This window comes from Pteronotus mesoamericanus, unplaced genomic scaffold, assembly GCF_021234165.1.
Source record: "Pteronotus mesoamericanus isolate MK-2021 breed Mesoamerican mustached bat unplaced genomic scaffold, CSHL_Meso_final contig_100, whole genome shotgun sequence".
Lineage (NCBI taxonomy): Eukaryota > Metazoa > Chordata > Mammalia > Chiroptera > Mormoopidae > Pteronotus > Pteronotus mesoamericanus.
This window is the reverse complement of record NW_026554999.1, coordinates 4,394,065-4,466,153: the sequence shown is the minus strand read 5'-3', so window position 1 is coordinate 4,466,153 and position 72,089 is coordinate 4,394,065. Positions and strand designations below refer to the sequence as shown.

The window sequence follows — 72,089 nt, the reverse complement described above, 5'->3', positions numbered from 1 at the left end:
CTCCACAGTGAGCAAACTCTGGTATTAGGGCAGTTAAAAGATTTAAGAGGAGATTGGAAGATGGTGGAGAAGTGAATGGGAGTCACGCTGACCTTCTCCCCCCAAGACAAAACTGGAATTGCAACTAAATAGTGTAGTAATCACCTGGAAAACAATGCAACGAGAGTGGGAGAGGAACCTTGGAGCCGCGGACAGTGGATTCGAGTCTCGCACATCGCAACGGGTGAGAAGTGCGGTGGAGGCTCCGGAGGGTGGGCTGGGTGCCCACGGGCACTAAGACCAGAGGGACTTTGAAACGGCCAGTTAGCTCCCCCCGAGAAGAACGGGGTCTGAATCATAAACAGGGACCCCTAAACTACAGGAGCTAAAACCAAGAAAATACTGACAAAAGGCAACCCCGAAAAGCTTAGGGGTGCTCTCTGCCAGAGACAGGTGGCTGGCGATGCAAAGAGACATTTAAAGGGCCAATGCAGAAATTGCGGTGGCAGCCACCCTCCTTGATCTCTGGGTAGAGGCAGCAGCAGGGTGGGCTGGTGCCTGGGAAAAGACGGGTGAGGAAAACTTTCTGAAGAGAACTGACACGGCAGCTGTTGGAGCCTTGGTGATAATGCACCTCCCACTCTGCAGCTACCATCTCACTCAGGCATAAGGGAATCAATTAACCTGCCTTTTGTGCGCTCTGCACACAGCTTGTGCCCGAGTGAGCTGGGGCTATGTGCAGACTGGCTGGGAGAGCTTTGAGGAGAGACTGGAGACGGAGGCTTTGGGGAAAGAACAGGAGAAGGAACCGGGGAGCCCCGACTCCTTCTCCTTGCTGTAGTCTCCATTGTGCGGGAAGAGGCCACACTCGCAAAAAGCCAAAAGCCGAAAAGCACACATAGACACCCCTAAACCACCCAGTGCAGGCGCGCACACTTGCGCCGAGTGACCAGCGAGGGTTGGCGAGCGTGTGTGTGACCCACGCGGGCTGGCGAACGCTTGCACGGGCCAGCAGGGCCTCCCACAGATTGGCACCAATATGGCCTGTGAGGGAGTGCGCAGAGCGGCAAGGGCAGGCGTAAATTGACCCACGCGGCCGGCGATTGCGGAGCGGCTCACAGAATTAGTAGATCTCGGGCGGAAAGGGTCACAGAGCTGCCCAGAGTCCCTGGAGGAGAGACTAGAGACAGGATTAACGGGAGAGTCCTGGAGCTGACTTCCTCCCATTTCCGTAGTCTCCATTTGGCGAGGGCAAGCAACGCACCCAAAGAGCCAAAAGCAGGGAAAACACACAATAGAAGACCCTAAACGGGCCAGTGCCAGGGAGCTCGCCGGCAGGGGGGCCAGACGAGTACGCGAGGTCCTGAATAAGCCCCCTGATCTGGGGCAAGCACGCGCGAGCCCAGGCGGGCGGGGGATCCTGCCGCGCTGGAGAGTGCGCTCAAGGAGCTGGCATGAGAGTGCAGAGCGATCCCAAAAAATAGTCCAGCCCTGACCAAAGGGGTCACAGAGCTGCCCCAAGCAGGAGTCAGACACAGACGGAGGACTCCTGAAAGGCTCAAACAAACAACCCAAGGTCATATAGGGTCAACAACTGACATCATCAGAGGGAGGCCCAGAAAGAAAAGAGAATAATAAATAAATTAAATAAATAAATAAATAAATAAATAAATAAATAAATAAATAAAAGGACCCACCTACTACCATAGAAGTTTAATGCACAAAGTCAGGAAATCTAGACAGCCCAATTGAAGCAGAAGCAAAAATAAATAAATAAGTAAGTAAATTACTTAACAGACTCTCACAAAAATGGGAAGAAAAAGAAGTTCCCCCCCAAATGAGTGGAAAAGGGGACTCCCCACAGAGAGAGCTAAATGAAATAGAGGAAAGGGAACTATCAGATATTGAATTCAAAACAATGGTGCTAAGGAAGGCCCATGAGCTCAGCCAACTCAAAGAGAACTATGAGAAACTGCAGAGAAACTATCAGGATCTTACAACACACTATATCAACCTGGAAAAGGACATAGAAACTATCAAGAAGACACCATTTCTTGAATTGAAGAATACCATTTCTGAATTGAAGAACACAGTAGAAGGAATCCAAAGGAGGCTGGATGAAGCCGAGGATCGAATCAGTGAGATGGAGGATAAGGTAGAAAGAAACTCCCAGAAGGAACAAGAAATGGAAAAACGACTCAAAAAGAATGAAGAGGCATTTAGGGAAATGCAGGACAACCTGAAACGCAATAATATCCATATAATAGGGATGCCAGAAGGAGAAGGAGAGGAGCAAGGGATAGAGAACCTCCTCGAAAAAGCAATGATGGAAAATTTCCCTAATTTGAAGAGAGAAAGGCTCTCGTGGGTCCAGGAGGCACAGAGGACCCCACTCAAGAGGGACTCAAGGAGGTCCACTCCAAGACACATCATCATTAAAATGGCAAATGTCAAAGACAAAGAGAGAATCCTCAAGGCAGCAAGGGAGAAGGAGAAAGTAACATACAAGGGGGCCCCGATACGCCTAGAAGCTGACTTCTCAACAGAAACACTACAGGCCAGAAGGGAATGGCAACAAATATTCCAAGTCATGAAAAGCAAGGGCCTACAGCCAAGGCTGCTCTACCCAGAAAGGCTCTCCATTAAAATAGAAGGGGAAATACGGAGTTTCCCAGACAAGAGAAGGCGAAAAGAATACATCTCTACCACACCAGCACTCCAAGATATGCTAACGGGACTGGTTTAAGAAGATGAAGGAAAAGAATGAGAGAGAGACGAGGACAGGTACAAAGAGAAAAGAGGAGTAAGTTTCTATCAGTAATATCTCTCAACGTGAATGGACTAAATGTCCCAATCAAAAGACACAGGGTAGCTGAATGGATAAGAAAACATGACCCACACATATGCTGCCTACAAGAGACCCACTTCAGAGCAAGAGACCTACACAGATTGAAAGGAAAGGGATGGAAAAAAATATTCCAAGCAAATGGGCAAGAGAAAACGGCCAGGGTTGCCATACTTCTATCAGACAAAGTAGATTTCAAAACAAGGCCATAAAGAGAGACCCAGAGGGGCACTTTATAATACTTAAAGGAAGAATCTATCAAGAAGACATCAACATTGTAAACTTATATGCTCCCAATATAGGAGCCCCCAAGTTTATAAGGAAATTGCTGGACGACTTCAAAAAAGATATACACCGCAACACACTGATGGTAGGGGATTTCAACACCCCACTGTCAAAAATGGACAGATCTTCCAAACAAAACATTAATAAACATATTGTGGCGCTGAATGACACACTGAATCAAAGAGACTTAACTCACATATATAGAACCTTACATCCCAAAGAAGAAAAATACACATTCTTTTCAAATGCTCAGGGCAGTTTTTCAAAGATAGCCCACATGATAGGACACAAAGCAAACCTCAGCAAATTCAGGAAAATTGAAATAATACCAAACTTTTTCTTGGACCACAAGGGCTTGAAACTGGAAATCAACCTCAAAGAGAAACTTCAAAAACTTGCAAACTCATGGAAACTGAACAGTAGACTATTAAACAATGAATGGGTCAATAATGACATAAGAGAAGAAATCAAAAAATTTCTGGAAACAAATGAAAATGAACAGACAACAGTCCAAAACCTATGGGACACAGCAAAGGCGGTCCTGAGAGGGAAGTTCATAGCAATACAGGCTTACCTAAAAAAGATAGGAACATTTCAAATAAAAGACCTAACACTACAACTTCAAGAGCTGGAGAAACAACAACAAATAAATCCCAGAGCAGTAGAAGGAAGGAAATAGTCAAGATTAGAGCAGAACTGAATGACATAGAGACAAAAAGAACAATTCAGAGGATCAACCAATCCAGAAGCTGGTTCTTTGAAAAGATTAATAAAATTGACAAGCCTTTAAGCAGACTCATCAAGAATAAAAGGGAGAGGACCCAAATTAATAATATCAGAAACGAAAGGGGAGAAATAACAACTGATACCACAGAAATACAAAGGATCGTCAGAAACTACTATGAACAATTATATGCCAAGAAATTTGAAAATCTTGATGAAATGGACAAATTTTTAGAAAAGTATAATCTTCCAACACTGAAGGAGGAAGAAACAGAAAGCTTGAACAGACCGATAACAGCTGGGGAAACTGAAGCAGTAATCAATAACCTCCCGGCACACAAAAGCCCAGGGCCGGACGGTTTCACAGGAGAATTTTACAAAACATTTAAGGAAGAGCTAACCCCCGTCCTTCTCAGACTATTCCAAAAAATCCAAGAGGAGGGAAGACTCCCAGACTCGTTCTATGAGGCCAGCATCACCCTGATCCCAAAACCAGATAAAGACCCTACAAAGAAAGAAAACTACAGGCCAACTTCGCTGAGGAACATAGATGCTAAAATCCTCAACAAAATGTTGGCAAACCGCATCCAGCAATACATTCAAAAGGTTATCCACCACGATCAAGTGGGATTCATCCCAGGCATGCAGGGATGGTTCAATATACGCAAATCAGTAAACGTGATACATCACATAAATTAAAGAAGAGACAAAAACCACATAATCATCTCGATAGATGCAGAATAAGCATTCGATAAGGTACAGCACCCATTTACGATCAAAACACTCAGCAAAATGGGAATAAATGGGGCATTCCTCAATGTAATAAAGGCCATACATGAAAAAACGACAGCCAATATCATACTCAAAGGGCAAAAACTGAAGGCTTTCCCACTAAGATCGGGAACACGACAAGGATGTCCGCTTTCACCGCTTCTTTTCAACATCGTATTGGAAGTCCTAGCCACAGCGGTCAGACAAGAGAAAGAGATAAAAGGCATCCAAATAGGAAAGGAGGAAGTAAAGCTATCATTGTTTGCAGATGACAGGATAGTGTACATAGAGAACCCTGTCGACTCTACCAAAACACTCCTCAACCTAATAAGTGAATTTGGCAAAACAGCAGGATACAAAGTCAACATTCAGAGATCAAAGGCATTTTTGTACACCGGCAATGAAAGAGAAGAAGAAATCAGAAAAAAAATACCATTCGATATAGCAAGAAGATAAATCAAGTACCTAGGCATAAATTTAACCAAAGACGTAAAAGACCTGTACGCAGAAAACTATACAACATTGAAGAAAGAAATTAAGGAAGACACAAATAAATGGAAGCATATACCGTGCTCATGGATTAGAAGAATTCATATCATCAAAATGTCCATACTACCCAAAGCAATTTATAGATTCAACACAATCTCTATTAAGATACCAATGATATATTTCACAGAAATAGAACAGACATTTCAAAAATGTATATGGAACCATAAATGACCCCGAATAGCCGCGGCAATTTTGAGAAAGAAAAACAAAGTCGGAGGGATCACAATACCGGACATCAAACTCTACTACAAAGCCACTATACTCAAAACAATCTGGTACTGGCACAAGAACAGACCCATAGACCAGTGGAACAGAACAGAAAGCCCAGAAATAAGCCCAGGTCTCTATGGGCAACTAATATTTGACAAAGGGGGCAGAAGCATAAGATGGAGCAATAATAGCCTCTTCAACAAACGGTGTTGGGAGAGCTGGATGGCTACATGCAAAAAATTGAAATTGGATCATCAGCTGACACCATACACAAAAATAAACTCAAGATGGATCAAAGACTTAAATATAAGTCGCAACACCATCAAAGTCCTCGAGGAGAACATTGGCAGGAAACCCTCAGATATCCCACGCAGCCATTTTTTCACCGATATGTCTCCTAAAGCAAGGGACATAAAGGAAAGAATAAACAAGTGGGACCTCATCAAAATAAGAAGCTTCTGCACGGCTAAAGAAAACATCAGCACAATGAAAAGGGAGCCAACTGTATGGGAAAATATATTCGCTAATGACACATCAGATAGAGTTTTGATCTCCAAGATATATAAAGAACTCACTCAACTCCACTCCAAGAAGACAAACGATCCAATCAAAAAGTGGGCAAAGGACCTGGGCAGACGCTTTTCCAAGGAGGAGATACAGAGGGCCCAGAGACACTTGAAAGGCTGCTCGGCATCACTAGCCATCAGAGAAATGCAGATCAAAACCACCATGAGGTACCACCTCACACCGGTCAGAATGGCCATCATAAACAGATCCACAAACAACAGGTGCTGGCGAGGCTGTGGAGAAAAGGGAACCCTAGTACACTGTTGGTGGGAATGCAGACTGGTGCAGCCATTGTGGAAAGCAGTGTGGAATTTCCTCAAAAAGCTGAAAATGGAACTGCCTTTTGATCCAGTGATTCCCCTGCTGGGACTATGCCCTAAGAACACCAAAACGCCAATACAAAAGAACCTATGCACCCCAATGTTCATAGCAGCACAGTTTACAATAGCCAAGTGTTGGAAGCAACCTAAATGCCCATCAGTAGATGATTGGATCAAAAAGCTATGGTACATATACACAATGGAATACGACGCAGCAGAAAGTAAAAAAGAACTAGTACACTTTGCGACAGCATGGATGGAACTGGAGATCATTATGCTAAGCCAAATAAGCCAGGGGGCGAAAGACAAATACCATATGATCTCACCTATAGGCGGAACCTAACCAACAATACAAAGATGCAAGGAAAATATGACCAGGAACACTGAAAGGAAAAGAAATCAACAGAGACAAGAGGGAAGGAGGGGGGGGGGCGCAGGGAAAGGGAAGGGAAGGGGAAATTCAAGAAACATATAGCAAGGACTGATGGACAAAACCACAGGGGAAGAGCTGAGGGAGGGAAGGAGGGAGGAGGCAAGGGAAAGTGGTGGGGGGGAGGTATAGGCAAATGTATTTCGAAAATAAATAAATAAATAAATAAATAAAATTTAAAAAATAAAATAAGATAAAATGAAATAAAAAAATTAAAAAATACAAATAAATAAATAAATAAAAATATAAATCCATTATAAAGTCTCAGCAATTACAACATGACACCAGCACAGAAATAATTGAGTAAATCAATGAGATAAAATGAGCATTCTAGAAACAAATGTATATATCTAACAATGTAATATATGATTAAATTCATATTTCAAATCAATGAGGAAAATAAGGCTTATTCAACAAATAAGGTGCTCAGCAGAATCACAACAAGCCAGAAGGGAATGGCAAGAAATATTCCGTGTCATCAAAAGCAAAGGCCTGCAACCAACACTGCTCTACCCAGCAAGGTTCTCAATTCAAATGGAAGGCAAAAATAAGGAGTTTCCCAGACAAAAGAAGGCTAAAAGAATATACCTCCACCAAACCAGCATTGCAACATATGTTAAAGGGACTACATTAAGAAGATGAAGAAAAAGAGTCTATGAATACCCAGTTCCTTTCACAGTTAACAGTACTTGATATTACCAATATTTTTAATACTTAATCTGATTGTGACGATGATGTGTTATTTGAATTGCCACTTTATTATTTGTTGAAACTAAACCTGTTTTTGTATATCTTTTGCCTATTTCTATTATTTTTAAAAAGCTTTAAATGACTTTTTGGTATTCTTTATTCATTTTTTGATTAAAGATTTGTAGAATTTTTTCCCTAAAAGAAAATTCTTAACTCTTTTTTAGATGTGTTGCAAACACTTTCCTATTTTATTACTTGTCCTTTCACTTTTTTATATGTATATTACTGTGTAGTCTTAAATGTTTCATATTTTACTTTATAGCTGCTGGGTTTGGATATTTAACTTCAGGGTAAGGAAAATATTTTTTGTTTTCTCCTAAAACTCCTTAGATTTTACATATTGACTTTTAACTCACCTGAATATTTTTTGTATAATGTGTGAAATAGGGCTCTGTATTTCTTTTATTTCAAGTAATTTCCCACCCTTTAAATGTCCACTGTTCTTGCTTTGTCAATCTGATTCCTGATTAAACTACCTTTTTTATTTTTTTTAACCCTGCTTCCAAACTGCCTGGTTAGTATTGCTGCATAACACCGTGAAACTGTTAGTTGGTTCCATTACAAATTCACTCCAACCAATCTAAGACTGACACTCACTGTTACTTAGCAATTTATCTCTCCATTTTAATTGACTACCATCAAATTGCCCACTTGGACTATTACCAACCCTTTCTACTTGGCTCAGATCTCAACACTCACCTCATTTTCTGTAGCATATTTGCAAACTTACTGACCTTTCCTAAGCTTCCCACCTTTAAGGTGTTTTTCAAGATAAGTACCTTTAGTTCATTCTTTTTACTGCAGAGTTTTCCAAGGATTTCAAGTATAGTGCCATATTTTGATATCTTGCACATAAAATTAACAAGATTAAGGTTATATGTGTCCTATGACATAATTTGTCAGGTACCTAGGCATGACATACAGACTCTAAGGTGTCTCCCTTCCACCAAAGATTGCCCACTTCCTAGTGTTTGCACCTTTGTGTAATTATTTCCTCTTCACTGCAGTAAAGATCTGTGACTTTCTTCTAATAAACAGAACACAGCAAAAGCGATGAGATGTCACCCCTATGTTGACACTATATCACATAAGACTCAACCTTAGCAGACTGAAGCAAGATTCTCCTTGCTGTGTTGATAAAGCATGCAGCCATGTTGAGGAAGCCACTTGGCAAGGGACTATGGGAGGTCCCCGACCAACCATCAGTAAGATGCCCAGGCCCTCAGTATGACCTCCTCAAGGAAATGAATTCTGTCAACTTGAATGAGCTTGGAAGCAGATTCTTCCCTAGTTATGTCTCCAGAAAAGAATGCTGACCAGCATACACCTTGGGTGCAAATTGTGAAACCCTGAGCAGAAGGGACAGCTAACACATGCCCGGACTCCTGATCCATTGTAACTACTAGATAATAAATGTATACTGTTTTAACCTGAGTTTGTATAATTCATTATGCAGCAATAGAAAACTAAGACACTGGGTTAGAAATAAGAAAAAGAAGAAACAAAATGGAAGGAAGAAAAAGGAAAGAAAAGGTGAAGAATATGAAAATGTATCTTACTGGAGACACAAAGTCAGGAGAAATATAGGATCCTCTACAAATGAACAGCTGGCACAAATATCAAACATGAATAGTTGAAAATAATTCCCTTTGAGGTGCTACTGCTGGAAATGGAGAGTTTTAATGGTGTAACACAAAAAATACCATGGTTTGTTTCTACTTAATAATGAAAAGTAAATACATATTCAATTTAGAACTCAGCCAGTAAAAGCACTAATAAAGATGAAACCTTTACTATGTGCCAGTGCTGTTTTAATTATTCTGCATTTATTGTCTCATTTAACCCTGAAAACAACTTATTAGGTAGGTACCATTATGACTACATTTCAGAGATGAGAAAATTAAAAAATATACTTGTCAAGTAATCTGTCCAAGACCAAACACCAAACAATAGATGGTGCTAAAATTCAACTCCAGCCTGTCTCATTACAAAGTCTGAGGTATTACCCATCACTGCAGTGAGGAGAATGCACATAAGACAGCACTGCACGAGAAAGGGGAGCACAGGCCACAAGGACAGAAATGAATGGGATAATGCAGAGGCAGGCACGGAGCAACATCCAGTCATTTCTGGGGTAAGAAGAAAGCATGCACCAACATTTTGCAGAACAAAATTAAATAAATACTTTCCACAGTATCACTGGGGAAAATAAATCTAAAACTGAACTTTAAGCAAGTAAGTTATATCCCTGGGCAGAATATGGCAGGCAAAAATAGTGTGTAATACAGAAGAGGAGGGTCAGCTAAACTTGGCCAACATAAAAAAACTCAAACAGGACTAGAAAAAAACTATTTCCCTGGCTAAGGATTTTTCACCAAGAAACTGTAAATTTACATCAAAAGCCACTGTCTAGTTTTATACTTTGTGGTATTGAAATACCTTCCTTAGCTACCTCACCAGTACGGCTGAATTCACATCGCTCAAGAGCTCCAAGCCATATCAGTGCATCTAGTTGACATCCATGTTTTTTCTTTCACAAAAGACAAACACTGCTGAAGCATTTAAGTACTTCCAATGGCATTTGATCCATCATCAAAAGGATGCTTTCCAGAGTGTCAAGCACTTATTGATTTCTGTGTATGATAAAGGACTCTTCTTCTCATGGACACTTTGAGTTACTGTGATGGAACAGTTCTCAGCTGTTTAATACCAGGTGAGCAGTTGCATGTCACTAGTCAGAATTTCTGATTTGTCCCCTGGATGTGCAGTTGTTGGTCAGTAGAAAACATGTATCAGAAATATGGTGTCAGAAGTTACACAATGCCTTTAAGGTATCCTAACTAGAGCCCTGTTAGCAAAAAAACATATCATATCCCAGTAGAATCTTTATAAACTTCATTTTTGTTCTCTCCCTGATCCTGTGTGGGATCACTTGCTGTTCATTTTGGCCCCCCGGATGGTTTTTGTCCCCAACCAGAACTTTTGATCTGTTCTCACCTATTTCATTTTGTATTCCTAACTCAGCTGTCCCTTTTATAACTAGACATGATTCTGTCCCAAACTCTGCTCTACTGCAACTCCTCAAGTCAAAGGTCACTATGTCTTTATGTCAAATACAATAAAAAGTTTCCTGTAGTTTTTAGTATACCTCTTTGCAGTTTGACACTAATGACATTTCCTCCTTTTTAAAGTTCTCTGTTTCCTTTGCATTGCTCCTCTCTGGTTTTTCTTCTACACTTTATTTCTTCTGCTTACCTCTCCCCTGTATGTATTCTTTTAACTGTCAAGTAAATGTCTTCCCAAGATCTCTAACCTCGGCCCTACCCCATCACCCTGGTATTTTAGCATCCATGCCTATGACATCAGTTCCCAGGTTTATCTTTCTTGCTCAGAACATTCAGCTGAGTTGCCTGCTCGACATTTCTTCTTGGATAACCAAAGAGATGCTCAACTTCCATGTGGAAAAATCTAAAATCTCTATTTTCCAAAGTCAGATCTCACTTCTGTATCCTCAGTGAATGTCCCATTAGAGTCAAATATTTGAACCTGATATTTGAGAGTTTATTCCTGTCTCTCATTTACTCCATCAAATTAGGCTCCAAGTCCCAAACTATCTCAAGTAGTGTTTTAATGATTCCTGAATCTATTCCTTCCTCTTAGTTTCTCAGCTATCTTAGTTTAGGCTCTCATCCATTTCTTCCCAGAATTCAGTAGTAACCTCTAACAGATTTCCCTATCTCCAGTCTTGCCTTTCTTAAATCCATTTTCCATTCCTATACCAGAATAATCTTCATAAAATACAAATCTATCAAGTTAATTCCTTAAATAAAATCCTACAGTGGCTCTCAAAAGCTTTCAGAAAGTGATTGAAAATTCTTATTTAAACCTAAGACTCATTAATTAATTATCTCCTACCTACTTTTCTAACTCCACCTTCTAGAACTCCCTAAACAGGCCCCTGTTTTCAACAATACAGACTATTTCTAAATCTTTCAATGTATCATTAAGCTTCTGACTAGAATGGACTTCCCCATCCCCAAATTCTATTTTTGTCTAGGTACTTCCTACTTAACCCTCAACCTCTGCTAAGATGTCTCCACTTCCAGGAAACCATTTCCTATTTACCACTTCACAGCCAGGTCTGACTTAGTTCCTTTTTCTATGTTCCTCTATCAGAGCATTTATGATTCCATCCCACTAGAAAAATGAGATCCCTAAAAACAGAAACTGATTCATCAATCTATTCCTAGCACTCCACATAATGTCTTGCATGAAACAGGCATTTAACATATTCGTTAAAACAAATGGAAGGAGGAGAAAAGGGGAGTTGAGTATATTTGCAAAACCTATCTTAGAAACTGAGTTTTAGAGTGATTAATGGAAGACAAATGTAACTGGAGAGTTAATGGCCTAACAACTGTGCTCCACCTAAATTAAGTAAATTCTAGAGCTGCTGGACATCAATTAACAAATTGAAATGTGACTTTTAGAAGATCAATCTGCCTCCTTCAAGCATCTGTTGATAAAAATGGCCCCAAGATAACACAAATCCTGTTCTTGCCACATCCTATAGGAGATTCTTAAAGATAAATTAAGCAACTAAAGTGGCCTAAAGAAGGGTCTTGTGGTTTAAATAAAACAGTAAATTGAAACTTCCTGGGGTTATTTCATCCAAATCAAGTCAGAATTGATTTGGATAAAATCATTCATTATTAATACCAGAGATAGCCACTCTAAATTACTATGAGTTACCTGTGTAAGAATATTTGTATGGGTGTATATGCTTCTGTGTCTGTGTGTCTGGTTATTGTTAGAATGTATCTTTTTAATTATAGAGTCATTCAGGATGACTGTATGGTAATAGATGTGTTGAAAATTAAATAATGTTTCCTTTTGTACTTTGTTCTAAACCTTCCTCACCAAGGCTTTGCACATATAGAAATAATAACAACCTTTTTATTTCACTCCCAATTTCCAATTTAATAGATTGCCCAAAATTGCTTGCCATTAGTTCAATACTGCCAAAATGAACTCATTTTTTTTCTCTTCTTTTAATAGCCTTCACCAAATGATCCCTCTAGATTTATTGTGTTAAATTTCTTATAATCCCCCAGCTTTCAAACTATAAAATTATCTTTATGCTCTCCTTCGCCAGCACTCATGTGACATCGACGTAACCTGGGAGCCAAGGAAAGTGGACTGGAATATGCATGAGTAAGCAATGCCAACTTCACTATACTAGTCAGTGTGGGGCAGTAGACAATGTTGATGAGCATGTGTACTATGTGGCTGCCTTAGTCAAAATGACTGAGCAAGTAGGGCAATGAATCTGCATCACATTTTGTGTTAAACTTGAACATTCCTCTGCAGAAACTGTTTTGATGATTCAGAAGGCCACAGCTATGGACAACAGGTGATTGGCAGCTTCGTCATGTAATGCACCAGCTCATGCATCATGTCTCATGCAAAGGTTTTTGGGGTTTTTTTGGCAAAACATCAAATCACCCAGGTATCTCAGCCCCTTACAGCTCAGGTTTGATGCCCTGAGACATCTAGCTTATCCCAAAACTAAAATCACCTTTGAAAGGGAAGATATTTCAGACTGTTGATGAGATTCAGGAAAATATGATGGCACAGCTGATGGCGATTGAAAGAACTGTGCAAGCTCCCAAGATGCTTACTTTGAAGGGGACTGAGGTATCACTGTTCTATGTACAAAGTTTCTTGTATCTTGTATCTTCTCCAATAAATGTCTCTATTTTTCATATTACATGGCTGGATACCTCCTGGACAGACCTCATATATAAACATTCAGTCAATTGCCCAACTCTAAATTAGACATTTAGATACCAAATACCTAAAATTCATCTTAAATTTGCCTCTAATTCTTTATTTATATTAATGCCATCATAGTTCAAGTCCTTGTTTCCAACCTATACAATTTTTTTCTAATCTACACTATACTTTTTTTCTAATCTATACTATTGTCTAACAATATGACCTATACCATTTTCTCATCTATACTATTGCAACAGCCTTTTCCACTTAATTCAGTGCTACATTGCTGCCAAAATAATCTTCTTAAATCTGTGCTTAGAAAGCACAGTTCTGATTGTGTCACTCCATGACACTTGTAAGAATAACAAATGAAGATAACATGTCACATTTCAAAACATTTTTGAAATTCACAATTGCTTACTTAATAAAACCTGAGTGCCTTGTCATGGCATTCAGTGAATTTTTAGGATCATAAAACTGTTAAAAAGAGAATTAAATATGGTCTTATACAATGCCCTCCAAGCTCTCCCCCAAGTAGCCTTTCCTATCTAATCTTTTTCTCTACCTTTAATAAGTCCTATACTCCAGTCAGATTAATCTGATTATTGTTTGACATTTATGCCTCCATGACCATTCTCAAACTGTTTCTCCTGCCTGAAATTCCTTCCCCTGAAAAATGTCTGTCAAAATGTATTCATCTTTCTAAGTTCCAGATCTAATGTTCCCTCCTTCATTAACATGTTCCTGACCCTTGCAAATTAAAAATATCTCTCTCCTAAATTTTTACAAATCTGCTTGCATATTTTCTTAAGCACTATAACATTCCATCCTATATTATAAATACTATAAATATTTCCCATCACTGTCACTTGGCTTGAACTTCCAAAGGATAAGGACTGCAACTTATTTATTTGTATCACCTCTGAATATTTTCTCTTACCCTTTAGGGGGAAAAATTGCTATGTGTAAATTGTTATTTTCTGTATCTTAAACAAAGAAAGCGTTTATAGAAGTAAAAAGTATAATACTTCAAACTAGGTTTTACATTTTAATTACCAATCACTAAAATATTGGGGGGAGAAAGAATAGTTTTGGACCCTAGATCTATATCAAGTAGCAAAAATGTCAGGTTACTGAACAATTTTATTCAATAAGTATTTATAAAGCATCTACTATGTGCAAGAGGCACTATGTCAGGTGCTTAGAAAATGCAAATATACAATTTTATTCACTAAGAGCATACGGAAGCCCTGACTGGTGTGGCTCAGTGGGTTGAGTGCCAGCCTGAGGACAGAAAGGTTGCCAGTTTTATTGCCAGTCAGGGCATGTGCCTGGGTTGCAGGCCAGGTCCCCAGCTGGGGGTGTACAAGAGGCAACTGATTGGTTTATCTCTCATACATTGATGTTTCTCTCCCTCTCTTTCTCCCTCCCTACCCCTCTCTCTAAAAATAAATAAATAAAATTTTTAAAAAAGAAAAGAATATAGGCCTATGAGATGAAACAAAATTTGACACAACTGTCACAACAGCATAAGTGCCATAGGAGGGAAAAGAACTGCCATGGAGATTTAAATAAGTGCAAGACTAGGAGGGAAATCTCTGTAGAAGAGCAGGAAGCACATGGACTTGGAAGTTATTTAAGCTGGTTTGGATCCTGGCTGACTTCTTATAAGTGGTAGAGTCATGGGCAAAACATTTAATTACTCTATGTGTCAGATTTCTCATTTGTAAAATGGGAATAATACCTACTTTTGGCTAATATTCCTAAAACATAGTAAGTGCTCAGAAAATAATACCACCCCTCCTCATTTCCTACTGGTCTAAAAAGAGGCCACCAATATCAACCACAGCTCTGAGTTAATTTTAGTTCAAAGTGTCAAATTTGAAATGATGTGAATCCTCTCACCATACCTCAAAATGACTTCCCTAGGAGAAGGTAAAATAAATTAGCAGTAATTAAAAGCCACAGTTCTGGAGCTATCACATAGCCAGGGCTGAACCACTGAAAAGACTGTAAATCTCTTTGTAGATGATCATTTCAGTTTGGGTAGTAAAGTCAAGTGCTATTAATCTAGTATATCAGAGTTAGTTCTATTTGGTTTCTCATGATTTATAAATAAGGCCATATTCACAATTATAAATATGTTTCAGCCTTGAAATGTTCCCAATAAATTTATCATCTTTCTCAAATGGATGCTTTACTGACAGAATATAGTTTTTTATCCTATTGGCAATAAGCAATAAGGGTTTTAAAAGTCCAGTAAAAGCACCAACATGGATGTTTTATAAGACTTGTGCAACATACCTTGATTATGTCAACAAAATCCATTTTTAATAAAAATTATGAGTCTTCCTGTCCCCAGCTCTCCTGAAACCCTTTAGGCAGCACAAACTTCCCCAAGTGTCAGAGAACCAGGAATTCTCCAGACTGCTAGCATTACAAATCCAAGGTCACCTCAAGCTCAATTACAAACTTAACTACCTTTTCCAAGTCTGTTGTTGCTCTCAATCCCATGACCTTAAGATCTATGTCAATCCTAATCCAGAAGAGATTCTGAGTGAGGGTCAAAGAGCCCTCAGAATTCACTGTTCCTTTGAAAGGAGACAGGAAATCTGGATTCTAGATCTTAATCTGCTCTCAACTGCCTGAGTACCCACTGTCAAAGGTACCAACTCAAATTGATGCAACTCTCATATATCAAACTCCTGTGTGTGCCAGGAACTCTACTAAGTGTTAAGCATAAAAACACAAATAATGCAAGGTATGGTTCTTAGTGCTTATAAAACTTGAATGCTTCAAAATGGAAGTAGGCCAGTTATGTTACAGGCATGTTTATTTTTAGATAAAACAAAATAAGATTTCATACCAAGGTGAAGAGTAGCTTCAGAGGAGTTGTCAAGGAAAAAACTATGAGAAAGATGCACATGCTCTCCAGCTCATGGTGTCTGGACTGAGAAGCCAGGGCACACACTTGAGCTTATCACCATCCTTTATTATCTGGGCAGCTCTCTCTTGTGCCCTGTTCTGAACATAATATAACAATGTGGTCCCTGCTCTCAAGGCTAACAATTCAGGCTCAAGAGACAGCTTGCTCTGACACACTCCTAAATAAGCTTCAAATATACAAGAGAGGAGGCATATCGAATCTAAGGAAACAGAAACAGAAACACAGTAAATCTATGATGACTAACTGACCTAACTTATGACCTACAAAAATCATTTTTCTTCCAAAGACAACTAATGCACTCATAGTCACCACTGTGCCAAAACAAGCAGCTTGAAAAATCAATTTATCCCAAACTGATATATGATCCAAACATAATATGCTTTTAAATAACTTCAAAAATATTTCTAGTCTAAAATAATTTGCATATATTTAGATGAGACTTGCTCAGCACCTTAAAAGTATTTCATTAATTCAGCAAATCACTATTGAATTCCTGGTACATGCACAACCCTGTGCAAGGTTTTAACAGGCATAAATAAGAAAGCTCTGCCCCTGAGGCATTTGCTGTCAAAAATAAAATTTACAAAGTTAGAACCTGATATTTATTACTGGCTCCTGACTGCATACACTTATCCTAATTACATAATTACATGCAATCATCCTTAAAACAAAAAGGAGATTGAATTTTATTCTAAGAAATCTCTCATCACACAAAATGAAGAAAAACAAAAATCATTATGTGATCCAAATGATAGAAGCCAAAAATTCAACGTAAACTATCAATACCAGAAAAGACTACAAAAGGGAATCATAAAAGGCAACTTAGAGAACAGTCTGGCAGCTGTCAGGGACAGCAGAGTGGGGGGAAGGTGCTGGGTGGCATGGGGTGCAGTGGAAGGATTGAGCAAAAAAGAAAATAAAAAGAGAAAAAACTTACGGACAGGGACAGCAGTGCAATGATTGTCAGGTGGAGGCGCACAGGGGAAGTGGGGAGGATAAATGGCAATGAAAGGAGAGTTGACTTAGGGTGGTGAACATAAAGTACAGTGTACCGATGATGTGTTGTAGAATTGTGCAGCCAAAACCTGTACAATTTTGTTAACCAGTGTCACCCCAATAAATTCAATAAAAAGGAAAAAACAAGTGGTAACCATATAATATAGTAAAAAGTCTTAATGGATGAAATATTCTAAAACTTAAGCTATGGAAGAAACCTGAAGGATTATCTAATACAACTCCATAACTTTATGGATTTAAATAATGACTTTTTAAAATAATGATTTTTGAGCCCACCAGATACCTTGCTAATTAGTGTCAAAGGAGACTCTGGTCCTTTGTCACACACCAAAGTACTTGCTTTCTCCACCATATATGACAAAAATACTAGCTTATATTTTAAAAGCCTCCAAGTATTACATCCTCTCTTTATACTGTAAGTACAGAGAGCACATGAGAAGACAAAGATACTTTGACTGTGCTCGCCAGTGAGATGCCATATCATTGGCCATTGCCAAAGGGTAATAGGTATTTCTCGAAACTACATCCACAAGAATGGGGGATGGGAATAGTGGTCACGGTGCAAAGCCTAGTCCCTTATTCAGTGAAACACACACCCATCAAATTCCCATTTCCTTAAGAGGTGGAAATGGTGTGATTCTTGATTTCATGGAGCCTTGGATTAAACACAAATTCAAAGGCCTCACAAACTGTGGTCATCTTCTCACGCACTTGAACTGAGGCTTCTACCAACAATCTACAGCAAATGTGGGAGGCCAGTTTGCATACTGCAGCTGGATGACAATTGCTTCTGTGCCATTTCCAAAGCCCTCCAGCCCTACACCTGCATAACTGTTTCTGTTTAGTAAACTCTTTTACAAGGCACACATCCTGTCTATTTCTTTGCTTTTAACCACACAGCAAAAGTCCTTCTCTGATTATCCTGAGTTGCTAGACCACAGGGCATCATACTGTTGCCTTCAGGCACTGGAATGTTTCTTTAATTGCAGATAGCATTCTAAAGAGGAAGAATTGTCTTCCTTTGACTTTCCTCTTCTTTCATACTATTCTTCCAGCTCCACTCCCAACTTTCCTCTTCTTTCATACTATTCTTCCAGCTCCACTCCCAACAGTACATTCCAACAGCGCAGATTACTGTTTTGAAAATACATACGGTATCACAGGAGAGTTTTACAAAACATTTAAGGAAGAGCTAACCCCTGTCCTTCTCAGACTATTCCAAAAAATCCAAGAGGAGGGAATCCCAGACTCTTTCTATGAGGCCTATATCACCCTAATTCCAAAACCAGATAAAGACCGTACAAAGAAAGAAAACTAACCTGAGAAGGACAGAGCTAACCCCTGTCCTTCTCAGACTATTCCAAAAAATCCAAGAGTCTGGAAATCCCAGACTCTTTCTATGAGGCCTACATCACCCTAATTCCAAAACCAGATAAAGACCGTACAAAGAAAGAAAACTACAGTCCAATTTCGCTGATGAACATAGATGCTAAAATCCTCAACAAAATGTTGGCAAACCACATCCAGCAATACATTAAAAAGATTATCAACCATGATCAAGTGGGATTTATCCCAGGGATGCAGGGATGGTTCAATATACACAAATCAATAAATGTAATACATCACATAAACAAAAGGAAAGACAAAAACCACATGATCATCTTGAAAAAGCATTCAATAAAGTACAGCACCCTTTTATGATCAAAACACTAAAAAAATGGGAATAAATGGGGCATTCCTCAACATAATAAAGACCATATATGAAAAACCTACAGCCAACATCATACTCAATGGGCAAAACCTAAAAACTTTCCCACTAAGATCGGGAACACAACAAGGATGTCTGCTTTCACCACTTCTTTTCAACATAGTATTGGAAGTCCTAGCCACAGCGGTCAGACAAGAAAAAAAGATAAAAGGCATCCAAATAGGAAAGGAGGAAGTAAAGCTATCATTGTTTGCAGATGACAGGATAGTGTACATAGAAAACCCTGTAGACTCCACCAAAAAACTCCTCAACCTAATAAGTGAATTTGGCAAAACAGCAGGATACAAAGTCAACATTCAGAAATCAAAGGCATTTTTGTACACTGGCAATGAAAGAGAAGAAGAAATCAAAAAAAAATACCATTCGATATAGCAACAAGAAATATAAAGTACCTATGAATAAATTTAACCAAGGAAGTAAAAGACCTGTACGCAGAAAACTATACAACATTGAAGAAAGAAATTAAGGAAGACACAAATAAATGGAAGCATATACCGTGCTCATGGATTGGAAGAATTCATATCATCAAAATGTCCATACTACCCAAAGCAATTTACAGATTCAATGCAATCCCTATTAAAATACCAATGATATATTTCACAGAAATAGAACAGACATTTCAAAAATTTATATGGACCCATAAACGACCCCGAATAACCTCAGCAATTTTGAGAAAGAAAAACAAAGTAGGAGAGATCACAATACCGGACATCAAACTATATTACAAATCTCACACACAGATAATACCTGACAATTTCTTGTCTAAATTCTAAGAAAAGAGCTGAAAGCAAATTAGCTAAAACTGTGAAAGAATTGAAAGGCAAAGATAGCAGCCAAAGGTAAACCATCTGTAGTTCTTTGAGCATTAGGAACCCAGAGAAAGGGGAAGGCGGATGCCACAAAACCAGTGCAGAACCTACTCACTCTCTCTAGAGGACCTGGTAGCTGCGATCCATATTCTAAAGTTATGACTATGTCATAAACCTACCTTTTACATGAATAAAACTTGTAAGCCAGTGATGCCAAGATGCAAGAAGTAGAGAATACACTTTCTACCTTATAGTTTCTACCTTGGAGCACCTCCTACATCTACTCATTCAGGTTGTTTCTCTCCCCAACCAAAATATCAACAGAGAGCAGGTTAACTCTGAAATCCCATAATATCCTCCATCATTTGGGTGTGTGGGCCTAAAGATAAAAGGTGAGTAGAACAGTAAAACTGGTTAATTAACTTTACTAGCCTTGTTGATAAAAGAGTAGGATAGTCAGGGAGCTACTATTAAGAGAAGGAGGCTTTGACATTCAAGTCTAACACAAATTTTAAAACAATTTTTAAAGATGTCAGGTAAAGAAGTATTTTACCAGTGCTTACTTCAGCAGTACATACTAAGATTGGAATGATACAGAGAAGATAAACATGGCCCCTGCACAAGGATGACAAGCAAATTCATGAAGTGTTCCATGTTTTTAATCTTTGCTCAATTGCTATTGATATTGCTAATGTGGTATGGGGGGATGGGTATTTTTGCTGGTATAGATTTGGTTTTCTGGGTAATATTGCTTTGTTAACCAGCACTTGTACACCAGCATACAAGATGTGGTGGGGGTTGTGACTCCCAGTCAGCCAGCCAGAGGGGAGAACTCATCAACAAATGAGTCACCAATAACCAAAGCCAAAATACAAGAAGACAACCCACATAAATTGAATAAAATGCAATCCTAGAGCATCCAGATCAGGAAATCAAAGAGACTATACCAATGAGTCTCACAGAACTCTGATCATAGAAGTCCACCTTACAAAGATAGGCAAGCAAAGCAGAGCTAACTTAGATGCAGAAACAAACAAAAAGAGTAATCTAAAATGGGGAGACAAAGAAAGAACCCCAATCAAAAGGAATGGCGAAATCTCCAGAAAAAGAACTAAATGAAATTGAGGCAAGCAATCTATCAGACATAGAATTGAAAATAATGGTTACGTGGATGCTGAAGTAACTCAGTGAGAACTACAAGAAACTTAATGGGAATTACAGCAGCATGATAAAGGACATAGAAAACTATGGATAAGAACCAGAAAGGAATGGAGAATACAATATCTGAAATGAAAAATAAACTAGAAGGAATCAAAATCAGGCTAGATGAAGCAGAGGACCGAATTAGGGATCGGGAACACAAGGTAGAAAGAAATACCCAGTCAGAGCAACAAAGTGGAAAAAGATCAAAAAGAATAAGGTTAGTTCAAGGGAGCTTCAGCACAACATGCAATGTAACAACATTCACATCATAGGAATATCAGAATGAGAAGGAAAGGAGCAAGGGATACAAAACCGGTTTGAAAAAACAATGACAGAAAACTTCCCTAACTTGGTTAGGGAAAAAGTCACACAAGTTCAGGAAACACAGAGGGTCCCAATCAAAGAGGCCTACTCAAAGACACATCATAATTAAAATGGCAAATTTTAAAGACAAAGAGAGAATCGTAAAGGTAACAAGGGAGAAAAAGCTAGTAACATACAAGGGCACTCCAATAAGGTTATTGGAGCAGCAACAGTGTGAGGACACAATAGCCCTGCCCCCAGGAGGTACTCAGCCCTGGCCCAGTAGTGCTAAAGCCTGTATGGTAAGTACAGAGTAGCACCCACAAATAGTAGATCCCTGGCTAAAGGGGATGCAGAGTGGCCTAGAGACACTTGAGGAGAGACTGGAGACAGAGACTTTGGGGAAAGAACAGAGAGAGTAGCCAGCAGGATCCCAGTGCTGACACCTCCTCCACATGGCAGCAGCCATCTGACTTAGGCAGACCACTCACCTGAGTGGTAACAATGTGAGAGGAACCAATAACTCTGTCCCCAAGAGGGACTCTGCCCTGCCGTGTAGTGTCTAAGCCAGCATGCTGAGTGCAGAGTGACTAGATTCATAACTAAAGGAGACAGCCACAGACCATAGATTTCTGGAAGTTTCAAACAGACTGCCTAAGGTTAGACAGGGTCAACATCTGATATCATCAGAGGCAGATCCAGAAAGAAATGCCAGCAGTCTCCTACCATAGACATTCACACCACAAAGTCAGGAAATCAAGATACATCAATTTAAGAAGCAGAAGCAATAAAGAAGAGTCTCACAAATAATGGGAAGACAAAGAAACACCCACTAGGCAAAAGGAAAGGAGGAATCTCCAGAAAGAGAACTAATTGAAATAGAGGCAAGTAAACTATCAGATATTAAGTTTCAAACAATGATTCTAAGGAAGCTCAGTGAGTTCAGTGAGCTTTGAGAGAATTACCAAAAACTACAGGGAAACTACAAGGAACTTACTGCAACCTATATCAGCATGAAAAAGGACATAGAAACTATCAATAAGAGACAAGAGGAAATGGATAATACAATTTCTGAATTGAAGAACACAGTAGAAGGAATCAAAAGCAGGCTAGATGAAGCAGAGGAACAAATCAGTGAGCTGGAGAATAAGGTAGAAAAAAGCTCCCAGAAAGAGCAAGAAAATGAAAAAAAAAAAGACAAAAAGAACGAAGAGGCTTTTCGGGAAATGCAGGACATCATGAAACATAATAATATCCATATAATAGGGATACCAGAAGGAGAAGGAGAAGAGGAGCAAGGAATAGAGAACCTGTTTGAAGAGTAATTATGGAAAACGTCCCTAGTTGGAGGAAAGAAAAAGTCCAGGAAGCACAAAGAGTCCCATTCAAGAGGAAACCAATGAGGCCCACTCCAAGACACATCATCCTTAAAATGGCAAATAGCAAAGACAAACACAGAATCCTAAAGGCACCAAGGGACAAACAGGTAGTGACGTACAAGGGAGCCCCCATACGGCTAGCAGCTGGCTTCTCAACAGAAACACTACAAGCCAGAAGGGAATGGCAAGAAACGTTCCAAGTCATGAAAAGCAAAGGCCTCCAGCCAAGACTGCTCTACCCAGCAAGGGTCTCAATTCAAATGGAAGGCAATATCCCGGACAAAAGGCAAAAAGAATACACCTCCACCAAGCCAGCATTGCAAAATATGCTAAAAGGACTACTTTAAGATGAAGAAAAATAATCTATGAATACCCCATTTCTTTCACAGTCACCAATACTTGATTTTACCAATATTTTTAATACATATTAACCTGATTGCAACAATGATGTTATTTTAATTGTTCCTTTATTTTTTGTTTAAACTAAACATGTTTTTGTATATTTCTTGCCTATTTCTATTATTTTTTAAAGCTTTAAATGACTTTTTGTATTCATTATCCATTTTTTGATTAAATACCTGTAAAATTTTTTCCCTAAAAAAAAGACACTATTAACCCTTTTTTTGTTGTGTTGCAAATACTTTCCCATTCTATTACTTGTCCTTTTAATTTTTATATTTATATTAATGTATAGTCTTAAATTTTTCATAAACTCATATTCTCAATATTTTACAGCTCTGGGTTCCAATATTTGACTTCAGGGTAAGAAAAATATTAGTTTGTATTTCCTCCTAAAACTCCTTAGTTTTTACATATTGATATTTAATTCACTCGAATATATTTTGTATAGTGTGTGAAGTAGGGCTCTATATTTGTTTTAGTTCTAGTAACAGTGGTCCATGTACCTCATTTTTTGAATAAGCTTTGTTTTCCCCATTGATTTGAAATATTAATTTAATCACATATTACATTTTCAGATATATAGGTTTGTCTCTAGAACGCTCATTTTATTTCATTTTTCTACTTGATTATTTCTGGGTTAGTATCATGTTGTTTTAATTGCTGAGACTTTAAAATGAATCTTGACATTTAATAAAATAAAATCAATCTGCATTCTAAAAAAAGAAAGAAGGAACTCATACTTTTTGTGACAACATGGATGGAACTGGAAAATATTATGCTAAGTGAAATAAGCCAGTCAGTGAAAGACAAATACCATATGATCTCACCTAAAGTAGAATCTATTCAACAAAATAAACTAATGAACAAAATAAACCACAGGCAAGGAAACATGGAGCAGACTGAAAGTGACCAGAGGGGATGGGGAAGGAAGACAATGGTAGAAAGAAGGAAAAAGGACTAAACAAAAACCATGTATTAATGACTCATGTACATGGACAACAGAGTGGGAATTGACTGTGGCGGGGGATGGGTGGAGGAGGGCAAATGGGGAAAGATTGAGACAAGTGTAATAAACTGATTGAAAAATTAAAGAAAAGTAAAAATATAATATCAAAAATTTTTTTCTAAGTGAAATAAAAAGCAATTCTAAGTATCTTTGTAAAGGGCTTCCTATTGAATTATAGAATTTTATCAATGGAAAGCATCTTAAGAATATTTTATCCAAGTTTCTTACTTTACAGATTTTTTAAATACAGGCTCAACATGTCTAAGATTATAATGGTAAAGCTTCTGCTTTCTGCATAAAAGATAATATGATTAGATTTCATTTTTAAAAAGCAGCAAGCCTCATAAATTTTAATTGTACTATTATTACATCTCACTGTATTTCTCTCTCATTAAAACCAAGGTTGCATCATTTTTTTCTCCTTAAATAATGGAATCGTACTGAAACTGAAAACTAATCCAAATTCTTACAAAAACATATGTGTGTGTGTCACATATTTCAGTTGTGTACCATGAAGTTTAAAGTTTGTGATGGAAAGAAGGGGGTTGACTTTAGGAAAATACTTATGGTAAAATCAGTAAGATCTGGTAACTGATTAGGTGGTAAAGATGAGAAATTGAGGTTTGAATATCCTAGACATTATTTTGAAGAGGGAACACTGTAATTATAAACTAGAGTTGAATTGATGGAGTGAATGTGGGATGGGGAAAATACCAGTGTTTTGAGAGTTGATGTGGAAGATGTTTTTCCCAGATATTTTCTACATAAAATTGGTTGGATATACCGACATGGTAAAAATTCTCTTAAGTCATCATAACAGACAAGAGTTGATGATATGTTCTTGATTACTTACATGAAGAGAACAAATGATATGACTGGTAAGTGATCTTACTTAAAATAAGATCAGGTCAAGCTTATCTTCACAGTGAATAGCACCTCCTTTTGATAGGAATCCACTTTGAACCAGATGAAATTAAAAATTATTTTCCAACCTAAAAAGGTGAATAATGAACCTAAGCATATAAATTATAAGTATCTTCTTTATAAACTATATATGCAAGATTTACAGCCATAACCTTAATAAATATAAAATTAAAAAGAGAAGTTTAACATATGTGAACTTGTTTATTAGGGTTCTCAAAACAAACCTCCCCAAAAATGGGGCTAAGGGTAATGGAAAAGCAACAGTGACATCTGCTGTCTGTTTTTATAGTTTCCTTAAAATTATCTTTTACACTTCATATCTTTTCCTCCAATTTTCTTCTATATTCATCATTCATCTCTATAAAACATGCTTTGATCACTAGGCATATTGTACCTACTCCATTAATTTGTTCCCAGAGAATAACCTGAAGCAAACTGTGTTTGAATATATGTTCTGGGTCACAGATCTTTAAATACACATTTTAAACCTCTGATCAGAGATTTCAGCAAAATTTAGAATGTATAATAACGGTCTCCATGAATAGTTGAGAATTTAATAGCCTTATTGCTGCTGTTCTTTAAGTTCTACCAGTAATGTTTTTCTAAAAATAAAAGAAAGTGACTTTACCTTTAATTTACCTGATATTGTATAAGCACAATGCAGTTACCATGATAAAACAGCATTTAGATTCTTCCACAGGAGGACAGTTTCAGAACTGGAAATCCTTAGATTGCTTTCACCATCAATACCAACCTTACAAACAGGAAGGGAAGGTAGCAGCTTACACTCCTTCCTTGATGTACAACATTCCAGCATCCTATCTCATGATGGCTGAAATACCAAAATAATAAAGTCACTTTCTTGGTTAATGAATTTGTCATGAAGTTCTTACATGTTCAACAACATTCATTTCATCCTAGAATAAGACATTGGATCACTAATGGTCAATAGCTCTCTGGAGGGAGGAACCTAATCAGATCTGTTTAGCAGCCAACTATTGAGCATTTTAGCTGGAGGAGAAAGGAGAATTATTTTGTTGTTGTAACACTGGTTCAAGAGGGCAGACATGTTATGGGGAGAACTGAGTAATCAGGGTGTGAGAACACCAAGTATTTGATCAAGAGTCAGAGGGAAGGGATATATCACAAAAAAAGAGAAGTAGGATAACACCACAGACAGACCTAAACTACTTTATAATTTTGCTCATAAAACAATCTTTATATGGATATTGAGTGAATAGTGGCAAAGAGCTGTGAAACAGTAAAAAGTAAAGAACCAAGAAGATTCTTTAATTCTTAAACCAGTGATGTAAGACAAAAAGATCAAAGGAAAGAATAAGTGGCTGGAGCACATTTGTCTTACTTGAACACCGGGGAGCTTGTTTTCTTATTTGGTATGAGGAAGGGGGTGAGACTCCGTCTAAGACATGACAAATGATATCCTTCCCCTGGGAGCACTCACCACAAAACCACATCTGTGGAAGCTGATCTCAAAGTTCCACATAAGCTAAAACAATGCATATATAAAGGTTATTGATTTGATAAAAGAAAATCTGTTTTTTAGATGACAATATAAAAATCCTTTACTGGCAAGAAATAGCTTTCTCTCTAGGGAAACGTGAAATTCAAAAGCTCGTTTGAGAGAAAGAGATCATTTGCTCTGTTTATTCTTGCCTGATCAGACACATTCTAAATTGATCATCAGTGAAGAACAGGATAAGCATTCAGGATCAATTGTGCCTACACTCTTAGTTCTAACATTTAAAGAAAATTTATACAGGTCTTTTATATTAAAAAAAAATCTTCTCAGGTATCCTATAAAAGCAGTATATTTCAAGAATCTAAGGTCATGATAAATGTCCCAAGCCAATGAAGTAGTATTTTTCAATGAAATCATTAATTCATTATTTAACCTCTAAAAACAGCATCATCAAGCAGATGGTCACTACAGAGGACACTGGACATACAAAAATTAACAAATGGACTGTGTAACAGAGTTTTTAGTAGATAAATAGGATATAAACATATAAAAAGAAAAAATATTCTTGCCTGTAATTTTCTGGTCCTGCATGACTGGTTTAAGAGTTATGAAATTTTCTTAGCTCTTTGCTTTTTTTATTGTTTCATTCTTTGTCACTGTTTACTCAATATCCATGTAAAAATTGTTTTATGGGCATTTGGGGTACAGGGTAGGAACAAAGTCAGTTTTCTAAAGGGAGATCAGGAAAGGCTCCATTCAGAAGGGGCATGGGATGCATCTTTGAAAATGAAAAGGCACTCAAAATATGGACATGGAGGGAAATGACATAAAAAAAGATAAGAGGAAAAACATATTAGGGAAATCCAAGTCAGCATGGCTGAGCATGGGACATTTGGAAGGGTGGGATGAGAGTTGAGGCAGTAAAGGAGGCAGGAATCAAATCCTGGAAGGGAATTGATATGGTTCAGTTAAGCTCAACATCAACTTTATACTTATTTTTTTCTTTTGTTTTAGAGATATAAGACTGAAGAAAATTTCTCAGTCACATTTACTTGTAAGGGTTGTGGATTTCCCCTCAATGATTTGGGAAAAGAAGACAATAATAGGTAACAAAAATAAATCATTCCAAAATATTTAACAGTAAAATAAATAAAAACATGAAAGTGAGGATAGTGCCTTAATAAGTAGTAAAGGTTTTATCATTTTACATGCCACCTTTGCATACTGTGTGCCTCAAAAGTGTTTATCAGTTAAGTTATAGCTGTAAGAGCATTTGGGAAAATAAACAATTCAGAAACACCAGTTGTCCTCATTAAACATTCTTTCTGGACACACAGCTGGAAACTTTCCATTCAGTCAGGAGGTGTTCATGGGTGAGACAGTCTTAGTCCTTTCCCTAGAGTGTGCATGCCAAGACTTAATGGGCCTGGACACACATCTGGTTAGGACGATGAAAGCCACCTAGATTGCAGGAAGCTTTTGGCTCCCTCAGGAAAACCTTATATATTCTTTTCTCACAACTGTACCTGTGACAGGCAGGTGCCCCTGAAATGAGAACTTAAGTAATTTTTGCAGGGAAAGCCTACACTGGGAGTCATAACAAAGAAAAGCAAAGAAGACAAGATACACATTGATCCAAGTCAGGGATGGCCGTGATTGGATTATCTCTTAGGTAATGTATGTCTTGCAAATTCTGTAATATAATACTACTTGGAATTTTAAAACTTGGAAGAATAAAGTAAGAGCACAGTAAATATTAATGAGATAGCAGTGAGCAAACATGGGTGCATAGCTAGATCCTTTAGTATTTGTTAGTATCTTTCATTTATATAGGTATACATATATGAGTCTTTATATTTATAATTTAATTAAAAGGAGAGAATCAAAGAAAAATATATTAGAAAAAACTTAATTGTACATCTAGTCTACATTACACTCTTGCTTAGACATAAAATATTTCTATTTGGTCACAAAACCCTCTCCTATACAAAAACATGAAAAACTTCATCCAGAAAGCCTCTCAACTTCTTTCATTTGCTATTCCTATTTTATTCTTTCATAAACAAAGCTATTTCTAACAAGCTCCCAGGTGATGCCAGTTCTGCTGCTCCATTGGAGTATCATGGTTTTCAAGCATAATGAGCATAACTCACCTGTCTTAGGAAGAGTTTCCTAATTTCTACACAGAAGAGACCTACCCAGGAGAAACATTAGTTTCTAGCCTATGACTCCCCTATGGAGCACTCATGTTGTTTCTCTGGTTTTGTGTCAAATATGCACCATGCATCTTAACTTTCTCATAAAATTCTATGCAATTCTGGGCAAAGTTAAATCTACATTCAATTCCAAGAGGCAGTGTTACTCAATGGCATAGATGAGGGATCTATAGTGAGATGGCTATAGGTCCAAACTACTCTCCAGCCTACCTTGTTGAGTGACCTCGAGAAAGTATTCTTAGATTACATAATATAACCCCTCTAGCATTATCTAGTGAGCACTCAACAAATGCCAGCTGTTAATATGATCACAATGTCATTGCTTCTACAATGCATCTGTGTGCTCACATCTCGATGGCAATATTTGACACTTGACACTTACAAGTGGACTTAGTCTAGTTGCATGTTTTGCTCTCACAACCACTACCTGTGCTGATCCTCTAAGTACATGAATCAATTTTTTTTCTTACAAATATCCAATGAAGACCAACACCTCAATCCTTACAGGTATATTTTAGCATAGGAGGTATTTATCGCTCTTTTGGGCTACCTATGATTATTAAACTCTTTAATAATCAGGACTTTTAGTTACAAACAACAGAGCTGAATTAAGCTACTGTTAGCAGAAAGTTATTTATATAAAAATATTTTCTAGGTGGAAGAATTCCTGATAGGGCCAAAAAACAAGACTTAGAGGCTCACACTCAGTGAATGAAAAACAACACAGTAAGAAAAAAAGGCATAGTTACACTGTGGGTCTATCCTAAGAAACTCCATTGACAACCCCATTGAAGTTAACAGACTTGGTTCTGAATACCAAAAGTCTCCCACAGCCACTTGGAAAAAGTTTGTCACCTATTCAACCATACTTGCAGAAGGCCCAGTCTCCCTGCGTGCAGTTACCATCTCACATGACTTGAATTTATATCCCAGTCTTGCACTGGTGTTCAAGTCTGACATTGATGCCTGAGAGTATAATGTCACTTTGCAAACAAAGGCTATTTAGAAAGGACTGGGATGGGTTGAGTAAGCCAAACTATAACATTTGCTACAACCTACTCCCTGCATTTTGGGGATTCCCTACCTAAAGAATATTAATAGGTGGGGAGAGTATAGGCAGCATGATAGCATTCCTTGGCTGGCAAACACAGCAGTGCTGGTTGTCCTAGTCCAAGGCCATTATTACTGCTGTCAGTGATACAAAGTACAGCATCCAGTCTCAGCAGCAGCAGCAGGAGCAGCAGCAGTGGTATCCTTATAGGATAGGAGCATTGCTCCTAGCTCTGTAGCCCTGGAGATTCTGTGCAATTAAACGTCCTAACAATTAATTCATTTTCTGTTTAAATCACATAGAGTTGCTTTAACTAAGAACAGTAATACATAAATTGATACCAGTTACAGCTGTCAGGAATGGTCCCTCAAAAAATAGAAGTGGATACCTTGGCTTGGATGAAAATAAAATAAATGAAAATCCAGCCAGTATTAACAAGTGGGAATCTGGAAGTTGAGGAATAAATAACCAAATTACCACCTTAAAATTCTCAAGGAAGGCAAGGCTAACAAGGACCACATAACCCACTGCCACAGAAGTATCTGGCAAGCATAAGGAATTTAAGAACCATGGGACATGGAAGTTGCTTCTAACAGTGCTAGGCTGCTTAAAGGAAAAGAATAACAAGCTGAAATCAGAAATTCCTGGCAAAAGGCATGAAGTGAAATCCCAAGTTTTTCCGATGGCTAAAAAAAATCTCATCACTTTTGAATGCAGAGCTAACTGAAAATCAAACTCAAACTTAATCTTACAGGTTTTTACATTATAATGTCAGTTGAATTCACAGCCCACTGACCTCACTTATGTGGAACTAAAATCATTCATCAGCCTAGAACAAAATTGAGATATGAAATGAGAGAAAATAGATGACTCTGGATGTCATAAGTACTCCCAACCTCACCAAATCCCATGACAGACACTTGCTGGCCAATGTAGTCTCACTCTTCTTGTTAGTTGAGGCAGAGGAATAAGTGACCTGTGGTAATGGAGGTAGCTATCACAAAAATCAAGTTCTTTTGGTAGCAGGGATAGGAAAGCTAATGGCAGCTTCCAGAGTCCATTGCTAGGGATGTCAACAGTGCAAGCTGTAATTCTTAGCAGCAGTGACAGAAACATCCCCACTGAGCTAGTTCTGCAGCATAATTTGGACTGCTGTTACCATCTGCAAAGTCCCAAGACTGGTTCTCTAGCCCAATGTCCTTTGGATAAGTTAATTTTCTTCTCAAGTCAACAAAATTTGGTTTCCATTGCTTACAACTAAAAACTATATGCTTAAAATGATGGCTTTTTATTTTACCCTTGACCCTGCCCTCCCCCTTCCAAAAAAAAAATGCAGTCAAGATGTAAAACATTTCAACTCTGTTTGACAGCTTTGAACAATAAGATCATAAGTGGTCTAAATTTTCCTTACAATAAGAAGTCATGCTTAGAGTGACAGGCTCCCTGCCTAGAAAATGTAATAAGAAATTCATGACTGTTTGCTAGTTACACAGAAAATTTATTCCCTTTCCCCTTTATCCATCCTTGTCTCTTTTATATGCAATATTATTATTCACAGCTTTCCAGTGAATAGTCAAAAAAAAAAAGGCAAAAGCAAACTGCTCCCTATGTAGCAGCAGTCATCTAATTTATCAAATCATAACCTAAAAATTCCAGCATGAGCAACTGCCTGGTTAATCTAATACCATGACAAACTAAATGCCTGATAAACAGTGACAATCAATTAGAATATATGGCAAAGAATCTCAAAATCTCCAATAATGGGTATTATTGGTGTAATGGTGAAAACCATAGATCAAGCCCAACCCATACACTGTTGAAAAGACTATTCGAGTCCTTGAAAATTGAACTATTAATAGATATGCTTGGAGTTTGTTTGTTTGTTTTTGAGTTATAAGGAAAGAGAAGTTGTTTTGCTACATGAGATGCATAGTAGGTCACTATCCTCGTGGTTCTCAATTGGAACCTTGATTCACCTTTCCAGATTTGTTCCACCCCACCATCGCCTGGGTCTTGGAGAACTCAGCCACTCCACCTGCCCACTATCTCCTCATCTCCTAGCACCACTGCCTGTATAACCCAGAAACTTCAGCATGGCCTTCAGAGATACCACAGCAGTAGCCAAACTACAGTGGTTCCTCCCACTACTTCTGGTTTCAGATAAAACTAGGCTGGCTTCTGCTTGTCATTTAAGTGTCAAATTATTCATTCTTTCTCTCTCACTACCATCCTCACTCTTTTATTTTCATCATAACACTTATCAATACTTGATATTCTTGTTCATATGAGTTCCATGACACCAGTAATTTTACCTGTCTTGGACAAGTCTGTATTTCAGTATCTAGAACAGTGCTCAGAACACAACAGGAGTGTTACTAATGTTTAATAATAAATAAAGGTGATGAGCAACCTCAGCAATTTCAATAGAGTTCTAACAAAGAAGTCTAATTAGAGAAGTTAGGGACTGAGCAAATGGGCACAGAGAACATAGTTCTTTAGAGAAGTGTAATTGTGGATTGGGAGTTGCTGTAAAGGTGAGGTGAATATACAGAGGCTTTTTAAAGATGAGCATATGAAAATATTTAAATGCTGAAGGGAGGGGGCAAACTCAGAATGCAGACACTTCTCTGCGGTTAGTCTCATCTCATCCATTCATTCACTCATTCTCCTGGGTTTAGAAATGCGAGTGAAACTCATAAAATGACTAGTATACACTCTTCAGGAAAAGTGCATGCTGTACAAAATAGTTTCAATAATGGACATATTTGTGTGACAGAGCCATTTATGAATGCAGTCAAGTGAATAAACTAGCTGAACTTTATGTCATTAGACCTCAATAGAATAGCAGTTTTCCAGACAAATTCAATCTTTTTGGACTCTCAAAGAATAATTTTATGTTGAAAGGGCCCTATGTTCAAGGGAAACACTTTTAATATTAAAACTTTGGACTGAGACTACAATGGCTAATGTGATGAATAAAACACATAGAAATAATTATTGGTTCCTCTTGTGAAATACCTACTTTAGAGGTAAAGGCAGCTAAATATAAAAGCCTTTCAATGTTGATCATTTTCAAATCTTTTATCAACTCCATACAATGTGGTAATTTTTTAAATGGTCGGTTTTTGCCCTTTCATTCGTCCAAGGGAAACTTCACTTACACAGATAAAATTTCTTTTTTTGAAAGTATATTTTATTGATTATGTAGGTGTTCCAATTTTCTTCCTTTGTCCCACTTTGCTTGGTGCCCCCCAATCTCCTCAATCCCCCCCCCTTAGTGCATTTCCATGGGTTATGCATGTAAATTCTTTGGCTTTTCCCTTTCCTATACTACTCTTAACACCCTCGTCTATTTTGTTCCTACCAATTGTTTTTTAAGTATATTTTATTGATTATGCTATTACAGTTGTCCCATTTTTTTCTCCCCTTTAATCCCCTCTGCCCTGCACCTCCCCTCTAACCAGCATTTTCCCCCGCCCCTTAGTGCACGTCCATGGGTCTTACATATAAGTTCTTTGGCTTCTCCATTTCCTATACTATTCTTAACCTCCCCCTGTCCATTGTGTGCCTACCATTCATGCTTCTTATTCCCTGTACCTTTTCCCCCATTCTCTCCCCTTCCCCTCCCCTCTGATCTCCATTTTTGTGATTATGTCCCTGTTCTAATTGTTTGCTTAATTTTGGGGGGGCGGGTGGTTAGGTTCAGTTGATAGCTGTGAGTTTGTTGTCATTTCACTTTTCATAGTTTTTGATCTAGATCTATTTCTTAGATAAGTCCCTTTAACATTTCATACAGTAAGGGTTTCGTGATGATGAACTCCTTTAACCTTATCTGAGAAGCACTTTATTTGCCCTTCCATTTTAAATGATAGTTTTGCTGGATAGAGTAATCTTGGATGTAGATCCTAGGCTTTCATGATTTTGAATACTTCTTTCCAGCCCATTCTTGTCTGTTGGTTTCTTTTGAAAAATCTATTACATTTCATGTTGTCCTGCAGTTTCCTTAACTCTTCTTCTTTATTTTTGAGTCCTTTTTCATTTTCCTTCTCTTTCTGGGAGCTTTTTTCTACCTTATTCTCCAGCTCACTGATTTGTTCCTTTGCTTCATCTAGCCTGCTTTTGATTCCTTCTACTGTGTTCTTCAATTCAGAAATTGTATTCTTCATTTCTTCTTGCCTCTTATTGATAGTTTCTATGTTCTTTTTCATGCTGATAGAGCTTGCAGTAAGTTCCTCATAATTTCCCTGTAGTTTTTAGTACTTCTCACTGAGCTCATTGAGCTTCCTTATAACCATTTTGAACTCAGTATGTGATAGTTGACTTGCCTTTATTTCATTTAGCACTCTTTCTGAGGATTCCTCCTTTCCTTTTGATTGGGGGTTGATTCTTTGTCTCCCTATTATTTGTGAGACTCTTCTTTTTAGTTCTGCTTTTTAAATTGATCTGTTTTGACTTCCTGATTTTGCAGTGTGAACTTCTGTGGTAGGAGACCTGTGATATTCAGTGGTGCAGTCTCCTTGATTTCCTGAACTTGATGCTCTTGGGATGCTTTTTATGCCATTTATGTTGACTCTTTGGAAGTAATTGGGTTTTGATTGTTGTTTGGTTGTTCTTTGGTGGGTCCTTCTCTCCAGACGGTTGACTGAGTGTCACTCTGCCCACCATGTCTTGTGTGTTGTTGTGCAGGTGCTGCCAGAACAAAACCAGAAAACCCAGGAAACAAACCTACATCTGCAAAAATAACTCTCCCCCACAATCCTACTATCAACAGCAAATGAACCAGTACTAATAAAGCTGTAAAGAGATTAAGACTATTATAAGAAAGGAAAGAAATAAACTATAGAATAAAATCTAGTGACTTAATATGCACAAACTTGATGAACAAGAAATGAATGTTAAAAAGCTGTGTAGTAAAGAAAATATCACAAATCATGAGGACCACAGTGGATTTTGTCTCAGTAGCCTCTAGTACTTACCTCCGTTTTTTCTTTCTGGATCTGCCTCTGGTGATGTCAGATGATCTTAGGCAGTCTGTTCAAAACTTCCAGGCATCTACTGTCTATGGTCATCTTCTTCAGCTGTTAATCTAGTCACTCTGCGCTCAGCAGTCAGGCTTAAGCACCACTGGGCCAGTGCAGAGACCCTCCTCGGGGGCGGGGGGCTATTGTTTCCTCTAAGACTGCTGCCACTCAAGTCTGCCTGAGCATGATGGCTGCTGCCATATGAGGGATGAGTCAGCACGGGGATCCCTGTGGCTACTTCCTCAGTTCTCTCCCCAAAACCTCCTTCCCCAGTCTCTCCTCAGGCATCTCTAGCCCACTCTGCACTCACTTTTGCTGCAGACCAGGGCAAGTGGCTGCAAATTAAAATTTATGTGTTGGCCCTTTAAATGGCTCTTTGTGTCTCCAGCCCTCTGTCTCTGCCAGAGAGCAACCCTGCTGCTTTTCACAGCTGGCTGTTATCTGTGTACTTTTTGGTCTCTGGTGTTGTAGGCTGGAGATCCCCACTTATGGTTTGAACCCCACTCTTCTCAGGGGAATCCAAGTGGCCACTTAAATATCCCTTGGTGGTGCTGCCTGTGGGTGCCCTGCCAGCCTTCTTGAGCCTCCACCACACTCCTTACCAGTCAGGTTGTGCTAAAGCTGATTCTTCTTTCTGTCTGAGGTTATAAGGCTCATCTCTCACTGCTGTTCAGTTGTTTGTTCTGGATGATTTCTCCACAATTTAACTGTAATTCCAGATTGACCCTGGGAGGAGGTCAGTGTGACTTCCATTCACTCCTCTGCCATCTCACCAAAGTTTCTAATTAAGATAAAATTTTCATACTGTAACATAGTTGCCTTAGGTGAGCTCTATAGGTGGTCATCCCAAAGGAGACAGTAGAAACAGGTGATAGAACAGTAAAAGTACTTTAGTTCTATACTTTAAATTTGATTTGATTCTTTTTATAAAAGTAATACAAATAAGAAAGCAGATCAAAAATACGCCCCTCAGTCCTGTCTGCCTAGAATTATTTTTTTAATACTTTATTTTTTAAAGAACAAATACCCTTGGTGTATCAGAAATAAGAGTGGAATCCCATAAGACAGAAGACAGATGAAGTTATCCAAACACAGAAAAGACAGAATCTGAAATAAGTCACAAAGGATGAGATTTCCTTCTTTTTTTACAACAGTAGTACTCTATCATGGAAATGTATCACAGCTTTTTTTTTTAATCCATTCATCTACTCATGGACACTTGGGCTGCATCCAGATCTTGGCTATTGTAAATAATGCTGCAATAAAAATAGTGATGTATATATTCTTTCAAATTAGTGTTTCAGGTTGCTTCAACTATATTCCCAGAAGTGGAATTGCTAGGTAATGCAGTTCTATTTTTAAGTTTTTGAGGTAACACCATACTGTGTTCCACAATAGTTGCACCATTCTGCATTCTCAACAATACATTAGGGTTCCCTTTTCTCCATATCCTCGCCAACACTTGTTTGTTGATTTATTAATGACAGACATTCTGACAGGTGTGCAGGTGTGATGTGATAGCTCATTGTAGTTTTAATTTGTCTGTCTCTTATGATTAGTGATGTTGAGCATTTTTTCATGTCTATTGGCAATTTGTATGTCCTCTTTGGAGAAGTGTCTACTCAGCTCCTTTGCCCATTTTTTAATTGGCTTCTTTTTTTTTTTTTTTTTGGTGTTGAGTTGTATAAGTTCTTTATAAATTTTGGATATTAACCACAATCATATGTATCATTGGAAAATAATGTTCTCCCATTCAATAGGTTGTCTTTTCATTTTGTTGATGGTTTCCTTTGCTGTGGATAAACTTCTTAGTTTGATGTACTTCCATTTGTTTATTTTTTCTTTTGTTTCCCTCGCCTGAGGGGATATAGCAGAAAAAATACTGCTAAGAGATATGTCTGAGATTGTACCACCTATGTTTTCTTTTAGGATTTTTATGGTTTCAAGTCTTACACTTAAGTCTTTAATCCACTTTAAGTTTATTCTTGTCTATTGTGTAAGAAAGTGGTCTAATTGAGAGAAAAAAATTACATACACAGACAACAGTATGGTGATTACCAGAGGAGAAGAGGGATGGGGATAAAAGGGAGATAAATGGTGATGGAAGGAGATTTGACTTTGGGTGGTTAACACCAAGCACCACATACAGATGGTGTATTATAAAATTGTACACCAGAAACCTATACAATTTTATTAACCTATCTCACCCCAATAAATTCAATAAAAAATGTTATAAAGTGAGGCATCATTCAATCAAGAACATCAGTATGCATTGGAATATTTATTTGGCTAAATTATTACTTTACTTTTATAAAATTAATATATCTTCTCACATAGTAGTTTTATCATGTAATAGGTGAAATGTAGAAAATTGAAAACTACCTTACAATATATTGGAATGATTCACTGTAACACTTGTGGTCAAACCCATGCCATGTTACAAGTGAGAAACATTTCCCCTTACGAAATGAATTCTTTTGCTGTACCGCTAAAAAAAAAAAAAAAAGAGAGGTTGTGTAAACTTTTCAAAAAGTAAAGGATACCTTTAGATCAAAATATCATGTGCATACCTTAAATATATGCAACTTTAGTCAATTATACCTCAATAAAGCCAAGGGTGGGAAGGATGGGGACTCAATATGTGAATGTCAAATAAATAAATAAATGTTAAGAAATGGCCAGGAAGAAACAATAAACAGCAATGAAGCAAATCATTAGCTAAATAAAATTTAATGTCAAATAATAATGATCTGGAACTATTATCTTGGATGATCTCAACATGGGAGGGAGAGCTGGGAAGAGCAAGTAGGATGAAATAAAAAGTACTGAGGTTTCTGCCTGGTTATGCAAGGATATATATACTGATTTATTTTAGATACTGATAGGATATGTTCAAATGTATGCCTTAAAAAGTAAAGGTTAAGGTTTAGAATCTAGAGAAATAGGATGTATAATTTCCTAATCACAGGAAAGTAAAAACAGAATACAAATATTTTTATTAAAATAAGAGCATAAAATTGGAATATAGAATGAATAAATAATTTGAAAGTATAAAAAATAAACATTACAAATTAATATGGCTAGAGTAATTCCAAACATATCAATGATGACAACGAATAGCAAATGAGGTAAATTTCTTCATTAAAAACAGAAACTGATATTGCATTGTGAAACCCAGCTATCCAGGACACATCTAAAAAATGAATCAGAATACAAATATGGAGATATTAAATGTTTTTTAAAAAGTAAGCACTATAGCAAACCACAAAAATTATAGTTAAAGGTCAAAATATGTAATTATGATGTTTCACATGATAAAGCATACAGTGCATACCTCTCTTGAAATTCTAAGCATAGACTTAAAATATATAACATAAAAATGCAAAAATAAATCTACAACCACAGTAGGAGACTATAATATTCTTTTCTCAGTTCACTACAAATCAAATACATAAATATAGGTATATCCATAGAAATTTTGAATATAACAACTAAATTTTGATCTAATTGACATGCACCAAAGGAATATAGTACGATCTGCTTACTAAGTCATGCTGATAAGAATTTTAACAATGATTTTAGAATTCAAATAATTCTTCTCCAGATTAATAACTCACATTAAGAGCTGTTTCAAATCAATCACTCAAATCACTATTAGCTAAGTATTATAAAACAACTCCAGAGTCAGGTCTTGGTGATAACACCTCCTGAAAGTTAATGAACACACCAGGAAAGAGGAAAGACTTGAGTTTGAAGGAATGCTATAAAGCAATGGCAGATGGAAAAGCTATTCTTTGACATGGAAAATTGGGAAACCAATGCATTTATAGTAGGAAGTATAGCACATATCCTGTATTTATTACGAAGTTTAAAAGGTATAACTATAAAATGGTGTGACCTTTTAAAGTCCTGGGCTCACTGAAAACTTTGACATTTGTAAGCACAGCATCTGTTACAAGCCATTTATTCTTCTTTCCTTTACTATCGAGCACATAAATAACCACATAATCTTGCTCAGTAAATTAGATTTAACCCAAAGTCGAGTGAGTTTAAAGTGATAGTGATTTATTTTGCAAAATAATTGCTAAAGGAAATAGTCTCATTTGACCAATAGAATCATTTTAAGAGAGAAAAATAATAAAAATAGTACTAGACATGTTGAAATTTCTAGTCTTTCTTGTTTGGCCACAATAATTTATCTTCCAAAATTGTCCTTTACACAGTTATGAGGGTGTTTGAGTCCTACCATAACATCTCTTAAGGGAAAAGAAGATATAATGGTGATTCTAAAAGATTTCACAGAATGTTATTGATTGATTCTACCAAATATTGTCCCAAAAGTACCTTGCATTTCTACATACCAACACTATGAATGTTAAAACACTTGAGTGAGGTAAGAGTAGAAAAGGCTTATATTAAATGAAGACTCCCCAGCACTGACAGGTGCTGACATAAACCTGTTTTTACAATAATGAATATACTGCATCTTTAATAATCATTTGTGAAAGTTTTAGAAAAAATATGCAATATAACATAAAGGTCACTATAACAAAAGAAATTACACTTTCAGTCAAGATGGAGGCATAGGTAAGCACAGTTCACCTGCTCAGATAACCACAGTGAAAATTAAAACTAGGAAGATGGCAGAAAAGTGAATGGGAGTCACGCTGACCTCCTCCCAAGACTAAACTGGAATTGCGACTAAATAGTGGAGAAATCACCTGGAAAACAATGTAACGATAGTGGGAGAGGAGCCTTGGAGCCACGGACAGTGGATTCGACTCACACATCCCAACGGGTGAAAAGTATGGTACAGACTCGAGAGGGTGGGCTGGGTGGCCACGGGCACTAGCACCAGAGGGACATTGAAATGGCCAGTTAGCTCCCCACCCCGAGAAGAATGGGGTCTGAATCATAAACAGGGACCCCTAAACTACAGGAGCTAAAACCAAGGAAATACAGACAAAACGCAACCCCAAAAAACTTAGGGGTGCTCTCTGCCAGAGACAGGTGGCTGGGGATGCAAAGAGACATTTAAAGGGCCAATGCAGAATTGCAGTGGCAGCCACCCTCCTTGATCTCTGGGTAGAGGCAGCAGCAGGGTGGGCTGGTGCCTGGGAAAAGACGGGTGAGGAAAACTTTCTAAAGAGAACTGACACAGCAACTGGTGGAGCCTCGGTGATAATGCACCTCCCACTCTGCAGCAACCATCTCGCTCAGGCATAAGGGAATAAATCAACCTGCCTTTTGTGCACTCTTCACACAGCTTGTGCACGAGTGAGCTGGGGGGCTAAGTGCAGACTGGCTGGGAGAGCTTTGAGGAGAGACTGGAGACGGAGGCTTTGGGGAAAGAACAGGAGAAGGAACCGGGGAGTCCCGACTCCTTCTCCTTGCTGTAGTCTCCACTGTGCGGGAAGAGGCCTCACCCGCAAAAAGCCAAAAGCCGAAAAGCACACATAGACACCCCTAAACACCCAGTGCAGGTGCGCACACTTGCGCCGAGTGACCAGCGAAGGTTGGCGAGCATGTGTGTGACCCACGCGGGCTGACGATCACTTGCACAGGCCGGCAAGGCCTCCCACAGATTGGCACAAATATGGCCTGTGAGGGAGTGCACAGAGCACAAGGGCAGGCATAAATTGACCCGCCCAGCCCACGATAGCGGAGCGGCTCGCAAAATTAGTAGATCCCGGCTGAAGGGGTCACAGAGCTGCCCAGGTCCCTGGAGGAGAGACCGCAGAAAGGATTAACCGCAGAGTACTGGAGCTGACTTCTTCCCATTTCCGAGGTCCCCATTTGGCGGGGACAAGCAACACAACCACAAAGCCAAAAGCGGGGAAAACACACAATAGAAGACCCTAAACTGACCAGTGCCGGGGAGATCGCCGGCCAGGGGGACAAGACAAGTACACAAGATCGCGAATAAGCCCCATGGCCTGGGGCAAGCACGTGAGAGCCCAGGGAGGCGGGGGATCATGCGGGGCGTGGAGCACAATCAAGGAGCTGGCATGAGAGTGCAGAGCGATCCCAAAACATAGTCCAGCACTGACAAAAGGGGTCACAGAGCTGCCCCAAGCAGGAGTCAGACACAGACATTAGACTCCTGAAAGGCTAAAACAAACAACCCAAGGTCATATAGGGTTAACAACTGACATCATCAGAGGGAGGCTCAGAAAGAAAAGTAAAGGGAAAAATAAATACATAAACAAATAATCCACAAAGTCAGGAAATCTAGACAGCCCAATTGAAGCAGAAGCAAAAATAAATAAATAAATAAGTAAATTACTTAACAGACTCTCACAAAAATGGGAAGAAAAAGAAGTTCCCCCCAAATGAGTGGAAAAGGGGACTCCCCACAGAGAGAGCTAAATGAAATAGAGGAAAGGGAACTATCGGATATTGAATTCAAAACAATGGTGCTAAGGAAGGCCCATGAGCTCAGCCAACTCAAAGAGAACTATGAGAAACTGCAGAGAAACTATCAGGATCTTACAACACACTATATCAACCTGGAAAAGGACATAGAAACTATCAAGAAGACACCATTTCTTGAATTGAAGAATACCATTTCTGAATTGAAGAACACAGTAGAAGGAATCCAAAGCAGGCTGGATGAAGCTGAGGATCGAATCAGTGACATGGAGGATAAGGTAGAAAAAAGCTCCCAGAAAGAAAAAGAAATGGAAAAACGACTCAAAAAGAATGAGAGGCATTTAGGGAAATGCAGGACAACCTGAAGTGAAATAATATCCGTATAATAGGGATACCAGAAGGAGAAGGAGAGGAGCAAGGGATAGAGAACCTCCTCGAAAAAGCAATGATGGAAAATTTCCCTAATTTGAAGAGAGAAAGGCTCTCGTGGATCCAGGAGGCACAGAGGACCCCACTCAAGAGGGACCCAAGGAGGTCCACTCCAAGACACATCATCATTAAAATGGCAAATGTCAAAGACAAAGAGAGAATCCTCAAGGCAGCAAGGGAGAAGGAGAAAGTAACATACAAGGGGGGCCCCGATACGCCTAGAAGCTGACTTCTCAACAGAAACACTACAGGCCAGAAGGGAATGGCAACAAATATTCCAAGTCATGAAAAGCAAGGGCCTACAGCCAAGGCTGCTCTACCCAGAAAGGCTCTCCATTAAAATAGAAGGGGAAATACGGAGTTTCCCAGACAAGAGAAGGCGAAAAGAATACATCTCTACCACACCAGCACTCCAAGATATGCTAAGGGGACTGGTTTAAGAAGATGAAGGAAAAGAATGAGAGAGAGACGAGCACAGGTACAAAGAGAAAAGAGGAGTAAGTTTCTATCAGTAATATCTCTCAACGTGAATGGACTAAATGTCCCAATCAAAAGACACAGGGTAGCTGAATGGATAAGAAAACATGACCCACACATATGCTGCCTACAAGAGACCCACTTCAGAGCAAGAGACCTACACAGATTGAAAGGAAAGGGATGGAAAAAAATATTCCAAGCAAATGGGCAAGAGAAAACGGCCAGGGTTGCCATACTTCTATCAGACAAAGTAGATTTCAAAACAAGGCCATAAGAGAGACCCAGAGGGGCACTTTATAATACTTAAAGGAAGAATCTATCAAGAAGACATCAACATTGTAAACTTATATGCTCCCAATATAGGAGCCCCCAAGTTTATAAGGAAATTGCTGGACGACTTCAAAAAAGATATACACCGCAACACACTGATGGTAGGGGATTTCAACACCCCACTGTCAAAAATGGACAGATCTTCCAAACAAAACATTAATAAACATATTGTGGCGCTGAATGACACACTGAATCAAAGAGACTTAACTCACATATATAGAACCTTACATCCCAAAGAAGAAAAATACACATTCTTTTCAAATGCTCAGGGCAGTTTTTCAAAGATAGCCCACATGATAGGACACAAAGCAAACCTCAGCAAATTCAGGAAAATTGAAATAATACCAAACTTTTTCTTGGACCACAAGGGCTTGAAACTGGAAATCAACCTCAAAGAGAAACTTCAAAAACTTGCAAACTCATGGAAACTGAACAGTAGACTATTAAACAATGAATGGGTCAATAATGACATAAGAGAAGAAATCAAAAAATTTCTGGAAACAAATGAAAATGAACAGACAACAGTCCAAAACCTATGGGACACAGCAAAGGCGGTCCTGAGAGGGAAGTTCATAGCAATACAGGCTTACCTAAAAAAGATAGGAACATTTCAAATAAAAGACCTAACACTACAACTTCAAGAGCTGGAGAAACAACAACAAATAAATCCCAGAGCAGTAGAAGGAAGGAAATAGTCAAGATTAGAGCAGAACTGAATGACATAGAGACAAAAAGAACAATTCAGAGGATCAACCAATCCAGAAGCTGGTTCTTTGAAAAGATTAATAAAATTGACAAGCCTTTAAGCAGACTCATCAAGAAAAAAAGGGAGAGGACCCAAATTAATAATATCAGAAACGAAAGGGGAGAAATAACAACTGATACCACAGAAATACAAAGGATCGTCAGAAACTACTATGAACAATTATATGCCAAGAAATTTGAAAATCTTGATGAAATGGACAAATTTTTAGAAAAGTATAATCTTCCAACACTGAAGGAGGAAGAAACAGAAAGCTTGAACAGACCGATAACAGCTGGGGAAACTGAAGCAGTAATCAATAACCTCCCGGCACACAAAAGCCCAGGGCCGGACGGTTTCACAGGAGAATTTTACAAAACATTTAAGGAAGAGCTAACCCCCGTCCTTCTCAGACTATTCCAAAAAATCCAAGAGGAGGGAAGACTCCCAGACTCGTTCTATGAGGCCAGCATCACCCTGATCCCAAAACCAGATAAAGACCCTACAAAGAAAGAAAACTACAGGCCAACTTCGCTGAGGAACATAGATGCTAAAATCCTCAACAAAATGTTGGCAAACCGCATCCAGCAATACATTCAAAAGGTTATCCACCACGATCAAGTGGGTTTCATCCCAGGCATGCAGGGATGGTTCAATATATGCAAATCAGTAAACGTGATACATCACATAAATTAAAGAAGAGACAAAAACCACATGATCATCTCGATAGATGCAGAATAAGCATTCGATAAGGTACAGCACCCATTTATGATCAAAACACTCAGCAAAATGGGAATAAATGGGGCATTCCTCAACGTAATAAAGGCCATACATGAGAAAACGACAGCCAATATCATACTCAAAGGGCAAAAACTGAAAGCTTTCCCACTAAGATCGGGAACACGACAAGGATGTCCGCTTTCACTGCTTCTTTTCAACATCGTATTGGAAGTCCTAGCCACAGTGGTCAGACAAGAGAAAGAGATAAAAGGCATCCAAATAGGAAAGGAGGAAGTAAAACTATCGTTTGCAGATGACAGGATAGTGTACATAGAGAACCCTGTCGACTCTACCAAAAAACTCCTCAACCTAATAAGTGAATTTGGCAAAACAGCAGGATACAAAGTCAACATTTAGAAATCAAAGGCATTTTTGTACACCAGCAATGAAAGAGAAGAAGAAATCAGAAAAAAAAATACCATTCGATATAGCAAGAACATAAATCAAGTACCTAGGCATAAATTTAACCAAAGACGTAAAAGACCTGTACGCAGAAAACTATACAACATTGAAGAAAGAAATTAAGGAAGACACAAATAAATGGAAGCATATACCGTGCTCATGGATTGGAAGAAGTCATATCATCAAAATGTCCATACTACCCAAAGCAATTTATAGATTCAACACAATCTCTATTAAGATACCAATGATATATTTCACAGAAATAGAACAGACATTTCAAAAATGTATATGGAACCATAAATGACCCCGAATAGCCGCGGCAATTTTGAGAAAGAAAAACAAAGTCGGAGGGATCACAATACCGGACATCAAACTCTACTACAAAGCCACTATACTCAAAACAATCTGGTACTGGCACAAGAACAGACCCATAGACCAGTGGAACAGAACAGAAAGCCCAGAAATAAGCCCAGGTCTCTATGGGCAACTAATATTTGACAAAGGGGGCAGAAGCATAAGATGGAGCAATAATAGCTTCTTCAACAAACGGTGTTGGGAGAGCTGGACGGACATGCAAAAAATTGAAATTGGATCATCAGGTGACACCATACACAAAAATAAACTCAAGATGGATAAAAGACTTAAATATAAGTAGCAACGCCATAAAAGTTCTAGAGGAGAACATTAGCAGGAAACTCTCAGATATCCCCACGCAGCCATTTTTTCACTGATATGTCTCCTAAAGCAAGGGACATAAAGGAAAGAATAAACAAGTGGGACCTCATCAAAATAAGAAGCTTCCGCACAGCTAAAGAAAACATCAGCACAATGAAAACCCTATGTTTCATTGGGAACCCTATTGGAAAATATATTCGCTAATGATACATCAGATAGAGGTTTGATCTCCAAGATATATAAAGAACTCACTCAACTCCACTCCAAGAAGACAAACGATCCAATCAAAAAGTGGGCAAAGGACCTGGACAGAAGCTATTCCAAGGAGGAGATACAGAGGGCCCATAGGCATTTGAAAGGATGCTCAGCATGACTAGCCATCAGAGAAATGCAGATCAAAACCACCATGAGGTACCACCTCACACCGGTCAGTATGGCCATCATAAACAGATCCACAAACAACAGGTGCTTGCGAGGCTGTGGAGAATAGGGAACCCTAGTACACTGTTGGTGGGAATGCAGACTGGTGCAGCCATTGTGGAAAGCAGTGTGGAATTTCCTCAAAAAGCTGAAAATGGAACTGCCTTTTGATCCAGTGTTTCCCCTGCTGGGACCATACCCTAAGAATACGCAAACACCAACACAGAAGAACCTATGCACCCCAATGTTCATAGCAGCACAATTTACAATAGCCAAGTGTTGGAAGCCACCTAAATGCCCATCAGTAGATGACTGGGTCAAAAAATTATGGTACATATACACAATGGAATACTACACAGCAGAAAGAAAAAAAGAACTAAACTTCATGACAGCATGGATGGAACTGGAGAGCATTATGCTAAACGAAATAACCCAGGGGGCCAAAGACAAATACCATATGATCTCACCTATAAGTCGAACCTAACCAACAATACAAAGATTCAAGGAAAATAAGACCAGCAACACTGAAAGGAAGAGAAATCAACAGAGACAAGAGGGAAGGGGGGTGGGGGGGCAGGGAAAAGGAAGGGAAGGGGAAAGTCAAGGAACATGTAGCAGAGCGGAAGAGCTGAGGGAGGGAATGAGGGAGGGGGCAATGGAAAGTGGTGGGGGGTAGTCAGAGACAAATGTATTTGAAAACATAAATTTAAAAAAAAAGTAAAATTTTGAAAAAAGAAAAATAATTAAACACTTCAAATATTGTTAAATATCGAATATAAGCCTTCTATCTCAAAAGCTTAAAAGTATAAAAAGCATTTTTTTAATTCATTAAAGATTATTTAAAATGGGGAAATCAAGATGTCGGAGGAGTGAGTGGAAGTCACACTGACCTCCTCCCAGGACAAACCTGGAATTACACCTGAATTGTGTAGAAATCACCCAGAACAAACAACTTAACAATAGGAAGAGAGGAGCCTTATAGCCTCAGACTGACAAAAGAATCAGCTTTAGCACAACCTAATCAGTAAGGAGTGCGGTGGGGGCTCAAGAAGGCTGGCTGGGTGCCCACGGGCAGCACCACCAGAGGGGATATTGAAGTGGCCAGTTGGATTCCCCTGAGAAGAGCGGGGTCTAAACCATAACCAGGGATCTTCTGCCTACAGCCCTAGAGCCCACAAAATACACAGATAACAGCCAGCTGCGAAAAACTGCAGGGTTGCTCTCTGCCAGAGACAGGCTGCTGAGGACGCAAAGAGTCTTTTAAAGGGCCAACGCATAAATTGTTATTTGCAGCCACTTACCCTGGTCTCTGGCAAAAGCGGGGGCAGAATGGGCTAGGAATGCCTGAGGAGAGACTGGGGAAAGAGGCTTTAGGGAGAGAACTGAGGGAGTAGCCAGGGGGACCCAGTGCTGACCCATCCCCAGTTGGGAACCATCCTGCCTGGTTTCAGGGACTGCAGCCCTGCCAACAGGGAAGAGGGCCACAAGGCTAGAGCTAATTAAGAAGGCCCAGGCCACTGAGGAGACAAAACATGTCCTCCTGGCAAGGGCGAAGCCCCTGCCTCCCTCACATCATGCTAATTGGCCCTATGATGGTCGGTTAGTAAAACACAGGTAAGATCTCTCATGAGGAGGGACGACCTACAAAAGACAGACACAGCCAGTATGGGCAGCAGACAAGGACTTGGGGAACACGGAGAAAGGGCAAAAAGGCACGCACCCCTCAGATCAGCTTGGATATGACCAGAGTCCTCATTCTATCTGAAAAAAATCTCCTTATCTCTTGGAGGCTCTGCCCTGCCCACCTGGCTAAGGCTTGAAACAAAACTAAAGGCAGGTACAACCCTAAACTGGATCAGGTGGTTCCCAGGGGGAAATCAGGCCTAGAAGTTCCTTGAAGCATGCTTTGTTCTTTCCTAAAAAGCTATGATACCCAGCTCATACTGGGAAGAAGATTTACATTATTCATAGATCCTGACCTGAGGCAGATCTCTTGTATTGCTATAATTGTTATCTATAATCTGTTTTCTGTAAACACAGCCTTTTAACATTGATTGATGAACTTTGCATCCATACCCCTGTGCATATGGTTCTAAATAAAAGCCTTTGGACATAGGGGATCGGGGTCCTCTCTCCTGGCAAACAGAGAAGTATTTGCAATGACTCGTGTTTATTCCCCCTATCCATGACAACCCCAGGAAGGGCTCTGTGGGATTCACAGCCCCGCTCCCTCCTCAGCTGGCTCCAGACAGTAACCCTCAGATCAAGGAGGGTCCCACATGGCACTCCCCGCAACAATCCCCCATACAGCACCAGCCATCTTGCTCAGGTAGACCACTCTGCTGAGTGGCAATAGTGCGAGAGGACACGATAGCTCCACCCCCAAGAGGGACTCTGCCCTGGCCTGATGTTGCTAAAGCCTGATTGCTGAGTACAGAGTGGCAGCTAAAGATAGTAGATCCTGGCTAAAGGGGGCCCATAGTCTATAGGCACTTGAGAAGAGACTGGAGACTGAGGCTTTGGGGAAAGAACTGAGAGAATAGCTGGCAGAATCCTAGTACTGACTCCTTCCCCACATGGTCGCAGCCATCTTCTTCAGGCAGACCGCACCCCTGAGTGGCAGAAGTGTGAGAGGACCCATTAACCCCGCCCACAGGAGGGACTCTGCCCTGCCCTTTGGGGTCTCAGCCTGACTGCTGAGTACAGAGTGTCTAGATAAAAACTGAAGGAGAGGAATCAAGATGGCAGAGGAGTGAGTAGAAATCACACTGACCTCCTCCCAGGACCAACCTGAAATTACAACTAAATTGTGAAGGAATCACCTGGAACAAACAACTGAACAATAGCGAGAGAGGAGCCTTGTAACCTCGGAGACAGAAGAATCAGGTTTAGTGCAATCTAACTGGTAAGGAGTGCAGTACAGGCCAGAGAAGGCAGGCTGGGCTCCCACGGGCAGCAGCACCAGCAGGATATTGAAACAGCCAATTCAACCCCCTGAGAAGAGCAGGGTCTAAACCAAAAGTGGGGATCTATATAGCCCACAGCACCAGAGCCCAAAAATTACACAGAAAACAGCCAGCTGCAAAAAGTGGCAGGGTTGCTCTCTGCCAGAGACAGGCAGCTGGATACGCAAAGAATTGTTTAAAGGGCCAATGCATAAATTATTTGCAGCCACTTACCCTGGTCTCCAGCAAAGGCAGGGGCAGAATGGGCTAGGAACACCTGAAGAGAGTCTGGGGAAGGAGGCTTTGGGGAGAGGACTGAGAGAGAAGGCGGCGGGATCTCAGTGTGGACTCCTCCCCTATATAGCAGCAGTGTGAGAGGACCAAATAACCCCACCCCCAAGAGGGACTCTGCCCCACCTTGAGCTGTCTAAGGTAGCCTGCTGAGTGCAGAGTGAATAGATTAACAGCTGAAGGAGACAGCCACAAACAGTGGATTACTGAAAGTCTCAAACAGACTGCCTAAGGTCAGACAGGGTCAACATCTGACATCTTTAGAGGCAGATCCACAAAGTAAAAACAGCAGTCTCCATCCATAGAAGTTCACACCACAAAGTCAAGGGAATCAACACAGATAAACTTAAGAATCAGAAGCAAAAGAGAAGAGTCTCACAAATAATGGGAAGACAAAGAAACAACCCCCCGTCGAAGGGAAAGGAGGAATCCCCAGAAAGAGAACTAAATGAAATAAAGGCAAGTAAACTATCAGATATTAAGTTCAAAACAATGGTTCTAAGGAAGCTCAGTGAGCTCAGAATTACCAAAAACTACAGGGAAACTATGAGGAACTTTCTGCAAACCATATCAGCATGAAAAAGGACATAGAAACTATCAATAAGAGGCAAGAGAAAATGAAGAATACAATTTCTGAATTGAAGAACACAGTAGAAGGAATCAAGAGCCAGGTAGATGAAGCAGAGGAATGAATCAGCCAGCTGGAGGATAAGGTAGAAGAAAGCTCCCAGAAAGAGCAAGAAAATTAAAAAAAGACTCAAAAGGAATGAAGAGGCATTTGGGGAAATGCAGGACAACCTGAAACGCAATAATATCCATATAATAGGGATAGCAGAAGGAGAAGAGGAGGAGGAAAGGATAGAAAACCTTTTTGAAAAAGTAATGAAGGAAAACTTCCCTAATTGGAGAGAAAAAGCCACACAAGTCCAGGAAGCACCGAGGGTCCCATTCAAGGGGAACCCAATGAGGCCAATTCAAGACACATCATCATTAAAATGGCAAATAGCAACGACAAACGCAGAATCCTAAAGGCACCAAGGGAGAAACAGGTAGTGACGTACAAGGGAGCCCCCATACGGCTAGCAGCTGACTTCTCAGCAGAAACACTACAAGCCAGAAGGGAATGGCAAGAAATATTCCAAGTCATGAAAAGCGAAGTCCTGCAACCGAGACTGCTCTACCCAGCAAGGCTCTCAATTCAAATGGAAGGCAAAATAAGGATACCCCGGACAAAAGAAGGCTAAAAGAATACACCTCCACCAAGCCAGAATTACAAAATATGCTAAAGGAACTGCTTTAAGAGATGAAGAAAAAGAGTCTATGAACACCCAGTTCCTTTCGTAGTCACCAATACTTGATATTAGCAATATTTTTAATGCTTATTAATCTGATTGTGACATGATGTATTTTGTTACTTCATTCTTTGTTTAAACTAAACCTATTTTTGTATATTTCTTGCCTATTTCTATTATTTTTTAAAAAAGCTTTAAATGACTTTTTGGTATTCTTTATCTATTTTTTGATTAAGGGTTTGTAGAATTTTTTCCCTTAAAAAAAAAAACCATTAACCCTTCTTTAGGTGTGTTGCAAATACTTTCCTATTCTATTACTTGTCCTTTAACCATATATATATATATATATATTCCTGTATAGTCTTAAATGTTTAATATGGTCATATTGTCAATATTTTACTTTATAGCTTCTGGGTTTGAATATTTGACTTCAGGGTAGGCAAAATATTATTTTGTATTTTCTCCTAAGACTCCTAAGATTTTACATATTGATTTTTAACTCACCTGAATATTTGTTGTTTAATGTATGAAATAGTGCTCTATATTTGTTTTATTTCAAGTAATAGTGGTCCATGCATCTTATATGTTGAATAAGCATTATTTTCCAAATGGATTTGAAATATCAATTTAATCATATATTACATTGTCAGACGGATATATATGTTTCTAGAATGCTCATTTTATTTCACTGATCTACTTGATTATTTCTGTGCTGGTGTCATTTTTTTAATTGCTGAGACTTTATAATGAATTTAAATTTTTTAATATTTTATAATGGATCTTGACATTTAATAAAATAAATAAATAAAATCTGCATTTAAAAAAAACAAGAAAGAAGGAACTGCTACCTTTTCTGACAACATCGATGGAACTGGAGTATAATATGCTGAGTGAAACAAGCCAGTCAGAAAAAGACAAATATCATATGATCTCACTTGTAAGTGGAATCTGTTCAACAAAATGAACTAAAGAACTAAACAAACCACAGGCATAGAAACAATGAGCAGAGTGAAAGTGACAAGAGGGGATGGGGAAGGAGGACAATGCCAGCAGAAGAGGAAAGGACTAGACAAAGAATATGTACGAATGGCCCATGGACATGGACAACAGTGTAGGAATTGACTGGGAGCCAGGGGAAGGCATGGGATGGGTGGAGGTGGGCAAAGGGAGAAAAGTTGAGACAACTGTAATAGAATAAATATTATTTTAAAAATAAATAAATTAGTAAAAACTAAAAAATAAAAAAAAAGGTCAAAGCCCTCTGGAAATATAAAATAAAAACCCTCAGCTCAACATATAAATAAATAAATATTGTTTAAAATGAAAATATACAGTAACATAATGAAATTTCAAAGGGTTCTCAAAACTTAAGGCTTTATGGTAATACATTAATCCATTTATCCTAATATGAATGCTTTATTAATTTTAGAATATTGTGTCTTCAATGATATGTCCCAATTCACCCCCAAAATTAATCTTTTATTCAAAGCATACTTATCACGTACTAGCATGTACAAAGCAATGGGATAGCTGCTGATATTAGGAGTCAAAGGAATGGGCCATAGCAGACAGACTTTTCAGTGCTGATTTCTACTACATAAAACCTACAAGCAATAGGATACAGACCCACAAGAACATAAAATCAACATAACTATATTACAAGGTTTTTTCTCTAAGTGCTAAAAAAGAGTTTATAGGTAAAAGGTTAGAGTTCAGGGAAAAAAAAAAAGAGAAGTTTCTGTACAGCCAGGGTGAAAAGAGGGAGAAAGTGATGGAAAATCGTTCATGGAAAAGGTGAGCCTTGAATAATCTAACAACGTGCCTAGATGAACAGTCCCAGTGGTGAAAACAGCATAAACACAAGCAGAGAAGTGATCATGTGTCCAAGTTCTGTATCGAGATTGCTGTGGCTGGCGCTTACAGTGTGGGACATAATTTTACAAGTAAAAAAAAAAAATAGATTGGAAACAAATAGTAAAAGCCTTAAATGCTGGAATGTGGAGTCTATAAGCCATGAAAATCCACAGTAACTTCTAAAGCAAAGGAGTGATAAGACTAGGAAAATAATCAAGAAAGGTATAATAAGAGAAGAGGCTAAGGAGAAAAGATGAGAGAAAGTGAATCAGTTTCTAGTTCTGCAACTTAAACTAAATGAATTATCTTGGGTAAATTATTTCTCTTCCTGAGCTCAGTCTGTATTTCTGTAAAAGGAAGATAACTGAAATAATGATCTCACAGGATTGCTGTCAATTCAAAAATAAACAAGTGTCACAATGCAGTATAAACTTTAAAACAGAATGAGTAAAAGGCATAAAATACAAGCATGCTCATAATCCATGCAAGAGTTAATAAAGGCCTGAAGTATCAGTTGCAAACCTGAATCAAAAAACAGATACCAGAAACAATTCAGTAGTACACCTGACAGATTCAGCAACTAATGCAATGATGTAGAAAATGCAGGGAACAAGAACCACGAGATCTTAAATTTAAAAGATAACAAAAATGAGAGCATAAAAAGGAGGATAGGTTTATGGTTCATTGGTTTTTTCCTTGATTCAAGAAATAACAATTACCATGTGCTAGTACCATTCAAAATTCTAGGAGTGTTATAGAGCATAAAGTAGACGAAGAGCTCCTTCATGGAACTTGCATTTTTTGCAGAGACTAAGATGATTTAAAAATAAATAAATAAATAAATCAACACATAGTATTAATCATGTTTTTTATTTTCTATATTTTATGATATTGTGATACCTTGGGTGAGAGACTCCCCTCCCTGAATTAGACAATTCTGAAAGATAGCAAATAACTTACCTGTAATTGTGCCTTTGATGTACAACTCAACCAATGATGAGTCCATAACACCAACCCACCCCTTTTTATGAGGCTCCTGAAGTTCAATACACTATCTCCCAGGGTCTAAATCACCTCAGGCCCATTAGCAGAAAACCAGAGTCCAACCCTGTACCTCCTAAACTTGCTCAGCCTCCCACACTACCTTTCCCATTCTTTCCCACAGAAAACCACAATAAATGGTCTGTCCATGCTTTCTTTCCCGTTAATCCTTCTTCATGCTGACCAATGTTGGTGCTTCCGCATGTGGTCCTGCATGGCACAGCATGCCTCCTCCTCTTGAAAACTGTTAACAGTTTACTATCTTTTTTCTTTTTTTTCTTTCTTTATTTTTTTTAATTTAATCTTTTTTTTTTAATGGCAATCATTTCCTGAACCACTGGCCTCACCATACCTGATTTTTATTTTTTTAATTCTGGGTACAGTTTTAAACAGTCAGCTTCAGATCTTCAAGGCAAAATAAATGTTGTGATGCTTAAGGCATAAGCTTTCATAGATATGTGAAAACTTTTATTAACCAAAAGTATACCCTGTCATGGCAGTTAACAAAGATTTTACTTTATACAGTCAGATTAATTTTTAGAATCCTAGATGGCTTTTGTCATATGATCCAATATAAAAAAATGGCACTACAAGAGAATAAAATGTTTGGAAGTAATTCTGATAAAAGTTTCACTACATTTATTTTAATAAAAATGGAAGATGTATAAATAATTGAATCCTTTACATTTTACAATAGTCTTCTCTGACGTATACTCTTTTCTCTCTTCCATACTGTCTCTAAAAAGAGAATTCAAATATTTCATACTTTTAAGCATATAATCTAGTTCAATGAGTACTACTGTTTTGATATTTTATAATCACAATAAACTTATACATGAATTTTCACACTTCTACAATTATTTCAAACTGTCATTTTAGATCAATGATATCATTCTTCAAAACCTTCATATTGGGCTCTGTCTGGGTGGCTCAATTGGTTAGAGCATCATCCCATATACCAAAAGATTTGTGTGTTCGATCCCTGGACAGGGCACATACCTAAGGTGCAGTTTCGGTCCCCAGTCAGGGTGCATACAGGAGGCAACCAATTGATGTCTTTCACTCCATTCCTCTCTATCTAAAAAGCCAATAGACATATTCCCAGGTGAGGATAAAAACAATTTTTAAACCTTCATATTGGTATAAATATTGTAAATTTAAAAAATCGTTTAACCTTGAGACTACATGTATTAAAAGAGGTGTTATATGTTGGTAGCTTTATTACCTAAACTTAACTGAAATTACTTTCACCAACATGTTTTGAAGGATCTTACTCATTTTTGCAAAGACTCTCTAAATGAGATGAACATAACAATTAATTTGAAAAGAGAAATAATATCAAAGTATCATAATCCAAGTAAACCAAGATAAATGTCTAAACTTCAGGAAAAAAATGGGATAATTTTAAGACCTGAATGTTTATTTATTATCAACGGTTTAGGATCATTCATAGATGCACCTCAATCTGCAATGAAGAATTCATAGTTATTTAAAACCTTGTGCAGGCAAATCAATTTTCCCATACTGAACAGCAAGTTACATTGACTGTAATGTGTGTCACAGGGTCATGTACCATTTTAGTAGAAAGATACTTAAAAATCCTTGAGCAGCATTTTATAACCACACTAATAAAGCTCAAATTTGTGGCAACTATAGGACCAAAAGAAATAATGTCTAAACATCCAATCAAGCCCATAGATACTTCTAGTCATATAATTCTATGAACACTAACTTATTCAAACAACTATTTAAATTACTCTAAACCACCAGTATTTTTTAGTCTCATCATCCCTTTACCTCTTAAAGATTATGGAGAACTCCCAAAAGACTTTTGTTTTATATGGCTACTATCAATTGATTATTACCATCTTAGAAATTAAAACTGAAAAAATATTTAAATATGTATTGAGAAAAGGAATCTGACTGACCAAGGTTGGATCAACCCTTCTGGATAAGTGGACAGGAAGTCAGAATAATTGTACAGATGTGGTCACTGGGGATCCACTGCATGTGCTGAAGATTAAGGGGCAACTCTTCTGAGTTAGACGTTGGACAGTGATCACATGAGGGGTCTACTATCATCATACTTAACTACCTTTACTCATTTATTTGTTGTAAATTCATACTATTTTCATTCATGGGTTTTTCTGGCAAACACTTGAAGGTTTTATAAATGAGTTAAAGAAAACAGCTAAAATCAATAGCTAAAAAGCAAACATATCCATTTGAGGCAACTAAAAAGTGGCTTAGTTCCAGAATTAAGCTAAAGGTGAGAATAAGCAAAGTTCAGAGAAAATGGATTACCTTTTTTGAAATAGACATAATTCAAAATGACAAGTTCCAACAAAAAAGTAATAAAAAAATTTAAAGCATTACATCATTTCTAAATAAGAGTTAATATAATTGTGGTTTAATAACATCCCCAAATATTAGAAGGACAAGTTTAATCATTTGAAATAATTTAGCTTAAATATTCTTTGGGATCATATTATTCCCCTACATCTGTATTTAAGTTCACCAAGACAATTTTATGTTTTGGTTTCTGAAGTATTCATATCCAGCCATAAAAGGGAGACTAGACTTTATAGAAAGAAGAAAAGGGCATTGCTGGCTCTCTAACCAGTACCACATCATATAAATTTAAATACTGGTGTTAATCTAAACCAATAATCCCTCTCTAGTAAATTAGGTTGTTATGACACTACACCCAGACTAGATAAACTCTTGAGACCATATAATTTAGACTTTAAGACTTAAGTTATTATTTTGGAAGTTCAAGAACAAACACAAAATTATAGATATAGAAAATAGAAGATAAGGTGTTCTAGAATACTAGGGTGTATGGTGATAAAAGAGGAAAAGAACAGACACACATAAATAATGGACATAAACTGATTTGTGGTATGAGATGAGCTAAGCAAGTAGAATGAAAAGATTTAATTCAGCCTTTTACTCATTCTTTTAAACAATCAATTAATCAATAATAGACTAACCAATGACTTTCTTGACTACAAATAACTGATTCACTTTGATTTCATCACTCAGATCAAAACCCCAGTAAAGGTTCAGTCCTAGGAAAGGGCAACAATTCAGAGCTTCCTCCCCATGTCGTTTATATGTAATAACTTATTCATCTTTAACATTATGAGTGTGTAAAGGATAACGGAAGAAAGTATATTATTGAGACAAAACTTAAGATTTTTATCTTAAACTTAAGAATTCTATGGGAATGAAAGACACCAAAAGAGCAATGTTGATCTCAGAGATTTTTTTTTTTTTTTGGTTTTTGTTGCTGTTCAAGTACAGTTGTCTCCATTCCCTCCCCCAATTACTCTCCCCCCCCCCCACACTCTACCCATCCCTACCTTCCACCCTCAAACCTACCTCCTTTGGCTTTGTTCATGTGTCCTTAATATGTGTTCCTTGATGGTCCTTCCCCTATTTTCCATTATCCTTCTCCCTCCTCCCTTCTGGTTACTGTCAGTTTGTTCTTTATTTCAGTGTTTCTATTTTGCTTGCTTGTTTTGTTGATTAGCTTCCACTTATAGGTGAGATCATATGGTATTTGTCTTTCACCCCTGGCTTATTTAAGAAATATTAAAATTAAATACCTCAAACCAAATTTTTATGATTGTCATTTACATCCTATCTCTCAACAGTGTATTTATAACTTAATCTGCTTAATATGAAGCTCAGAAATGTCAACTATATCACTTAAACATGAGTCTGAGCCAAAGTGAAACATTTAATATAAAATCTAATCCTTTATTATAAAATAATAATTCCCAAATAACTGTCTGCAGGCCAGTGAGGCTCTGATAAAGTTTTTATTCATCTCCAGTAAAATGAGAAAAATAAGGGCAATGCAGCAAGATTTTCAAAAAGCTAAACTTATTTTTTATATCTATTTAAAATAGAATATATGTATCTTTTGTGTCTATATATCTAATATTATATCTACAGATATGTAAATATAATACCTATTTAAAATCTATTTCTATTTACCTATAACTAATTTTTTGGAAAAATATATTATTATATTCCAAATAACATTATAATAAATGCATACTACATGCTTTTAAAATATAATCCTAAATTGTCCAAATATTTAAAAATCAGTAAGATAATTGTATCGGTTGATGTAGTCAGGATGCAGAAACCATACCAGTTATTTGAATAGAAAGAACTTAAAATAAAAATTTGGTAAGGGAATGGCTTTTGCACTCCAAGAATGATTGCAGCCAGCCCCTAGATATATGCTAAAATTAGAAACCATACCTGCAAGCAGCCAATTTTAAGTAGGTAGTTAAGAGTCTTTTCAGGGAAAGACTGGGAGATGGGCATTTTTTGCAGTGTCCTTCTGCTCTAAGCCCTAGGTAGACAGCCATATCATGTACTTTCACACCCATTAAAAATTGCTTTGTTTGATGTAGTCTTATGGGTCTTATGGACCCAAGTCCTGTTAGTTTTCAGAGCTAGGTGGGATGGGGGTCTTAAAACTTAAGGTACTAAATGTGCCATCCAACCCTCTTGATCCTCAGAGAGAAGCTGGGAGTTGGGGGTTCCCTCTCAATTGTATGGCACTTTACTTGGGGTAGGGTTTATGGCGAGTGTATCCGTCTTTCCTGCCTGTTTTCATGTGGGTATTTTGTCATTTTCCCAATGTGTAGGAGTTGTTCAGCAAGTTTCTAGATTTCTTTAATAAGAAATTTATCCAACTGTAGCTTACATTTAGTGCATTTATGGGAGGATGTTCAGGAGCCTCATGTGTCACCATCTTAGTCAACTTTCCAAGTGTTAACTAGTAGACACCGTGAAATGGCTCACCCAGTACATGTTCTAACCCTTCTTCTAATATGGTGAAACTAAAAAGCTAAAAACTATTTCCCACTCCCTCACACCTAGGGTTCTAGGATTTATTTAAGTTTCTACAATCACATTAAGCCTAGCTTTGGCATCCATTTTTGTTGGTGTGGCTTGGAATAACAGTGCCACAGTCTAGAACAGCAACTGCAGCAGCAGCTTTCTAACTTGACAAGCTATTTTCTGCTCATAGCAGAGGCTCTGGAGCTGATAGTTGCAGTGGTGTCTTTCTGATACCATAGCTTCTGATTGTAGCAAAGGCAAAAATCCCTTGACTGCCAGTATTGGCTTCGAAATATTTCTGGAAGTTGAATCTTGAGTCTGTAAACCATTCAATGCTCTATGTTACCTCTCCTTCTGCTTAAACAAGTAAGAGTGCATTTTATTCTCCACAACTGAACACTGACGAAATGCCATTATTTTTTCTAGAGCAAATTTCCATCTGAGAAGAAAGATTTGTGACGAAGACAGCAATCCAGAGGCAGGTTTCTCTCTTCATATTTGACTTTAAGTCAGTGCAGTGGGAGGCATACCCGCAAATACAGAATGATAAGCAATGGTTATAATGGGCTTCCGTGAGCACTTGGGGTGTTGAAATTTGGTGTAGCATTTGAAAACATATCTGAATTCCTTGACTGTAACTTAGTGTAGTGTAGTAAAATATCATGCCACTATTTTGCTATATATCCTCTTCTACTGTATAAGCATATATCACAATTTTTACAAATAAACATTTGAAAAACAGTCATTACTCATCTGCATGCACCTGAAGGCCCTGGGACAGTGGAGCACTGAATTGGAACTTCAATAGGGAGCATAAGAGAACACAGAATTGAGGTCTCTTAACTGCCAGGACCTCAAAACTGTTGTGTCTGAATTTAGCTGCCATTCTTTCTGCACCTATGTGCCCTTGAAAGGCTCTTAGTACTGTATCCTCTACCTTTAACCCTACTTCAAGTAGTGACTGATGAACAACTGAGAAAGATGTGTTATGTTTTCCACGGCTCTGACTTCTATGATCCCATCATTATTTTGAACAAGCAATAGCCATAAAATAGACCCAGTAAATTTCTGTGCCAGCTGGTCTGGTGACAACAAATATTTACTGAGTGCCAAAGGTATAAAACATTTCAGGTGGCTGAGATACATATCAAAAAATAGACCTAGTTCCTGCTCTTAACATACAAGCACTGGCCATTTTACTTCTGAGTGTTTCTGCTTACTTGTATGTCAGAAAGATTAAAGTGAAACAACAAAAAGTACAGATGCAGACCTTAATCTGAGATGTGTCTCTGCACACCTATAAAATAAAATTAACCTATAATCCCTTATTCTATAATAAGTAATTTCAACCCCATAGTTTACTCAGACCTGGAAAAGTCCAGAATTTAACTACTTTTTACTCCCTGTGTATAGAAAACCACCAAATAAATGCTGTAATCTTAATATGGGTTTGGTACATGTATGTTAAAATGTCTAGGAGAAAAATATGCTTATGTCTGCAATTTACTTTGGGGGGAAAAACAGGCTTTTGCATTTGTCAAAACTAATTTAATCGTACACTTAAGATTTAGATTTCACTATATAAATTTTACCTTAAAAAAACTGAAAAGTATTAAACTTAATTAATTACATGCATGATAAAAATCTAGGAGTGAAGTACACTTATGCCTGCACCTTACTTTGAAATGCATCAAAAAATAAGATAGATGGATAGAAAGCAAATACAATGTTAATAGCCATAGGGTCTAGGTAATAGATACTTTCAACAAACTTCCAAATTTTCTTCATATTGAAATTTTTCAAAGTTGGGGGGAGAGGGTAGAAATGGTCCCCTATAGCCAATCAATCAGTTTGCAAATTGGCACTAATCCTGGGACCACACTGAGGCAGATAAAGAATCCTAAGGGGGGAAAAACTTCATTAGCAAATAAAGCAAATATAATAGATCATGGAAGGAAATAGGGTTTATTTTCTACACACATGGAAGCAAAAAGGGAGGAGTAAAGAACATTAAGAACCTCATTGATAACACCCTGGTAAGAAAAAACCCTCTGATCAGCAGTTACACATGGTGATCACAGTTTTGTTTTGTTTTTAATATCTTCAGGGCATGTTTTTTTAAATATTCTTACTACACGGAAAAGAGAAAGATGTTTTTCTTTCTGTTTCATGGTAATAAACTGCCATCACTGCCTTCTAGGGAGGGGGAATCACACTGAATGAAGGTCCTATACTGTAGAGCAGGTTGGTGGGTTTGGGGGAGTGGGGAGAGACAGAGAGAGAAAAAGACTCAGAGGGAATGGGAGAGGGAACAAGGGAAACTGGAAGGAGATAGGGGAGAGGGAGTGTAGAATCTAAAGTTCCAGGGCTAAGAAGGGGAAACAGGAGCCAACCAGATAAAGAACGGAAACAAAATAATTAAGTAGAACCCTACAAAGGTGTATGATCAAAGGACATTTTTCAACCCAGGAGGCTGCCGGATTCATTTGAGGTTGTTTGCGTAACTACTGTGAAAACTTTGTTGCTATCCTTTCCCCAAATCTTCACTAAAGGCTCTTAAACTCATGAATATTTTATAGGAATGGGCTTTTAGTGGACAGCAAGCAGGGAGCTCAGGTTTTCTTTTCCTTGGTCAATGTAGTGCAGAAATCTCAAGAAGGGCTTTAGATTCCCACAGGCCTTTGAAATGAGAGGTGACCAAGTCAATTTTTTACTGGAGATCTCAGGCTCAGGAAGAATAGCGGAGGGAAGATGTTTCTCAGACTGGCTTATTCAAGGAAAAGCTGGCCTGTGTAGAAAAAATTTTCAAACTTACTTTTTCTTATCCATTTTTAACCCAGAACACCCTCATTACCACGTGTGGAAATTCAGAGAAGTAATTTTCAGCTTTTATTATTCAGTCTTTTTTCATGGGGCAACATTGCCACCTATTGGTACTTGTAAAAAAAAAAACACTTTTTATAATAGTTCATAATAGTATAAAATGTATACCATTATACACTTTTTATACTATAGTATTATATACTATTAATATACCATTAAACACTTTTTATAATAGTTTATAATAGTATAAATTTTATATAATAGTGAAATCTCTGGTTGCCTGGCAATTGTTTGGCAACCTTAGAGAGTCTTCTCATTTACTGACAAATTCTTCCTTTGTATTGGAACACAAAAGTAGAATATGAGGTTCTCTGTCCTCAAAGACTTTAGATTATCTAGTAGTAACAATGAAAACACCTTCTCACCTTTCAGGAGTCAGACACCATTTCATCAATAAAACCCTTCTTGACAGCAGTTCCCCAACCTCCTCAGGCAAAAACCGACCACTCCCTTACCTTGGGCTCTACTCTATCCTGTACTTATTTTGTTCTTAGCATATATACTATAGTACCTCTTTTATTACAATGTCTGTCTCCCATAACCAATTCATAAGCTCCTTAAAATTCAGAAACTATTTCTTTTCTACATTTATATTACCAGTAGCTGGAACAGAATCTGTATGTTGTAGAATAATCAGCATGTTGTAGCTAATTAGCATATAATAAATAAGTGAATGACAATAAAAAGCGTAGGCAAGGCAAATATCACTCTATACAAACTTTTCTTAATTCAAAACAATTAGGATATTAAACAAGATATTAATGACTTGTCATCAGCTCTTAACTGGCAATTAAAAGTAAATATTTAGCATAAATTCATTTTACTTATTTGATGAGTCAGCAATGCTGAAGTACAAAGGAATATGAAACTTGTATTATTTGAAATCTCCATATTGGTTATATAACCCACAATCACAATGTTAAAACGGACATCTACTGAGATCCTCATATCCATTCTGGAAAACTTCTGGGCACACAGACCTCTCTGTTGAATATAATTCCCTATTAGGTAAAGATATTTGGCCCTCAACAAAGTCTACATCTGAGTCAAACAAACAGAAACCTCCCCCTCCAAGATGGTGATAAACTGTGTGGATGTTATACTCAGTCCTCCCAGGACCAAACTGGAATTACAATTAAATTATAGAACAATCAACTTGAATAACCAAATGAGGATAAGCTGAATAGAAGTCTTATAACCAAGGAATTTCAGAAGAAGCCAATATCTAGACTGATAGAAAGAGCAGAGATGCGGAAAGGGCTGGCCCTACTTCCACAGGCAGTGGCTCAAATTCTGGAAGGATTCCCCCTGAGTAGTATGGGTTCTCAACCCCATGCTGGGCTCCCCAGCCCAGAGCACCAGAGCTGGAAAGAGGGGCTGACATAACATTTGACTGAAAATCAGTGGGGATTCTATCTGCCAGGAAGTACAGGAGTACGCTAGAGACACCAGTGCCCTCCCAAAGGGCCACTGCACAAAATCTCATCTGCAGCACTCACCCTGGGCTCCAGTAAAGAAACAGCAGAGTACACTGGAGTCATAAGAGGAGATACTGGGGTTTGTGGATGTGAAGAAAGAGCTGAGAAGATAGCCACTGGGACCCCTCTCCCACACCTAGATGCCATATTTCTTGTGAATCGCTCTCCCACATCAGAGATACCATATTTCTTGGGGTGAGCACTCCCTTCCTTACCATATCCACCTGGGCTCCCTGTCAACCTACCCTGTGGGGCTCAGCTGCCTGGGTCATGGTGTAGAGGTCTGGGCAGACTCAATATTGCCAGTGACTGACTAGTGTAACTTAGGGGTGGAGGCCATTCCCCCTGACTTTCCTATGAACATGACAAGCATCTCCCCTTTATAGGAAATCCTCTAGTTCCAGGTAGTCCCAATGTTTGGATTCCTGCGGGCCCCACCCTGCCAATGTCTGGGCAGAAACCAGGACAGACTGAGTGGGATGGCTGTAGTGCAAGGCCACTACCCCCTACCTTCCCACAAGCCTGACTGGCACCTCCCTCTCATAGAAGATACACCAACCCCACCCTCCTGACTCCTGGCAGGCCTGCCCTATTGAGCTAGTGCTCATGACAGAATCTTAGACTAAGTTGTGTGGCTCTATGATGGTCCATTTTTCCCTCACACACCCTAGTAGTACAGAGCCCTTCCTTCACAAGGCCAAATCTTGGTCTCTTTGGGCCTGATAAACTCTAGTGACCTCACTCTGATGATTTCCTAAGACCCCACCCCACCAATGTGGTCTGCAGGCACACAGCAGGGGGCAGCAAGACTTGGTATACCCTGGGATTATGCTGAGTGACCTCAAACCCAGCACTGGCACTGAATTTGAACCTGCATAAATCAGATGAACACCCTTCGTCCCTACCTTGTGACTCACTCAAAACCCACCTCATGCAAGTCAAGTACCACCAGAGGCTTGTTCAGTGACTGAGCCAATCAGGCAGCCAACAGGCGGAAGCAGTCAAAGGCAAATCTTGGGGTGTCTCGGGACTTTTGCTGACCTGCCCCTGGGGCTGGTGCTTGTAAAAGACAGTGTTGGTCTTTTCCCACACACACCACAGCCCAGCAGGGGCAGCCACAAACATTGGATCACTCTATAGCTCCAAACAGGCTGCCCAGCACTAGTGGCAGGCAGCATCTAACATTGGTCTGTGCTGGAGTCCCTTCCAAGAGGCTCCAGAACAAACACATCCAGTGCCCAGCTTCAGACAACACCAGATTAAGATCCAATTAGCATCACAAGCAGCATATCCAAAGGGAGATCTTGGCAGGCACCAAACCCTGCTGAGGGGAATTCTGCTTCCAGATGTCAATGCCTGCATAACCGTTCATACACAGTGGTCAGGATCAACCCTCCCAGTCAGATAGACTGAGCATCTATGTCAGGTACAAACAGGGCAACAGCAATCAAACTCCATTACAACACAAGGGCTCGTATAACCCACACAAGGGACATGACTGAAGCACCCAGATCGGGTGATCAAGGAGATTGCAATCACAAGGTCCCACAGGACACTAACAACATAAGGCTACCCTGCCAAGACTGGGAATTGTAACAGATCTACTTAATACATAGAAATGAACACATAGAAACAAAGAGGCAGCAAAAACAGGAAGACAAACATGTCCAAAATGTAAAGCACAGGAGAAATCTCCAGAAAAAGAGGTAAATGAAAAGGAAGTAAGCAATTTACCAGATACAGAGTTCAAAAGAGTTAAAAGAATGCTCAAGGAACTTAGTGAGAACTTCAACAAAGAGATGGCAAGCATTAAAAAAGGACCTAGAAACCATTTCAAAACGTCAGAAACCATTTTAAAACATCAGAAGTGAAAAATTTAATATCTGAAATGAAAGATACACTATAAGGAATAAGGAGAAGGTTGGATGAAGCAGAGAATCAAATCAGTAATTTGGAAAACAAGGTAGCAGTAAACATCCAATCACAGTAGCAAAATTTTTGTAAAAATTTTTTATAATGAGGATAGTTTAAGGGACCTTTGATAGAACATAAATGTAACAACATCTGCATCATAGAGGGGACCAGAAGAAGGAGATGAGAGAAATCAACGGATTGAGAACTTATTTGCTCAAAATTTCCCTAGCATGGTGGAGGAAAGACATACAAATCCAGGAAACACAGACAGTCCCAAACAATATGGCCCATACAAGACACATCATAATTAAAAGGGCAGTGGGTAAAAACAAAGAGAGAATTTTAAAAGAAAGACAGTTACTTATCTACAAGGGAGCTGCCATGGGCTTACAGCAAACAATACAAGTCAGAGGCATGAAATAGTCAAAGTGATAAAAAATAAGGATCTACAACCAAGACTACTTGACTCAGAAAGGCTAAAATTGAAGGAGAAATAAAGAGCTTCTCCCACAAGACAAAGCTAAAGGAGTTTACTACCATCAAACCATTATTACAAGAAATGTTAAACAGTCTTCTTTAAGAAGAGGAAGAATAAAAAATACTAGGAAACACTAGTAAAAGAATAAAATGGCAACAAATATGTACCTATCGATAATCACTAAAATGTGAATGACATAAATGTCCCAAAAAAAGGCACAGGGTAGCTGAATGGGTAAGAAAACAAGACCCATATATATCCTGCCTCCAAGAAACACATCTCAGATCGAAAAATACACAGAGACTAAAAGTAATGGGTTGGAAAAAGATATTGCATGCAAATCAATAAAAAAAGCTGGGGTAGCAATATTTATATCTGACAAAATAGACTTTAAAACAAAGGCTACAGGAAGAAAATGAAGGACACTCCATAATGATAAAGGGAGCAATTCAACAAATGGATATAACCCTGTAAACATTTATGCACCCAACACAGAAGCACCTAAATATGTAAAGCAAATCTTGATAAACATAAATGGAGAGATCGACAGTAATATAGTCATAAGGGGATTTTAACAGCCCATTGATATCAAAGAACAGATCTTTCAGACAGAAAATCAACAAGGAAAAAGTGACCTCAAATGACACACTACATCGAGTGAATTTAATAGATATCTTCGAGAATTTCACCACAAAGCATCAGCATATAAATTCTTTTTCAGTGAACATGTGATATTTTTTAGGATAGACCACGTTATGACACAAATCAAGTCTCAATAAGTTTAAGAAGACTGAAATCATATCATCCATCTTATCTGACCATAATAATAGTTTGATATAGAATAGAACCCATAGTTTGGGTTCAAAACTAGAAGTCAATCAAAAGGAAAATAGTGAAAAACAAAAAACTAAGATATAGGCTAAAAACATGTTACTAAACAATGAATGGATGTACAATAAGATCAAGAAAGAAAACAAAAAATACCTTGAGACAAATCAAAATGAGAGCACAACGACCTAAAATGTATGGAAAACAGCAAAAGCAGTCCAGTCCTAAGACGGGAATTCATAGCATTACAGGCATATCTCATAAAAAAAGAAGAGCTCAAATAAACAACCTAACTTTACACTTAAATGAACATTAGGAGAAATCAAGATGGAGGAGGAGTGAGTGGAAGTCACACTGACCCCCTCCCAGGACAAACTGGAATTACAACTAAATTTTGGAGAAATGACCTAGAACAAACAATTGAATAGAGAGAGAGGAGCCTTATAACATCAGGCAGACTGAAGAATCAGCTTTAGCACAACCTGAGTGGTAAGGAGTGCAGTAGAGACTCAAGTACACGGGCAGGGCACCAAGGGGCAGCAGCGCCAGAGGGATATTAAAACAGCCATTGGATTCCCCTGAGAAGAGCGGGGTTGAAACTGTAGCAAGGATATCCAACTTATAGCACTAGAACCCAAAAGTACAGATAACAACCAGCTGCGAAAAGCAGGATTGCTCTCTGCCAGAAACAGGCAGCTAGAGACGCAAAGAGCCTTTTAAAGGGCCAACGCATAAGTTTTTATTTGCAGCCACTTACCCTGGGCTCCAGCAAAGGGGGGCGCGGCAGAGTGGGCTAGAGACACCTGAGGAGAGACTGGAGATGGAGCTTTTGGGGAGAAAACAGAGAGTAGACAGCAGGATTCCAGTGCTGGCTCATCCCCCATACAGCAGCAGCCATCTGGCTTGGGCAGACCACTCCACTGAGTGGCAACAGCGTGAGAGGCCACATTATCCCCACCCCTAAGAGGGACTGTGCCCTGGCCTGGTGGTGCTAAAGCCTGACTGTGGAGTACAGAATAGCAGCCAAAGATAGTAGATCCCTGGCTAAAGGGGGCCCAGACTGGTCCAGAGACATTTGAGGAGAGACTAAATTAAGAGGCTTTGCAGAGAGAACTTAGAGAATAGCCGACGGGATCCCGTTGCTAACTCATCCCCCATATGGTGGCAGCTGTCTTCTTCATGTAGAAGGCTCCCCTGAGCAGCAACAGTGATAGAGGACCAATAACACCACCCCCAGGAGGGACTCTGCTCCAACCTGTGGGGTCTAAACCTGACTCCTAGGTGCAGAGTGACGAGATTAACAGATGAAGGAGACAGCTGCTGACACTCCATTCCTGGAAGTCTGAAACAGACAGCCTAAGGTCAGGGTCAATATCTGACATCATCAGAGGCTGATCCAGAAAAAAAATACCAGTGGTCTCCTACCATAGAAGTCCACACCAGAAAGTCAGGGAATCAACGCAGATCAACTTAAGAAGCAGAAGCCATAAAGAAGAATCTCACAAATAATAGGAAGACAAAAAACACCCACCAGTCGAAGGGAAAGAAGGAATCCCCAAAAAAGAACTAATGGAAATAGAGGCAAGTAAACTATCAGATATTAAGTTCAAAACAATGGCTCTAAGGAAGCTCAATAGCTCAGAGGGCTCAAGGAAAATTACCAAAAACTACAGGGAAACTACAAGAAACTAACTGCAACCTATATCAGCACGAAAAAGGACATAGAAACTATCAAGAAGAGGTAAGAGGAAATGAAGAATACAATTTCTGAATTGAAAAACACAGTAGAAGGAATCAAAAACCGGCCAGATGAAGCAGAGGAATGAATCAGCCAGCTGGAGGATAAGGTAGAAAAAAGCTCCCAGAAAGAGCAAGAAAACAGACTCAAAAAGACTCAAAAGGAATGAAGAGGCATTTAGGGAAATGAAGAGGCATTTAGGGAAATGCAGGTCCTCAGAACAAAGGACCTACACAGAATGAAAAGAAAGGAATGGAAAAAATATTCCAAGCAAATGGACAGGAAAAAAAGCAGGGCTAGCAATATTTATATCAGACAAAATAGATTTCAAAACAAATGCCATAATAAGATACCCACAGGACACTACAAATTTAATAATATCCATATAATAGGGATACCAGAAGGAGAATAAGAGGAAGGGATAGAGAATCTGTTTGAAAAGGTAATGATGGAAAACTTCCCTAATTGGAAGACAGAAAAAATCACACAAGTCCAGGAAGCACAGAGGGTCCCATTCAAGGGGAACCCAATGAGGCCCACTCCAAGACACATCATTATTAAAATGGCAAATAGCAAAGACAAATGCAGAATCCTAAAGGCAGCAAGGGACAAACAGGTAGTGATGTACAAGGGAGCCCCCATATGGCTAGCAGCTGACTTCTCAACAGAAACACTGCAAGCCAGAAGGGAATGGCAAGAAATGTTCCAAATCATGAAAAGCAAAGGCCTGCAACCAAAACTGCTCTACCCAGCAAGGCTCTCAATTAAAATGGAAGGTGAAATACAGAGTTTCCCAGACAAAAGAGGGCTAAAAAAATACATTCCCACCAAACCAGCACTGCAAGATATGCTAACAGGACTGCTTTAAGAAGATGAAGAAAAAGAGTGAGGAAGAGATGAACACAGGTACAAAGGGAAAAAAATGCATAAGTACCTATCAGTAATAACTTTAAATGTAAATGGATTTAATGCCCCAATCTAAAGACATAGCATAGCTGAATGGATAAGAAAACATGACCCGCACATATGCTGCTTGGAAGAGACCCACCTCAGAACAAAGGACCTATATAGAATGAAAGGAAAGGAATGGAAAAAATATTCCAAGCAAATGGACAGGAAAAAAAGCAGGGATAGCAATATTTATATCAGACAAAATAGATTTCAAAACAAATGCCATAATAAGAGACCCACAGGACACTACATAACACTCAAAGGAAGAGTCCATCATGAAAACATAAACATTGTAAACCTGTATGCACCCAACATAGGAGCACCCAAACATAGAAGGAAAATCTTGGAGGATTTCAAGAAAGATATACACAGCAACACACTGATAGCAGGGGATTTTAACACCCCTCTGTCAACAAGGCATAGATCTTCCAAACAGAATATCAACAAGGATATCATGAAATTGAATGACACATTAGATCAAATGGACTTAACTGACATATAGAACCTTTCATCACAAAGAAGCAAAATACACATTCAATTCAAATGCACATGGAACATTTTCAAAGATAGACCATATGATAGGACACAAAATAAGCATCAAACAATTCAAGAAAATTGAATCATAACAAACATTTTCTCAGACCACAAGGGCTTGAAACTAGAAACCAATATCAAGGAAAAAAATGAAAAACATTCATACTCATGGAGACTGAGTAGCACACTATTAAACAATGAATGGATCAATAATGAGATCAAGGAAGAAATCAAAAAGTTTCTGGAAACAAATGAAAATGAACACACAACAGTCCAAATCCTACAGGACACAACAAAGGCAGTCTTGAGAGGGAAGTTCAGAGCAATACAGGCTTACCTAAAAGAGAGAGAAACATTTCAACTAAACGACCTAACCCTACATCTTCAAGAACTGGAAACAACAACAAACAAGGCCCAAAGTGAGTAGAAGGAAAGAAATACTTGAGATCAGAGCATAATTGAATGACATAGAAACTAAAACAATTCAGAGTATCTACAAATCCAGAAGCTCATTCTTTGAAAAGATAAACAAAATCGACAAGCCTTTGAGCAGAATCATCAAGAAAAAAAGGGAGAGGACCCAAATAAATATCAGAAGTGAAAGAGGAGAGATTACAACTGACACCAAAGACATACAAAGGATTGTAAGAAATTACCATGAACAATTATATGCCAAGGAATTTGAAAACCTCAATGAAATGGACAAATTCTAGAAAAATATAACCTTCCAACACTGAATGAAGAAGAAGCAGAAAGCCTAAACAGACCGATAACAGATGGTGACATTAAAGCTGGAATCAAAAAACTCCTGGCATACAAAAGCCCTGAACTGGATGGTTTCACAGGAGCATTTTACAAAACATTTAAGGAAGAGCTAACCCCTGTCCTTCTTAGACTATTCCAAAAAATCCAAGAAGAGGAAGGCTCCCAAACTCTTTTTATGAGGCCAGTATCATCCTACTCCCAAAACCAGATAAAAACACAACAGAGAAAACTTCAGGCCAATATCATTGATGAACATAGACATTAAAATCCACAAAATATTGACAAACCACATTCAGCAATACATTAATCATATAACATGATCAAGTGGGATTAATCCCACAGCTGCAAGGATGGCTCAATATTCGCAAATCAATAAATGTAATACATCACATAAACAAAAGAAAAGATAAAAATCACATGATCATTATCAATAGATGTGAAAAAAAGCATTTCATAAGGTACAGCACCCATTTATGATAAAAACACTCAGCAACATGGGAATAAAGGGGTCATACCTCAACATAATAAGGGCCATATATGAAAAACCTACAGCTAACATCATACTCAATGGGCAAAAACTAAAAGCTTTCCCACTAAGATCAGGAGGAGCAAGACAAGGTTGTCTGCTTTAACCACTTCTATTCAACATAGTACCGGAAGTCCGAGCCACAGTAATCAGACAGAAAAGAAATGAAAGGCACCCAAATTGGAAAGAAGGAAGTAAAACTGTCATTGTTTGTAGATGACATGATAGTGTACATAGAAAACCCCATAGACTCCACCGAAAAACTGCTCAACCTAATAAGTGAATCTGGCAAAACAGTAGGATACAAAGTTGATACTCGGAAATCAAAGGCATTTTTATACACCTGTAATGAAATATCAGAATCAGAAACCAGGAAAACATCCCATTTTTTATAGCAACAAGAAAAGTACCTAGGAATAAACTTAACCAAGGATGTAAAAGACCTGTACTCAGAAAACTACGCAACACTCAAGAAAGAAATTAAGGAAGACACAAATAAATGGAAATATATACCATGTTTATGGATTGGAAGAATTAACATCACCAAAATGACCATACTACCCAAAGCAATTTATATATTCAGTACAATTCCTATTAAAACACCAATGACGTATTTCACAGATATAGAACAAACATTTCAAAAATTTATATGGAACCATAAACAACCCTGAATAGCTGCAGCAATTTTGAGAAAGAAGAACAAAGTAGGAGGGATCACAATACCTGACATCAAACTATATTACAAGGCCACTGTAATCAAAACAGCCTGGTACTGGTATAAGAGCAGACACATAGATCAGTGGAACAGAATAGAGAGCCCAGAAATAAACCCATGTCTCCATGGTCAATTAGTGTTTCACAAAGGGGGCAGAAGCAGAAAATAGAATAAAAATGGCCTCTTCAAAAAACGGTGCTGGGAGAGCTAGACAACTACATGCAAAAAATTGAAATTCGATCACCAAGTTACACTATACACAAAAATAAACTCAAGATGGATAGAGACTTAGATATAAGTCGTGACACCATAAAAGTCCGAGAGGAGAACATAGGCAGGAAACTCTCAGATATCCCACACAGTAATTTTTTCACCAATATTTTCCCTAGAGCAAGGGACATAAAGGAAAGAATAAACAAATGGGACTTTATCAAAATAAGAAGCTTCTGCACGGATAAAGAAAACATCAGCAAAATGAAAAGGGAACCAACAATATAAGATAATATATTTGCCAATGATACCTCAGACAAGGATTTGATCTCCAAAATATATAAAGAATTCACAGGACTCCACTCCAGGAAGACAAGCAATCCAATTAAAAAATGGGCAAAGCACCTGAACAGACACTTCTCCAAGGAGGACATACACAGGGCCCAGAGGCATTTGAAAGGATGCCCAGCATCACTAGCCATCAGAGAAATGCAAATTAAAACCATAATGAGATACCACTTCACATCAGTGAGAATGGCCATTGCAAACAAATCAAGAAACAAGTCCTGGCAAGGTTGTGGAGAATAGGGAGCCCTAGTACACTGTTGGTGGGAATGCAGACTAGTGCAGCCACTGTGGAAAACACTTTGGAATTTCCTCAAGAAGCTAAAAATGGAAATGCCTTTTGACCCAGCGATTCCACTGCTGGCATTATATCCTTTGAATCCCAAAACACCAATTCAAAAGAACCTGTACGCCCCAGTGTTCATCATAGTATAATTTAAAATAGCCAAGTGCTGGAAGCAACCTAAGTGTCCATCAATAAATGAGTGGATCAAAAAACTATGGCACATTTACACAATGGAATACTACATAGCAGAAAGGAAAGAGCTACTACGTTTCATGACAGTATGAATGGAACTGGAGAGCATTATGCTAAGCGAAATAAGCCAGGGGCTGAAAGACAAATACCAAATGATCTCATCTATAAGTGGAACCTAATCAACAAAACAAACAAGCAAGAAAAATATAACCAGCAACACTGAAAGAAAAAAAGAAACCAACAATAACAAGAGGGAAGAAGCGGGGGCGGGGGGTGGGTAAAGAGGGAAAGAAGGGAAAGCATCAAATCAAGGAACATATATAATGGACCCATGGACAAAGCCAAAGTGGGGAAGGATTGAGGGTGGGAGGTGGGGGTGCGTGGGGCAGGGGAAAGTGGTGGCAGGGAGACAAATATATTTGATAAATAAATAAATAAATAAATAAATAAATAAATAAATAAATACAGGCTCTGAATCAAAGCTTCCTCGGCTCAAACCCCATTCCTCCACTGAGTATTGATAGCAGTATTAAAGGAAGTTACTCAATCTTCTTTTCTTCAATTTCTTATATGAAAACAGTTATATGCTGAAAACAG

General features: G+C 38.5%; 1 non-coding gene across 1 annotated transcript; it reads left to right on the top strand.

The window, feature by feature from the left end:
- Positions 1-20,305: 20,305 nt before the first annotated feature.
- LOC129064334 (U6 spliceosomal RNA) lies at positions 20,306-20,408 on the top strand. The gene has a single exon (XR_008528440.1). It is a non-coding gene; the product is annotated as a U6 spliceosomal RNA (small nuclear RNA).
- Positions 20,409-72,089: the final 51,681 nt, after the last annotated feature.